The following is a 72,089-nucleotide window of genomic DNA, read 5'->3' as shown; positions in this document are numbered from 1 at the left end:
CGGCCAGATCCGAGGTGGATCTGGCCGGAAAAGGCCAGATCGGTGTGTTACGACACAGATCCGACGGATCTGTGTCGTAACATAATTTTCTGGCCAGATTCCGGCGGTGGTGGCCGGAATCTGGCACTGCGGGGGTGGCGGGGGTGTTTTTGTTATTTTATAAAATTTTTATATATTGGGGTGTTTAGTAAAATTAGCAAACCTAAGAGGATTTTTAAAAATTTTTAAATTTATAAAAAACTAAAAATTAAACTTTCAAGGGTATTTTAGTCTTTTCACTATTATCTAACCAAAATCACTAACAGAACATGACGGAAGGTATCCATTTGTTATTTCAAAACCTTTTGGGTATCAACTTGTCGTTTCGACAAACATTGGGTATGTATAAGTCGTTCTCCCTATTTACTTAAGCCAAACCTCAAGTAACAAAATGTATTTATCATTATGAGGGTCCTGCTTTGGTAGGACCAACATGAAGACCTTGATAATATTCAATTAATTCAATTACGATCAAGACCAAACATCAATGGATAAATACATTGATTTGTATAGGAGTCAAATCCTAATACCACTTAAAACTCCTAATCCATCAATTAAATCAAACACTAACACTCATTTATTTAGATAACTTCTATCAATAATATAATAGACTAACAACATAAGACTTCTAATATAATTGATATGCTTGATTTAATTTCCAAAAACTCCTCCCTTAAATCAAGCTGAGATTTAAGCCCACCAAACTTTTTATGGCATTGTCTCTCTACTCGTGTCAATTCTGATTGATCCGTTGGCACCACACATCTTGATTTGCTGATCTATTGATACCATACATCAATCTCGGAATCTGTTTATCATCTTAATGGCTCCTAGAATCCGCCAACTATGAATATCTAAATGAGATCTATCATGTTTATCTTTAAGTAAATGCCTTTCGGAATCTAGCACCTACGCATATATAATCTGTCAGATTTTAATTGAATGGCTCCTGAAATCTACCATCTATGCTTTCTGCACTTTTTTTTTTTTTCAGATCTGTCAGATTTGGTTTAATCTGAATGACTTCTGGAATCAACCACCTATGTAGGTTTGCTCTTTATTGTCAGATGATGTCTCTTGCCTTTCTCTTCCTATCTCGCTTTGATCGTTAGATAGGTCTCCTGCCTTTTTGGCTCTAATCTCCGCCTATTTCTGTTAATAAACGGGAGAAAAAGAAATGAAGCTGAATTTGGGAAAGTGAAAATCTACTCTTTAGCTAGTTAGTAAAAACGCGTATTATATGTAAATTGTATGGACAGTCGTATAATTCATATATAAAACACACGTATATATATTTTGTAAAATCTGTCATATAATTCGCGTATAATAAGATTTTCTGTATAATTCGCGAACTATTAAAAACAAAAAAAAAAAAAAAAAAAAAACAAAATCTCACCCCCAAAACGGCGTCGTTTTAGTGGGTTTTTACTAAAAATTAAAACAGATCTCTCTTCTTCGGTTCTTCTTCAGCTCTTCACTTCTTCTTCCTCAGTTCGGCTCTTCTTCTTCCTCAGTTCTTCTTCAGCTTTTCTTCCTCAGTTCTTCACAGTTTCAACTCTCCCTAAATTTCTTCTGCACTCTCTCCATTTTCTTCAGAAAATTCCATCTCTAAATTTCTTCCACACGAATTTAATTCAAGAACAATATAATATTTTTATTTTGCAGAAACAATTAACTCAAACTAAATCAATTTGATCTCTCTTCTTTGTCTCCCCTCTATTCCTCAATCTTCTTCTTTTACAGTTGCTCTTCTCTAACAATCGACAAATATCTTTTTGATTTCTAGATCTAAGAATTAAAACGGCAAAGCATTAGTTACAGGCTTTAGCTAGGGTGGTTGGCCGCGACCGAAGACGCGTAGATGTGCCTCTTCGTCGTGGTGATGATTCGTGCCAGGGGTGAACTTATCCATTGGGTGAAGCAAATGTGTGCTGGGAAATCATTTTGGGAACCAACTTTTGGGATATTTTGTAAATAGTTTCCGGCAATGAGATTGTTTTCTTGTTTTTGTAATGGGATTTAAGTAAACCGCTGCCTTGGGTTTGCTTTGTGGCGAATTCTGGTAAATTTGTGGTGGATTATGGTGGCTTGTGGACCTGTGGTAGATTTGTTGCGGATTATTGTAGATTACGGTGGATTGTGGCGCTGTCGGGACTTATTGTTGTTTATGTAATTTGTTAGTTTTTGTTACAAATTATAATTTGAATCTTGGTTGTATTATTTGTATATTTTATTTGTTTGGAGCTTTTATTCTACTTTGAATTTTGGTTTTGTTATGACTTATGTGTTTGATTTGACACTATAGTTGAATCATGGTTAAATATTGTGTTTGAGTCTGGAGACTATAATTTGAATATCAGTTATATTTATATATTATGTATTTGTGTTATTGGTTAATTGAATACTTTGCATTTGAAATGTTATATTGATTTTAACCAGGTAGTCCATAAAAGTGTTAAAACTAAGATTGATATTGCCGTATTTTTCAAAACGTATTATTGATAATGCACCGTATTAAACCAGTATATACCCGTACCATATTTTTCCCGTATCCGAATTTTATGGCTAAATATTTATAAACGTATTTTTCACCATTTGTCGTATTATACTCGTAAAATTCCCGTACCCTTTTTTTGCTGTACCCGTATTTACTAACTAGGCTCTTTACTGAAGGTTACTATTCTTTATATACAGCAGTCAACTGAAGTTACTTATTGAGCTGAAGAGTGAACTAACTCACTCATCCTAAACTAACTCAGCTAAGAATATAAAAGTAAATTACATGAATACCCTTTACATCTAATATCCCCCTCAAGTTGGAGGGTGGTAAAGATCTAGCACACCCAACTTGTGCAACATGTGATTATGAAGAGTCTTGCCAAGGGCTTTAGTAAGAATATCAACAAGCTGCTCACATGAAGAAATATGGGCGTGGTAGTGATCAGACCATTCTTCAGTTGCTTCCGCACAATATGACAATCAATGTCAATTTGTTTAGTCCTCTCATGGAACATAGGATTGGAAGCTATGTGGTTAGCAACCTCGTTGTCACAGTGAAGAGTAACAGGAAACTGAGCATGAAAGTTAAGTTCCGTGAGCAATTGAACTAACCAAATTACCTCATATACAGTAGAGGCCATAGATCTATATTCAGCCTTGGAGGAAGACTTGGAAACAATAGCTTGGTGCTTGGATTTCTAGGAAATCAGAGAAGAGCCAAGAAAAATACAGAAGCCAGTGATGGACTTCCTTGTCATCAAGCAAGAACCCCAATCAGAGTCACTATAGGCAGATAAGGACAAAGTATTATGAGCAGGAAAAAATAAACCAAGTCCAGGGGCTGACTTCACATATCTGACCACTTTGAGAGCTGCTGCCATATGTGACTGCTTGGGCTGCTACATAAATTGACTCAATAAACTGACTGAGTAATTGAGGTATGGCTTGGTCATACATAGGTAGAGCAGTTTGCCAACTAAACGTTGATAAATTGCTGCATCAAGAAGTAACAGATCATTCTCAATGTTGGCAGAAGTAAACTGATGATCAAATGATGATGTAGTGAGCTTCAAATTAGACTCCATGGGAACCAAAGATGGCTTAGAACCTAAAAGACCTGATTTTGACATCAATTCCAATGCATACTTGCGTTGACAGAGGCTAATTCCCTTGGAGGACCTGGCCATTTCAAAGCCTAGAAAATACTGCAATACACCTAAATCCTTTAGCTTAAATTGTGGTGTAGCAGCTGTTTAGTTTGGCAGATTAAAGCTGGATCATCACCTGTTATCACAATGTCATTTACATACACAAGAATCGGGACAATGTGAGATTGACTTCTTTTGAGAAATAATGAATAATCTGATCGAGACTGTTGGAAACCACCATTCAGAAGAGTTGTAGTCAGCTTATAATTCCAGGCTCTAGAAGCCTATTTCAATCCATATAAGGATTTATGGAGCTTGCATACCAGATTCTGCTCTCTTGCCTTGGAAAACCTTGGGGCAATGTCATATAAATTTCCTCTTGCAAGAAACCATTGTCCACATCTAGCTGATAAAGAGGCCAATTGTTCATGGAGGCTAAAACCAAAATTGTTCTAATAGTAACCATCTTTACAACTAGAGAAAAAGTCTCCTCATAATCATTCCCGGCCTGCTGTGTATATCCCTTAGCAACCAAGCGTGCCTTGTATCTGTCTAGGGTACCATCAGCCTTATACTTAAGTTTATATACCCACTTACAACCAATGGAAGCCTTACCAAGGGGCAGGGGTACTAAGGACCAGGTTTTATTGCTTTCTAGTGCCTGAATTTCTTTATGCATAGCAGTGACCTAATTCTGATCTTTAGAAGCTTGTGTAAATGTAGTGGGTTCAACCAAGGAGAGATTGGACAGAAATGCTTTATAAGAAGGGGATACATTAGCATAGGAAACAAAATTGGTAATGGGATAGTGTGAAGTATTGGCTGCAGGCTTATGATGTAGTGTAGGGCAAACAAAATCTAGCGCCCAAATAGGAGGATTGGTATGTCCATTGGATCTTCTAAGAGCAAGAGGTGAAACAGGATATACTAGGCATATAAGGAGTGGAATGATCAGGAACAGAATTATGAGAAATAGTAGATTCTATAGTCTGGATAACAGGACAATCAACAGTAAAATGAGGTGAAATAGAATCTATAAAAGGAGTTGGAATTGACTCGAAAACAAGGAACTCTGAATCAATAGGAAAAGGATTCAAGGAAGATGTTGACTAGGCAAAAGGGAAAACATATTCATAGAAAATGACATTTCTGGTGACAAACACAGAATGAGTAGACAAATTGTGTAAAATATAGCCCTTTGGGGTTTGAGAATAACCCAAGAAAACTGAAGAAACAGCTCTAGGATGCAATTTGTCCTTAGAAGGTAATTGTAGCATAGGCCAAACATCCAAAGACCTTTAAATGATTCAAGAAAGGTGGTTTGACAAAAAATTTCTCAAAAGGTGACTGACCTTTAAGGACTGCAATAGGCAGTCTATTAATAATGTAGACTGCAGTTTGTACACAATACCCCCAGAAATGAGTGGGACTATTGGACTGAAGTTTTAAAGCCCTAGCAACCTCTAAGATGTGTCTGTGCTTTCTCTCAACAATTGTAAGATGGATGCATAGAGAATCAAGCATATGATACTATAACAAGTATAGTCATAGTTTTAAAAAAAAAAAAAATTCAATCAAATTGAAATAAGTAAGGTAAAACATGTTACCTTAAGCCCTTAGCAACCTTGGAGACTCTTAATTTCAAGAGAAATTAAGCAAAGTATCCACACCAAGGGAAGAAGAAATTTGGCCAAGAGAGAGATTTACGGTTCTTAGAGATTTTTTTTATCTTTACACAAAAAGTGATATATCATTTTCTTTATATAGGAATCCTTGTAAACAATTCAATAATTGTTTTGGACTTCCTTAAACAATTCCATAATTGTTATGAAGTTGTTAAACTTCTTTAAATTATAACATTGGATTAACATTTAATCACAATTAACAATTTAACTCTTAAATTGTTTACATAACAATTTAACCCTTAATTGTTTACAATTACAACCCCTTATAAAATCTAGTTTAATGTAAAGAAAATAATTAATATAAATAACTTTATTACCCTTGGTAGGTGCTAGCCAACCTTGGATAATCAACTCTCTTTGGCTATTTCTCCATTCTCCTTAGTTTTTATGTGTGACCTCTTAGGTTTACTGTGGCCCAGCCGTGGGCCCAATATCACAGTCTATTTCGATATGTTTTGTCATAACTCTGTATGAATAAAACTCCCACTGATTATGGTAAGCATCTAGCAATGCTCCATAACCCCTAAGTCACAATGAAGATATACTCCAACAAACCTTTTACAATCATACACGTTGTATAATCAAATCCTTCCGTTGTCTAATCCCAATTAAGAATAGATTCATGGTATGCCAAAATCCTTATCTTAATTTTAATTCAATACATATGGAACGTGTCACCATAAAACAACCTTTCATGTAACATTTTATATACCCCGGCCAGAGATTTCCCTTTTCCAATGTATCTTAACATTTGTCTAGGAACTTGATATCAATCTATACCAAGTCAACGGATCCCATCTTGATTATCACTTGTCCTCACACATAAACAACACATGGCCAAAGTGGCTTATTAACACATGGCATGATTAGCCTCATGTTTATACACCATATGAATCATATGCGTTTATGCAGAATCCAACCGTGATATCTCAGGTCGAAGGATTAATAATACACTAGTACGATCTTATGATAAATCATTGACTACATTTTAAATGTCCATGTGATTCATCATAAATGGCCATATTCGATAAACAGTTCACTGACCGCTTATCCATGTTAATGCCCTCGTGATATAAGCTTTATAATTACCCATACTAATACCATCACATGATATTCTACGGAAGCATTCAGTATGCCTACTATGTAATATTATTGCCCAATTAATATTACTTATGTAGGGAATACTTTGATGATTTTGATCTTCTAAAGATTTGTATCATCCGGACATTTCACATGTAATACACATATATAAATGAAGCAATAAACCACATGTGAAATAAGAACACTTTCTTCTATTGATAAGATAAAATGTATATACAAAATATATACATTAACATATATATACAAAACATAATGCCTTGGAACTGACGACACGATTGGTTCCCAGGGCATACACTAACAACAATACCATTTTGTTGAGGAGAATAAGCACATGAACTTTGATGAATGATACCCTGACTACTTAGGAGTTCATAACAATCTTTGTCAAAAAACTCTATACCATTATCGGTCCTAATGCACTTAGGAATCAAACTATATTGTGTATGGACCATACGAAGGAAGTGTTTAATGGTAGAGTAAGTGTCTGACTTGAATTGCATAAGAAACAATCAAGTAACCCTAGAAAAATCATCTACCATAGTGAGAAAGTATCTAGCATTCCCATGCGTAGGTGTTTTATAAGGACCCCATACATCCATATGCAGTAAAAAAAAAAAAAAATTGTGTTTGAGATGTACTACTAGGGAAGGGTAACCTGGTCTGTTTAGCTAGAGGAGAGACAGGACAATGCATAGATTGTAAACTACTTTGAGCACTAGGCCTTGACAAACTAGAATGAACAAGGGGCAAAATAGAATAAGAGGCATGTCCTAATCTTTGATGCCATAATGCATAATCATTAGATGAAGATAATGACAACATGGAAATAGGCATTTTATTCAAATTCATCTCAAAAGGTACAATCTGTGATGATTCTACAATATGGCAAACAACCTTATTTAATTGTCCTAAGTCTGACACAAAAGTGGAAAATTTCAAATTTGGATTAAAAAAATAAAGACCTTGCCTATGCTTACCAATCCCCTTCAATTTGCCATTGCAAAGATCTTGAATGAGACACAAATCAAGATAAAAGGTAACAAAACAGTTGTTAGAAGCAGCAAGTTTGGAGATTGAAAGTAAATTGGGATGGAAATCTGGAACATACAAGACATTTGGTAGATGTAAGTTATTATCCAGAACTACAGACCCTACATGTTTAACATGTGTTCTTGTTCCATTTGGTAACCCTATAAGGTATGTTGCAGAAGGTTCTATAGTAGTAGGTAATTGTAGGACAGATTAATCAAGTGTCATATGGTCAGATGCTCCAATATCAATTATCCAACTATTCTTATCAAGGTAAGACATCAAGGTAATAGAATTACCTGCCAAGTTAGCATTGGGAGGAGAAACATTCTCCTTTCCTAGCAATTAGAGGTGTGATTGTACTGCTCAGTAGTCAGAACAGGTCCAACAACTGAATCTGAGTTTCTAGTGCTAACCTGTAACGCCCCACTTGAGGTACGTAGTTATTGTTTCTTCTTTTGCTCTTATTTGAGTTGGTTTCTTTGTAATATTGTTTGGTTGACCTTTGATTGAGTGTCATGTTGAATACTTGCCCTGAAATTGGTTGAAAATAGAAGAAGTTCAGTGTTCCAAGCTTCGCCGGGGCGAAGAAGAATCTTTGCCGCGGCGAAGAGGTGTTGAAGCCACGAGAAGCTGCTGGATAGTTTCGCTGCGGCGACAGAAGCTTCCTCACCGCGGCGACAGGCCGACCAAAATGTTTGTTAAATTTTAGATATTTTCTTCCCTAAGGGCAATTTGACCATTCTACCCCTAATTAGCAGGAAAAGTAGGGAGTAAAATGTAAGGAATTTTCAAGGAGAATATGTTGCTATAGGGGTGTGTTTGTAATGAATCAGAGGATATAGATAGAATTCCCAAAGAAGAGTAAGGGCAAAATGGGAATGCTTGTGTATAAATTTCATTAAAAGGAATTAAGTCATTGCAAACCCTTCATTCTTCTTCTCCATCGCCACTCTCCTCTCTTGCTTCCTCTCAAATTCTCTTTCTTTTGATCAAGGAGTTTTAAAGGGCTTTTGGAGTGATTTGGGGTAGAAAATCAACCTAAGGCATCCTAAGGTAAGGATTCTTGCTTTGGTTGTGAAGCTTTGTGAGTTTTTGTATATATTGAATATTGAGGGTTTTTGTTCTTTTGTTTAAGAGTAGAGAAAAAGTCAAGCAAACCAAGTGAAAGGAAGAGTTAGTGAAATCTCTCCATAACAAGGTAAGTAAACCCCAACCCAAGTTGAGATTTGGGAATTTTCTTGATTAGGGTTTTGATAGCACTTATGTATGCATGTTATATGCCATGTTATTGAGGCTTAAATAGAGATTTCTAGTGCTTTGTGATTGTTTATACATTGCAAATACAAGAAGTGAGATGTGGGTTGGAAAGGTAGTTTGAGATGGAATTGAAGGGTATTGAGGAAGCCTTTTGGAAGTGTCTTTCTTTGGCAGGATACGTGGCTATGTGAGGGGGTTTCTCCCCATTTTGGATGGTTAGAGAAAGATTTAGAATTATTGTTATAGTAGAGTTTTATTATGCACTTGAGTTGTTTGATGAAATGCCTAATAGAGGTTTGAGTATGAGTAGTGAACCTTAATTCTTGCAACATTGCATGTTGGCATTTCATAAGTGCATTAGTGGAGATGAACCATCCATAGGCACTAATTGTGCATTGAAAAGTGACCTAAGAAAGTGTAGGAAACTTGTGTATGCAATTACCCTATGAGTAGAGAGCTTGGTGGATGCAACTACTCTAAGGGTAGAGAGAATGAAAAATGCTAGAATAGAGTGAATGAGAAGAGTAGTAGAAATGGGTTGATGCTTTGTGATCATCACCCGACAGTTATGAGAATCGGGTTGATGCTTTGTGATCACCACCCGAATAGCCATTAGAGATGGGTTGATGCTTTGTGATCATCACCCGATAAGTATTAGAAACGGGTGGATGCTTTGTGACCACCACCCGGTTAGTTATTAGAGAAGGGGTTGATGCTTTGTGATCATCATCCGACATTTATTAGAAGTGGGTTGATGCTTTGTGATCATCACCCGACAGTGATTAGAAACGGGTTAATGCTTGGTGATCGTTACCCAAAAGTCATGAGAAACGGGTAGGTGCTAGGTGGTCTCCACCCGATAGTTACGAAAACCGAGTAGGTGCTTTGTGATCCCCACTCGGTAGTCACTAAGAACGGGTTGGTACTGTGTGAATTCCACCCGATAGTCATGGAGAGTGAGATGGTGCTGTGTGAACGCCATCCGGCCGTACCTCCGGTAAGATGAGGCCATGATGTTTAGTAGAAACAGAAATAGAAACAGAAATAGTATAAGGAAAGAATTAAGAGTTATACATACGGGGACAGACAGATAGAGGGTTTTACTTACTGAGCATTATTTTGTGCTCACCCCGTTATTTTCCTTTGTGGATGCAGGATCTAGGTGTTGATGCAGTCGGAGGGGCGTCGGCAAGCGAGGAGCAATAGCTACACTGTTTCCCCTGTTTTGTCTTTTAAAATGGCATTTTTGTAAATGACGTTCTTTGTGTATAAAAGACGTATGACTTATAATAAAAAGGAAAAGTTTTGGGCCCATTTTCTATTGTTATTATGCATGCATTGTACTAGTTTACAGCAGTTGTTACATAACCATTGATCTTGAATTTCCCATATCCAATGACTCTGAAGTATGCACCTGACTGGCAGTAAATTTTGACTTAGAGTTTGCTTTCCCTTTAGTGAATTGATTGTCAGGTGCATACCCATGCAACTTGTAACAAGTATCTCGTTTGTGTCCAGGAATGTGACAAAATTCACATTCAATGTAGGGCTTCTTCCCCTTATGTTTTTGGCGTTGATTCTGACCTTTGCCATTTTCATAATGATTGGCATAAAGTGTTGTAGTTACTTCTAAATTCAAACTCATCCCTACCAAGATTTTCTAACTTTCATCTTGATTGACCACTAAATAAGCTTGCTTGACATTTGGTAGAGGATTCATTAGCAAGATTTGGCTTCGAACCATGGAATAGGACTCATTTAATCCCATCAAAAAATGCAGTAATTTCTGCTGATTCAAATGCTCCAAATATGCTTTTGCCGAGGCATTGTCAGGTGTAGGAAGACTGACCAGGGAATCGAACTCATCCCATAATGACTTCAATTTACTATAGTAGCTAGCTACAAACTTAGTTCCTTGAGTTAGGTTAACAATTTCCCGATGCAACCCAAACACTCTAGTGTCACTCACTTTGTTGTATTTTTCTTTCAAATCTTGTCAAACCTATGCAGCACTTGTAAAGTAAACTATACCATTGAAGATCTCTTTCGAGACTAAATTAAAAATCCATGCAAGCACTAGTGAGTTACATCTCTCCCATTGTGGAGCAAAGCTAGAATGTACAATCGATTTTGTGTAATTACCATTAACAAATCCAAGTTTATTTTTAGCACAGAGAGAGACTGCCATGGCTCGACTCTAGATGCTGTAATTTTCAACTGCAACGAGCTATTCAAAAACCAGTATAGAGCCTGGTGTATCTAATGGATGGACATACAAGGGTGAGTTGGAGTCAATCGACTGAATGGTAAGTTCTTCTGTTGATGTTGCCATATTTAATTAACTAATTATCAAATTCAAGTCGAATCGACTAAGAATTTAGATTGAACAGAAAACCTAATTCAAGATTTCGAGCTAAAATTCAAGATTTCGAACTAAAAAATTTGAAGGATGAAGCAAAGAAATCAAGTGTTCAAGCTGATTTGAACTTATCTGAATCAAAGAGTTTCACTCTAATCGACTGGTTCTCATATTAGGGCAGGAGATTCCGTCGCTCTGATACCATGTTAATAAACGAAAGAAAAAGAAATGAAGCTGAATTTGGGAAAGTGAAAATCTACTTTTTACTAAAGGTTATTGTTCTTTATATACAACAGTCAACTGAAGTTACTTATTGAGCTGAAAAGTGAACTAACTCACTAATTCTACACTAACTCAGCTAAGAATATAAAAGCAAATTACATGAATACCCTTTACATCTAATAATTTCGCTTTGATCATCAACTTCTGCCTAGCTCGCTTTTTCTAATTATGATATGATGATGTCTTCGATGATGCCTTTGCCTAACTAGCTTCTAAATTGTTCACCTGATGTGATGATGCCTCTATGCTTTGGATAACTGTCTCTAATACCACTTGTAAGAAATTTTAAAATAAAACATAAAAATTAAAAAAACAATCAAGCCCAAACACATGACAAGAGGGAGGAAGAAAACTTGTTGTCACATTTTTTTTTTTTTTTTTCTGGTATAGAGATGTCTAAGTTAGCTTCTGTGCACCTCAACTGGTCTCTCCAGCTCTGAAATTAACGACCAGATAAGCCTCCAGTAACTACCCTTTATTATTAGTAGTCGTGGGGATTCAAACTTAAGACCTCTTGAGTAACACACCCAAGAGTCTCAAGCGAATCGTCAAACTACCTAGAGGTAGCTAACTTGTTGGCACGTTATTTTCTTCTCACATATAAACGGACAAATACATTAATTTATATAAGAGTCAAATCCTAATATCACTTAAACTAAAACTCCTAATTCATCAAATAAGTCAAACACTAATACTCATCTATATTTAGGTAACTCCTATGAATAGACTAACAACATAAAACTTTTAATAAAATAGATACCAAGAAGTTGATGTTGACTTGGAACTCCAAACATAGAGACAGCATTAGTTTTTCAACTGAATATGTCAAAAAAGATTTCTGATTATAAGTTTAATTTTCCGAGGTGAGGGAGGAAGCAAGAAGAACCTTTAAATGATTTTTTATTTATTTATTTATATACATATTTTGGGCAGAACTTTAACCCTTGTGTTAATATGCCAGAAAAAATAAAGAGTGACCTGAAATTAAAATAATACTGCTCCTTGTCCTTTGTTTAAAAATTTAATTAATAAATAGCTTTCAATAATTAAACAAAGAAATTATTAAAAAAAAAAAAAAAACAGAAAGAATTTACGAGTACAGAGTATTAAGTAGTAAAAGTACAAGATATAGATGAAATTAATTATTTAAGTTCATCAAATAATAAAATAAAACCTTGTCGACATTGAGGCTGGTAGAATCGATCAGAACTATAATAGAGAAGACCTTGAATTTATGGTTTGGCATATCTAGATGCATGGATCTATAATCCAAGGCGGACGGAAGATAATGACAAAGTATTTGCGTGGATTCTCAAAGAATGATAATTTCAATGATCATTAACAATTCGAAACATTCTTCAACAAGAACATTACTACATTGATTCCTATACTTTTTATTTGTCTTTTGCGTGGAAGATTCGACAAGTCTAGTGTAGGATATTAACTAATGATAGAGCCAGAAATTTCTATCAATGGAGGCAACTTCAAGAAATAATCAAATGAATTATATGTTTTTAAACTTAAGATTTTGACATAATTTTTTAGGGATTCATCCAAAGGAATCTAATTAGATGAGTTGACAATATTGCATGTATATATCTAATTATTTTGATTGAGTCTAATAGATTTATATAGATAAAATATATTGCATGTATATATCTATCATTTCTTATCCGTAATCTATACTAACATCGGGGTGGTCAATGGAGGAAAATATTAGTATTATTAAACGAGCATTTATGCTATATATATTATTATATATTGCAATATTCATCACTATTACTTCTATCAATAAATTTTTTTGGTTACATTTTTGTACATTCTGTATTATAATTTCTTCACCAATATTACCAGTTTTCATTATTTCTTCAAGTGTTGATATACCAGCACAATATAGTACGAAAGTCCTGAAATTTGTTTGTATAGAATCCCTATTTTATTAAGGTGCAATAATATATATATAGAAAAGCATAATTGTTATATTAACTATAAATAAATAAAAAGGTAAAACTTTGTCAAGATAAGATTGTCGGCATCCATCATAGGAATATGAAAACTTTCAGGGAGAACGACTTACACGTACCCAAGGTTTGTCGTAACGATAAGTTGGTACCCAAAAGGTTTTGAAATGACAAATAGGTACCTTCCGTCATGTTCTGTTAGTAGTTTCTGTTTATTACTGTTTATTAATAGTAAAAAGACTAAAATGCCCTTAAAGGTTTGAATTTTAGTTTTTTATAAATTTCTAAAAAACCCCCTAAGTTTACAAATTTAACTAAATACCCCAATGTATAAAAATTTTGTAAAATAACAAAAACACCCCCGCCACCTGCAGTGCCAGATTCCGGCCACCACCGCCGGAATCTGGCCGGAAAGTTGCGTTACGACACAGACCCGTCGGATCTGTGTCGTGACGCGTCGATCTGGCCTTTTCCGGCCAGATCCGTGGCTGATCTGGCCGGAAAAGGCCAGATCTACGGCTAGATTTGGCCGTCGACGCCGCAAAACTCCATCTGACCGCAAAACTCCGTGGCTGATCTGACCGGAAAAGGCCAGATCGGCACGTTACGACACAGACCCGACGGGTCTATGTCGTAATGTAGTTTTCCGACCAGATTCCGGCGTTGGTGGCCGGAATCTGGCATTGGGGGTGTTTTTGTTATTTAACAAACTTTTTATATATGGGGGTGTTTAATTAAATTAGAAAACTTAGGGGGTTTTTTAGAAATTTTTAAATTTATAAAAAACTAAAATTGAAACTTTGAAGGGCATTTTAGTCTTTTCACTATTAATAAACAGAAATCAGTAACAGAATATGACGGAAGGTACCTATTTGTCGTTTCAAAACCTTTTGGGTACCAACTTGTCGTTACGGTAAATCTTGGGTATGCACAAGTCGTTCGGCCAAACTTTCATGCAAAACCTCTATTCATAGACATGCAGTTGGCTCTATATAGGGACAAAAAACTATGAGCAATCTACAGTTTGAAAAATCAGAAAAATAATGAGAGAGGTGAGGTCAAAAATGCAGGAAAAAGATTGAGCTGAGAGCAAAGAGATGGTAAAGAAAAATCAAGGGTCACTACAGATAGTTTTAAAATACGCATACAAAGTTGACAAAGTATTTGCGTAGATTCTCAAAGTATGATTAGTATAAATCATTAATAATTCGAAATATTCTCCAACAAGAACATTACTACATTGATTCCTATACTTTTTATTTGTCTTTTATTGATTTGCGTGAAAGATTCGCAAGTCTAGTCTAGGATATTAACTAATGATAGAGCCAGAAGTTTCTATCAATGAGGGCAACTTCAAGAAATAATAAAACGAATTATGGCTGCGTTTGTTTCAGTTTTAGGAATACTATTTTTAATATTTTCAAAAAAGTTAAACAATAAAATACCAAAAAATTCAGATTTTTGGGAATACTACTCCCAATATTATTCAACTTTTTTTAAATCTCTTAAATTTGATAATTTAATTAAATATCCCTAATTTTTTTTTAAAATTACAAAAACACCCCAATAATCCACATTTGCCAGATTCTGGCCACCACCACCGGAAAATGGCCGGAATCTGGTAGGATGGCGCACTACCGGCTGAATCTGGCCGGTAGTGTGCCGATCTAGCCTTTTCCGACCAGATCCACCGTGGATCTGGCCGGAAAAGGCCAGATCTGAGGCCAAAGATCTGGCCGTTGACGGCCAGATCTTTGGCCGTAACACTCGGTCACGACGGCCAACAAATGGTAGTCGTTGACCATCAACGACGACCATTTGTTGACCGTCGTTGATAGCAAATACGGCCAGATCTGGCCGGAAAAGGCCATAGCGACGCATGACCGACAAGATCCAACCGGTCATGCGCCCATACGGCGACTCCGACCACCTCCGATGGTGGTCGCCGGCAGGGGGTGTTTGAGGGTGGGTTAGGGGTATATTTGTTAACTTTTAATGTTTTATTATAGGGGGTATTTTGTAAAAAAACAAATATATGGGGTATTCTATTAATTTATAAATTCTACATCGTAATACCCGCCCAATTCAACTTTTTTTTAACTTTTTTCAAAAAACTTTTTCCAAAACCCCCAAATTTTGAACCAAACGGAGCCGTAACAAACGGACCCTTAGTATTTGAATTCCATTAGGTGATAGTAATGGCCCTTTTAGTACACAATTTTTCAGTATTCTATTCTATATTCTATCCAAAATACACATTTATTTCCTTAATTTCAAAATGTTATTCTATATTATTCAATTCTTTTTAAACCCCCATAATTTGTTAATTTAACTAAACACCTCCAATTTTTTTTTTAAATTGACAAAAACACCCCAACAACCCACATTTGCCAAATTCCAGCCACCACCGTCGGAAGCTAGCCAGAATCTGGTATAATGGCGCACTACCGGTTGGGTCTGGCCGGTAGTAAGGCGATCTAGCATTTTCTGACCAGATCCAAGGTGGATCTGGCCAGAAAAGGTCAAATCTACGGTCAAAGATCTGACCGTTGACGGCCAGGTCTTTGGTTGTAGCTAGTCGTCAACGACAGCCAAGATATGACCATCGTTGACGACCAAATGCAGCCAGATTTGGCTGTAAATGGCCAGATCTAGCAGTAGATCTAACATTTTCCGGTCAGATCCATCGTGGATCTAGTCGGAAAAGGCCATATCGACGCACGATCAACTAGATCTAGCCGGTCGTGCGTCGATACGGCAACTCTGACCACCCTCCGACGATGGTGGCCGGCTGTCGGTATTTAATCGGTTGATGGAGGTGTTTTTGTTAATTTTTAATATTTTATTATAAGGGTGTTTAGTAAATAAACAAATATAGGAATATATTTTTGTTAATTTTCAAATACTACATCGTAATAACCACCTAATTTTTTTTTTAAATATTATTCTATGAACCAAGTACACCCAATATTATTAATATTTTATGTTGATAGTGGAAGGTTTTAGTAATTTCAATTTAATTTTTAATTTTAATTTTAAATAATTGATTTAAGTTTTTTTAATTACATCTATTAAATGTAACAAATCTTTATGCGTTGAATTCGGTTGTGATTTAAAGCTAAAAAATCAAATACTAATAACGAACAAATCTTGAAAGATCTTTACGGATTTTATAATTATCTTTTAGATTCAAAATTTCAAATGAGTAATTTCAAATCAGACATGAGTTAAAGCAAACCCAAATTTATCTGAAAAAGCGGAATTCACATCCCATACCCATTTTTTGTTGATGAGATATTTCTCCTTCTCCACCAAATCACTTCATTTCATTTCCTTCAAAAATCAATGTACTTAACTTACTGTCTGAAACCGAAACTAACTCCGAAGCCAATTCTTGATTTCAGTCATCCAATGAGAACGAGAATGCGAACCTTTTCTAACTCAAAACCATTAACATTTGCTGACGTTTTCAAAAATTTAGTCGTCGAATCGAGAAAAGAAGCCGAGTTGGAAACTGCCGTCATTGAGAAGCCGAAGCGGCGGTTTAAGGTATCACAGGGTAATCCGACTCCGTTTGGAGCAACTGCTCGAGACGGTGGAGTCACTTTTTGTATATTTTCTAGCAATGAGGTTTCCGTTACTCTTTGCTTGATCACTCTCTCCGATTCGCAAGAGGTTATGATTTATTTTTTTTCATGTAATTACTCGTTTTGTTATATTTAAGTCCATTTTTTGTTATTAATTTTGTGTTATTATATTTGATGCAGGGTAGAGTCACTGAAGAAATCTTCCTTGATCCTTTTATTAATAAAACTGGAGATGTGTGGCATGTATTTGTTAAAGGAGATTTTAAAGACATGTTGTATGGATACAAATATGATGGCAAGTTTTCTCCTGAGCGAGGACAGTATTATGACCCTTCTAAATAGTATTGGATCTGTATAAGTTAGTTGCGTCAAATTTCCAATTTCTGTTTACATTTTACGCGATTTATCCATGGACTGATTTTAGTTTAATTTGTATAGGCAGTTATCAGTAGAGGGCAGTTTGGCGTTCCGGCGCCAAATGATAATTGCTGGCCTCAAATGGTCTGCATGGTGCCTAATTCTGAGGATGAGGTGGTTGATTCATTTACGTGTTTTAATTCTTATTACATGCGCTATCCGATATTAATTTGGATGTTAGCAGAGATGTCTTATGGTTCACTGCACAGTATAAGATCTTGTAACAACCAAATCGAGTCCATATCTGACAACCTTTACTGTAAATATAATCTCCTTATTCTTAGTTTGAGTAATTTTTTAGACCTTCAAATTTCTTCTTAGTATGAAAATGAAGTGTTGATATCTCATTCCCGTGGTAAACTTATTTTTGAATTCTAATCAGTTCTAACTTGTGATAAACGCATGTTTGTATTTTAATCATTCGCAATAAATTTATTTGGGTATTGTTCCAATATCCTTGTAATTATTCAGCCATTTGATTTTCAGTTTGATTGGGAAGGAGATTTACGTTTGAAGCATCCACAGAGAGATCTTGTAATATATGAAGTCCATGTGCGAGGATTTACGAGACATGAATCAAGCAGAACTGAATTTCCTGGTACATACCTTGGTGTAGTGGGAAGCTTGATCACTTGAAGGTAGACTTTAGAGCACTGCTTGATTACTGTACACAATTTTTTTTATATGAAGATTTGTCTATTGAGATGAATAGTAGAATTGTTTCTCTCTCACTATTTTGTGTTTTGTAAGCATATTTTTTGAACAATGGCTTCATGTGAAGAACCAAGACTTAATGTTAGAGACAAGGGATTTTACCAGAGTCCAATCCTTCGGGTTGATTGGTGCCCCTTTTGAATCACTTCGTGGATATTTGATTCACTATTGTATTTCTATCTCTGTTATTATACAATCCATTATTAATTCCGTATAAAACAAGATATCATATGCTGGGTTGTCTTCTGTAAGCTAAGTGAAGCATTGCAAATTTGATTTTGGAGCATTGATCTTGTTGATTAATGTTAGAACCGATGTTTGTTGAAGTCTCTTGGAGGGAGATTGTGAAAACTTGAACTTTTGAGTCGTTGCATAAACTGTTTATGGATTGAATAGAAAATCTCAAATCCAGTTTTCTTGAGTGGTAAACAAAATAAGGTCACTGTATATCTTTCACTTTTTCTATTGCATGATTAATATTATCCTGTCCAAACAATGTGGTTGTTCAGGATTTTTTATTTTTTCCTTTCACCAGACTACTAAGATCAATAAAATTGTTAATTTTTATTTGTTGCAATCCACCTTACTACCACTTATGCCTCTAATCATTGCTTAAGTTCTAACCTCATATTTTGTTAAATATGCAACTATTTCTTCACAGTTGTGATGACCCTTTTCAAGCCCTTAAATAGTGTATGGGTTAATTTTATTAACCACGCTGAAGTTTGCTCAAATTTATGATGAATATTCAAGTTTTATGATTGTAATCTTATGTTATTGATTGTTGTTAGTAACCATTATTATCTATTTATTTTACAGGACCTTGGAGTTAACTGTATAGAGTTGATGCCATGTCATGAATTCAATGAGATGGAGTATTTCAGCTATAATTCTTTCTTGGGTGATTATAAGTATGATTTTTCACCTTTTTATCTAGAATCTGTTTTCGCTTTATACAAAATTTAAAAAAGATTCATATTGGCAAACTTTATGCAGCCTATTGTAGACTTAAACAAGCTTTTAAAATGCAATTGGAGTTAATGATAGGCTAAATTTTAGGGTTCTTTACTGATGGACAGTGTAAAATCTAATGCGTACATATAGCTTACATCGTTTTGCTGCAGTCATTGTTTTCATGATTACTGGCGTAGTGTGAACAGTTAAATCCTTCTTCTATTATGTTTTTCAAATATTCTGTATTTCTTAAAAGATAAAAGATTTCACATAACGTTATTTGAATTATTAAGTAGTCACTGTGGAGAGAAGTTACCTGCTCATTCATGTATAAGGGTGATTTTAATTTCCGTCTTGAGGTTTAGGGTAATTGTGATGACTACTCTTGAGGTTTCATAAATGCACAAATCATGTAAATATATCTGGTCGATGTAGATTTTCCTGTCAAACACTATTTTAGCTCTCTCAACATATCAGAGATATTTTTGGTAATTCTGGCCCTCTATCATTTAAGAAAACTTAACTGGCAAATAGAAATCTATGTATATATGAAACCTAAGGGGCAGTCATTGTTTATATATATATATATGTGTGTGTGTGTGTTTCTATATATAACTTTACCTTTTAAATGTTAAAACTTTCATGTTAGGCATTTTCAATATAATGTTGTTGTAAGTTTGTCATTGACTGTTACAAGTCTATTGTTCAGTGGTACAAACTTATCATTGTTGCAGTACATTATGACATGGGCACACACACGCACAATGAAAGAAATTCTCAAGTATGGATGTCTACCTTTTTTTTTTTTTAATTTTATTTTATAATTCTGAACTCAACTTAGAGAGTTAGTAGGAGTTAAAGAAAAAAATAAGTCTTTTAACCATTTTTTACATAAAAGAGATGCAGTCCAAATTTTAAAGGGATGTAAATGATCGCGTAAGAGAAGGATATAAATAATCAAATATTTGTTTCTAGTCAATTTCTTATTATAAGTCTATTATTAGAATCTTCCTTTACCTTGATTTTGTACTCATGTGAATATAGATTTCTATGGTAAATGATTAGTATGAGGGCTCAAATACTTTCTAGACTGAAATCTTAGTTTTTTCTATTCTCTAAAAAAGAATACTAGCTGAAAAAAAATGATATTTAGCTCTTGGGCATGAGCTATGGTAAAGGCTGTGTTGGACCAGGCAATCTTTGTTTCAGATGTCACAAATTAATAAAGTCAAATAAATAAACTGATTCATGTTAATAATATGATCTTCTCAAATTGAGGAAAATCTTAATGTATTGTTGACATATCTTGTCTAATTATTAGTTCTTGCCAGGGTTAATTTTTGAGGGTATTCCACTGTCAACTACTTTTCTCCTATGATAAGATATTCATCTAATGGTACATGTAATTGTGGCCATGATGCTATTAGTGAATTCAAGCTTCTTATTAAGAAAGCACATAAACGAAGAATTGAGGTGATATCTGGTCTCAGTAACAATGAGCATTTCTTTTCAGTAATTAAAAGTTTTCCATATCTAATTTTCTTTAGCAGGTGTTCATGGATGTTGTATTCAATCACACAGCTGAGGGCAATGAGAAAGGTCCTACTTTGTCTTTTAGAGGTGTTGATAACAGTGTTTATTACATGTTGGCCCCTAAGGTACAATTTTTGACACATTGCTCCTATATATACACCTTCACTTGATTCTGGTGTTGTTTAATTAATAGTCATTCTATTTGATGTGTATTTGAATTCCTAAATAAGCGGGGATAATTTAAATGTAAGAAATTGTCTTTATATTATGGTTAAAATTTAAGATATATTTTTCTTCTTGGTTCTTTGATGTTTTGTGAATCTTCTCTTTTGTCTCATGTAAGGCTGATGTAGAATGGTTGGACAAAAGATAAGATAGATAAAGAAATAGAGAGAAATATTGAGAAAGGTGAATAAGTTAGAAGAACAAGAAAAGGGAGAAAGCCTAATTTTCAATGATCCATTGTTAATGTTATTTGAGGTAAAATTAATCTCCATTGTTAATAATCCATCAAAGGTTTTGCAAAACTTCGAGGCCTATATGTAATGGCCAATAATACTATAAGAAACCCTAATCATACTTACATAAACAAGTAATAAAAATATGAATATGAAATCAAATCCAGCTAAAATAAGAATTAGATATCTAAATCCGAAATACTTCATATCTTGATTATAAAATTAATCATTGAATTCTCATTATTCTCCCTATACAAGAAACATACGACTGTTGGTGAGTTTAGCAGGATTGAAATAGAGAAGATGAAACTTCTTCATATTAGATGGACTAGTTTTTATTTGTAGAAAAATTTAAAACTTTGTTGGAGAAATAGGTGAAAATTTAAATGATTTAAATCTAATTGATGTGAAATAAAGATTTTAATTCACTTTTTATTTGATATATCATTTTTGGTCAACGCAAATGCTATTTAATGTTAAAAAATCAAACTCTTATATCTATTACTATTGTTATAGTTTCTTGGTATTACTAATTATGTAATGAGTACATATAAGATCCATTACATACCTCTGATATTGTAAATCAGCCACTCCAGTTTGGATCCCCAGCTGCTAAAAACCCAAATTATGATTTAATGGTTTTCTGTTTTCCTACTTTCCATTTCTTCAGAGACAATTACGATGACTGAATTTTGCTTTATGTTTTTACAGGGAGATTATTCAGGCTGTGGGAATACATTCAATCGCAACCATCCTGTTGTGCGTCTATTTATAGTTGATTGTTTGAGGTAGATTCATCATTGTCTATAGTGATTATCAGTCCTTTTATTCTTGAATTATTTTATTTTATTTTATTTTATTTATAAATTTAGAGTTTGTTTTACCTACAATTGCTGTAATGGTCCACAAGTTTTAATCAGCGATTCCTTTAAAGGTAGTCACTGCAAGACTGTTGACGTATGTAGGTATTCACATTATCAATATCTGATGGATTTAGCAATTTAATAGTATTGCGGGAACATCTGATGGGATTTTTTGAAGCTTATATGTAGGACAAACAACACCAAGCATTGTTTACAAAGTAGGTTCAAGATCCACCTTTAATGTATGTGTTTAATTAATGTCATTTGGCCTCAAACCCACAATGCGTACCTAGCATCTCATATATTTATTGTAGTAAGTGGTCATATACACTAAAATAATTCTATTTCTTTTGCCACCAAAACTTTTGGTTTTTGCCTTACTAATCTGAAAGAAATTTTACTCATGATTTGGCCATGCTGGAAACTTCAACAGCCAATTATGTTTTCTTTTCTAGTTATGATTTCCTTTTACACAATTGTCCTCACCAGAGTCTGGAATATTATAAAAATGAAAGAATATTCATTTTCAAGCAGAAAGATATCTGATCTCTCGTTCTAATCTACCATTTAGTGTCTTATATTTGTATTGAGTTTTATGTTCTTGAGCTTTTGATTATTTTGCAGTAGGTTGTATCTTTGTGGTGGACTAATTATCTATCTTAGTACCCCAATTAACATTAACAATCGCTGTTGTCCAAGCTCCTGAATTAGGTTGCCTTCTGCCTTGAATTCGTTTATAGGATCATGACTCTTTCCTTTGATATTGAATGCCACCTTGGTTCTAGGCAATAGGCTAGCAGTGGGCTTGGCCACTGCTAGTTCCATTTACCATTGAATATTACTCTGCTGCATGCTGCAATTTGAGTTCCATTTACTTTTGTCTGTTTGTTGCAAACTTTTACTACATGGGATTGGAGATCTGATTTCTTTCTTTTACTAGAAACGTATGTGGATGGTTTTCGCTTTGATCTTGCTTCTATAATGATGAGGGGCAGCAGGTTATTTCCTGAGCTATCTGCTAAATATCCTAATTCTTTTTAATTTTATATGTGAAACTAATTTTGATCTCTGACTTCTGATTTTCCTATTATGATGAAGTCTATGGGATGCAGTCAATGTATATCGGATTCCGGTAGAAGATGACTTGTTGACTACTGGCAGCCCTCGCAGCAGCCCACCATTGATTGACATGATAAGTAACGATCCAGTACTTAGTGGAGTGAAGGTATTTTCTTTAAATGTACTAATGGACCCATACAGATGCTCATAGGTGTTCGTTCATGGAGTGAGGGTCATACTAAATCCTAGACTTGTTATTTTAAATTCCCGTTCCAATTACTTGTTTCAGATTTAGATTTGCCCATTAAAGATCCAAAGATCCAGACTTTTCGACTGCTGTCCTAAAATCACTTAAAACCTTTAATTTGTTGGGAGTAGTTTTTGTGAAATTGTTGAATATCTTGTTTTTTATAAAAGGTTTATGGCATATACAAAAGCCTTACTACCAGCAAAGTTTTTTAAGTACACTATACTTGCATGTCGTTCCAATTGCCTGGAATATATGTGCTCTAATTTATATATATTATTTATAAACTTAAAATAATCTCTTCAGCTTCTTTCATATTTTTGATTCCTTGTTTTTCTGTGTTAGTGTATAACAGATTAACCAACTGATTTTTTTTTTTTTTTCCTTTTTCAATTAGCTTATGGCAGAAGCATGGGATGCAGGTGGTATATATCAAGTTGGCATGTTTCCATGCTTTGGTATTTGGTCGGAATGGAATGGGAAGGTCAGTCAGATTTAAACTTTCTAACATCCTAATTCATCTGCTGCAATTGGGAGATGAGGCATGTAGAATATATTATGGCAAAACATATTTAAAATGTATAGCCATCATATTAAACCACTTTTTTCTTTTTTTTTATCCCTGTTGTAGAAACTACGCATGATCCTGAACTTGTTGAAACGTTGCTTTAAAACCTCAAATATATCTTCTGTTTGCATATTCACATTTGTCATTTATGATAGAATCTGCTAAATATTTGTTTGTATTTTCTGTTTGCTCTATTAATTTGCTATTTTGCTATTTATTATGAAAAATGATTAAAGTAATGAAAAATAATCTAATGCTTTATGGTCCTTCAAGTGCATTGGGTGCATATGCAAAATTGTGGGGCTTGTGACTTACTCATGGGTTAGTGATTATACCCAATGCCATGACCATGTTGTTCATGTAATGCTAATTCCTGAGTATGTCCTACGAAGGTCTACCTTCAGAGTATTGAATCTTCTGGTTTCCATACTTCTGTGCAAAGATTAAATGTTTTAAATCATAAGTTCATAAATCAATAAGGTGATAAATTAGAGTAATACGAATTCTGTTGGGATCCTACATTGGAAAGGAAAAGGGTGGGCATGTGGGTTATAAAGGGTTTGGGCACCGTCCCTTGGCAAGCCAGTTTTTCAAGGAGAGTTATATCTAAGCCCACAAAAGGACCATTGTCTAGCTCAATTCCTATCAATTTGGGAGTGAGTTCCTATCAAATGGTATCAGAGTCGGCCCTATCTTCCAAGCCCATGCAGCAGGGCCCAGTGGGCCTTGAGGGGTTGAGAAGGAGAGTTGCTGACAGGCTTCTAGGGCTTAACAGGCTTCCAGGTGAAGTAAGATCTGAAGGGAGGGTAGTAAAGGCTGATGAGGGCGGTGTAGCCGATGAGGGCGGGCGCTTTCTGAAAAAAGACCAACGAGGGCATTGGGTCTCGAAGGGTGGGGGAATGTTAGGATCCTACATTGAGAGGAAAAAAGAGGTGGGCATGTGGTTTATAAAGACTAGGGCATTCTCCCTTGGCAAGCCAGTTTTCTAAGGAGAGTTATATCTTAGCCCACAAAAGGACTACTGTCTAGCTCAATTTCTATTCTTATCATTTTGGGAGTGAGTTTCTATCAAATTCATAGATATAGTACGTATTACCTTTTAGTTTTATTAAGTTTTAGTGTTAGGACTACTGCTGTAAATAGCATAGCCTTCTCTCCTTTGTTTTGTTGAATCCCTACATTCATACACTGTTAAATTTTTAGTTGAGTAATCATATAGGTCCTCCTAGGAAGAAACCTACTTGCATTATTTTATGTATCTTGATTTATACTTCTGCCAGCAAAGGGTTTCATTGATTTGTATAATCATTTTGATTTCAGTATCGGGACATAGTGCGACAATTTATTAAGGGTACATATGGTTTTTTTGGTGCTTTTGTTGAGTGCCTATGTGGGAGCCCCAATTTATACCAGGTACGTCTTTTGTGTGCTTTTGAATGCTAAGACCCTATAAACTTCTATGTGGTATTTTTTGTTTCAAGCTTTTGTAGGCAATCTGTTTTTTCTTTTTTTGCTGACAACTAAAGTGTTGAAGTTTTCTGATTTCGTGCTATACATTATGAATGCTGAAATGTGAGACATATTTTGAAGCCTCTTAAATATATGTTTTGATTAGATATTTTAAAATGTTATATTAAGTCAGGAAGGAGGAGGAAAACTGATAGACCACCCGTCACAAAATGGTACACCAAGCAAGGGAGAAGGTCCACATGGGGTGATAAAGCCAGCAAAAATTAGTTAGTGGAGAGGCACACATGTCATGTTGTTAGATGATATTAGGGGAGTGCCAAAAAGTGCTTATATGAGAGAATATTTGCATGATTCATTCATTCGGTTATTTTGTAAAGGAATAGTCTGGGAGGTTGCTAGCTCCTCGAACTGCTAGTGGGTGCTTATTTTCATTTCTATAATTCTTATGCTTTTTAGTTCTTTGAATATTCTACTTCAGTTTTATCAATATAATTTAGCTCTTATATTCTACTTAATTCTGGTGATTGAGATCATTGAATTGTGAGTGTTTAAATTGCTGGAAGTGTTATTTGAATTGAGGTCTGTATCAAATTGGTATTAGAGCCTGGCTGGGTAATGGTCAAATTTAAGATGGAGAATAGAGAAGATGTGGTACTAGGTGAAATCATGGCCCATTCCGACTATAGTAAAAGGTTTGAGGGGATTTTTAGGACTCACTGGCTATTACAAGCGATTTGTGCACGGGTATGGGAACATAGCACTTTCGCTAACTCAATTACTTAGAAAGGATGCTTTTAATTGGACAGAAGAGGCCCAACAAGCTTTTGAGCCATGACTACTGTCCCGGTATTAGCAGCCCCCAATTTCAGCATCCTTTTTGAAGTTCACACAGATGCCTCGGGATAGGGGCTTGGGGCGGTGCTGGTTCAGCAAGATCGGCCAATTGTGTTTCTAAGCAAAGCTTTCTCCCCACATTCCAAGCAAAAGTCAGTATATGAGAGGGAGCTCATGGCCATCGTCTTTGCGGTCCAAAAATGGAGTCACTATCTGTTGGGCAGGAAATTTATCATTAAGACAGACCAAAAGAGCCTTCAGTTCTTACTTGATCAGTGTATGAAGACTCCAGAGCAGCAAAAATGGATCTCTAAGCTTATGGGGTTCACCTTTGAGATATGTTACTGTCCTGGCCACAAAAATAAAGTGGCAAATGCCTTGTCCCGTAGAGAAGAGGAAGTTGATTTCAACGCTGTCACCCTGGTACAATTTACTGATTTTGAGGCTCTAGCCGAGGAAGCCCACAATGACCCCAGGTTATGCATCATCATTCAGGATTTGTTATTAGACTCAAGTAGCAGGCCACATTATCAACTCCGTAGAGGCTGTCTACTGTACAAAAAAAGGTTAGTGCTTCCTAAAACCTCCAACTTTATTCCCAAACTATTAGAAGAGTTTCATTCCAACCATGGAGGGGACCATCCGAGTTTTTTTAGAACATACAAAAAAGTGGTAGGTGTTGCTTTTTGGGAGAGTATTAAGAAGGATGTCCAAAATTTTATTAGGGCTTGCACTATTTGTCAAAACAACAAATACACTGCCTTGAAACCAGTCGGCTTACTGCAACCATTACCAATTCCTAACCAAGTTTTTGAGGATCTTACCATGGATTTTATTGGGGGGTTACCTAGATCTAAGAGCTTTGACACCATTTTTTGTAATGGTTGATAGATTAACGAAATACAGCCATTTCATTCCCCTTTCCCACCCTTATAATGCGAAGGAAGTAGCGGAAGTCTTTGTGAAGGAAGTAGTAAAATTACATGGGTTCCCAAAACCTATAGTATTGAACCGAGATAGGGTGTTCATGAGCCATTTTTGGCAAGAATTATTCAAAACAATAGGTACTACATTGAAATTCAGTTCAGCCTATCATCCTTAGACGGATGGCCAAACCAAGGTGGTCAACCGTTGTGTTGAAACACACTTCAGATGTTTTTGTAGTTCTCAACCTCGACAGTGGCACAAATAGCTACCATGACCTGAATTTTGGTATAACACTACGTACCACAACTCTACTAAGATGACTCCTTTCCGAGCCCTTTATGGGAGGGATCCACCTATGCTTTTGAAGTTTATGGACTGCCCCTCCTTGGTGGAAGACGTCAACAAGCAGGTTGAGGAGAGGAATGCCATCCTGCGTGAGCTCAAGGAAAATTTGTTGGTGGCTCAAGGCCACATGAAAGAGGCAGCAGATGCCCATCGCAGAGACCTTTCTTTTTAGCTAGGGGACTTTGTCTTTCTCCGATTACAACCCTACAAATTCAGATCTTTAGCCAGGAAGGGAGAAGGTATTGATAGACCACCCGTCACAAAATGGTACACCAAGCAAGGGAGAAGGTCCACATGGGGTGATAAAGCCAGCAAAAATTAGTTAGTGGAGAGGCACACGTGTCATGTTGTTAGATGATATTAGGGGAGTGCCAAAAAGTGCTTATATGAGAGAATATTTGCATGATTCATTCATTCGGTTATTTTGTAAAGGAATAGTCTGGGAGGTTGCTAGCTCCTCGAACTGCTAATGGGTGCTTATTTTCATTTCTATAATTCTTATGCTTTTTAGTTCCTTGAATATTCTACTTCAGTTTTATCAATATAATTTAGCTCTTATATTCTACTTAATTCTGGTGATTGAGATCATTGAATTGTGAGTGTTTAAATCGCTGGAAGTGTTATTTGAATTGAGGTCTGTATCATGGAACAGTGTCAACTTTATATGTGCACATGATGGTTTTTCTTTGGCTGATTTGGTGTCCTATAACCACAAACATAATTTGGCAAACAGGGAAGACAACAATGATGGAGAGATTCATAATAACAGCTGGAACTGTGGACAGGTAGATATTAGTAAACTATTCTACTATGATACTTGCTCTTTTTATTTAGTGTTAGTAACTTAATAGATAAACTACATAAATGTAATCTTCATTATCTATTGTACAATAATTTCTTTTGAATTATGTGGGAGTTATTCGAAATGAGATACTTCACCAGGGTGTTCCAATGATTTATATGGGTGATGAATATGGGCACACGAAAGGGGGAAACAACAATAAATATTGCCACGATAACTATGTGATCTTCTACACCCTGCTGATGTGTGCCACTTCTATTAAGCCCAGTTGTTGATTCTGGTGACTAATTGTCAGTCATGATGCAGATAAACTATTTTTGGTGGGATAAAAAGGAAGACTCATCGTCAGACTTCTTCAGATTTTGACGCCTTATGACCAAGTTCCGCCAGTAAGTGCTAAGTGCTAACTTCTTCATTATGGTTATTTTGCTTGTGCGTGTAATATGTATATTTCGGTTTCATCTCCAGTCATTTTTATGTGTGATCTTTCAGTGAATGTGAGTCACTTGGTTTAGATGACTTCCCAACAGCGGAGAGGCTTCAGTGGCATGGTCATGCTCCTGGGATGCCAGATTGGTCAGACACAGGCCGTTTTGTAACTTTCACATTGGTAACTCTTTTATTGCATTTTCAACTTCATTTAAATGCTGAAATGCTTATGTTCATAAGTAGATTAGTTTTCTATTGAGATATAAAATTTATTTATTATTCATGACTAGATCAAGTAAGGCTTCTTAGGATCACCTTTCTTGTTTCAAAAGTAAGGTAATGTGGATAAATAGGTAGGATACTCCATTTTCCTGCAATAATATGCTCTGAAGCATTCATAACAGGACTTCCCTTTTGTTTAACACATATTTTATATGCATGCCTTACTAAAGAGGGGAATATATAATTGGAAAGAAAAATCCATTTTTGCTAATGTTAACCCAAGATGTTTACTAATCTACGAGTATGTTACTATTTGGAGAAATGAGTGAAGAGCTCGTCTAATGATCTTTACTGTAATCCATTATATTGCACATCCAATGATCTAAAACTTATGTCAAAATATATATATAATATTCAAAACGTCAAAACAGGACGTCCTGACATTAATTTTGAAAGAACCATACACTTGCATCTTGCAAGAGATTTTCTGCTTGAAATTAATTATTGCTTGCATTAGCTGGGTGCACTTATCATGGAAGAAAAATGATGTTTCTGAACCATTCAATGATTTATAATGATGCAGAAAATGATGTTTTTTGGAGAAACATATCACTATGATCATTCGATGGGTTGCCTATCAATTCTCTTTTGTATCCACATTTGCTTCGGTGTGTCAAACTTTCAAATTAGCTTTGAATATGCTTTCATCTTTTGATCTTATTACCCCAGGAAATATAAGCTTAGTCATGGATAGGAACTGTTGTGCCTTTTACAGAGACTCACCTTGTGTACATAGCTGATTTAAGCAAATATGGTCATTATAAGAGTAATAAGCTTTTATTTTGCCTCGCAATTCTCAGTTATTTCATTGACTGTAATCCCAATGTCTAGAATGTCAATAACTCTTGCTTCTTGGATTCTTTTGTAACAGATACCCATGCAGAGGCCTCCCACTTCTTGAACCACTATTCTTAGAGAGCCTACAAGGTATTCAACTGCACCAACTTGCGCTTTTAAAATTTAATGAGTAGTTCCAGCACCATTGTTTTTCTCTGCATGCCCATCCTCTACTCCCACTCTTTGCCCCTACTTTTTGTTTTGGGTTCATAATACAGAACGTTTCTAGTTGGAAGAGGAAGCACATATTTAAAATTTTGTTAAATAGAATAAAGAAACACATTTTTTGACTTTTAAAAACGTTTCAGAAAATATGAAGATGATAAAGAGTAACAATTGGGAAGCTGTAATGTGTGTCCCTCTTGTAATATTATGCATTGAGTAATTCATCATATGTTGTTGTGTGCTGAATTTGAAACTTATTGTTGTAGGTTGTAATATGTTCAGGACAGTTTAAAGGAGATGTTAGGTTCAGGTATGGCCACTAGTTTTGCATAATCCTTTTGTCATATTTTATTTTATTTTATTTTTTCAAGATAGAAAACAGACAAAAATATTTAAAGCTTCTTTTGGTGGATATTGTTATGACTCAGGAAGCATTGTTGAAAGTCAAGCTCTAAAATTGTAGTTTCAAGAACTCAATATTTGGTGAATATGGTCTGGGGTATCTTCTTGTAAACATGGTCTTGCAGATATCCGTCTACTTCATGATTTGTGATATCCATTGGAAGGATAGGTATAATGCATATAGGTTTGTATGAAAAATAAAGCAGTCATAGATAAACTAAATCTACCATTCCAATAATCAATTGAATACATCAATGCAAGAGATTTATTCAACTATACTACCAACATAAGGAATATTAACTTAGAAATTCAGAGATTAGCAGATTGAAAGGTTAGGTGTTGAAATCCAGATTGAAAAAATGGGTTCACCTTCCAGTAGTGGGCAAGTGTGAGGGAATATTGGTGGCGTGGAAGGTGACCAATGGTAAAAGTGGTTGATTCTTGATAGGTAACTTCTCTCTTTTTGCTGAAATTAGTACGCATCTAGTTGTGAAGATTCAAGATTCGCTGATATCTATGGTTGGACTATAAGTCTGGGAGGATATATACTGTTAGAAACCATGTTTATATATACAGTGTAAAGGGTAAAGGGTATACTTGTAATTATATTAGTGTGTGTATATATTTGAGTTAGGATGTACTGTTGAGATTAAGAAGAAATAGAGAAAGTAACATGGTATTAGAGCCTGAAATGCGTAAACCCTAAACCCATTTGCGTGATTCAGTTTTCCGGCGACGTTGGCTTCTTCCCTGGTTTTTCCGGCGACGTCAGACCCCTCCTTTGTGTTTTCCGGCGACGTCAGACCCTTCCCATTTGCGTGATTCAGTTTTCCCGGAGAGAACGTCTGGCTTCTTCCCTGGTCTTTCCGGCGACGTCTGACGCCTTCCCTGCGTTTTCCAGCGCCGTTAACCCCTTCTTTGCGATTTCCGGCGAAGTCTGACCCCTCTCTTGCGATTTCCGGCGACGTCAAACCCCTTCCCTCTGTTTTCCGGCGACGTCTGACCTACTCTCTTCATTGTCTCTTGTTTTTTTCCGGCGAGTGCGATTCTGAGTGTAGGTTCTCCTCTGATTTTTTGGTTTGTTGCAGAAAAAAAAAAAAAAAATTTTTTGCAGGTCTCTGTCCGAAATATGGTGCTGTGTTTGTGTGAAAATGGGAATGCTTTGTGTTGGCTGGGAGTTGAAAATGTGATACCACGTTGTTCTGAATCCTGGTGGTTAGTTGTTGTGCTTGCTTGGGTAGTTTGAGTTGTTGTGCTTGATTGGTGGTTTGAGTTGTTGTGAATCTGTTGATTCGTTTTCTTTGCTGGACAATATGCTGCGGACGGTAAAAGTGGGTGACTGAAATTGTTACTTCCTCCACCAAAATTACTGATCGGAATTATTGGGAGAAGAATTATATTCAATGGAAGCGAATAATCCGACGATATGTGTCCAGTATTGATATGGGAGACCATTTAATCGAGGTCCACCTGAGGCAACAGAGGATGACAGTAAAACTCGAAAGAGATGGCTCATGGAAGATGATAAGCTCTTCAATCAGATTCAGAATACTCTTGATTCGTCCGTGATGATGTGATTGGTCATTGGATACAGTCAAAGAGTTATGGGAGTATCTAGAGTTCTTGTATGCTGGTAAACAAGACTTGTCTCATGCCCACGAATTGTTATTAAATATATCGAGCAACTGTGCAAGAGAAGACATTGCTCGAATATATACAGAGATAAAACAAGCCTTTAAGAAAAAGGCTATGTTTCCTGTTCCTACTGACGTGAAAATGATGCAAGCACAGAAGAACAGGTGGTTTGCAATGTTTTCTAGCTGGTTGAGATCAGAATATGAGATCGCTCGTACACAACTTCTCACCGGTAGACACTTCCCTCTCTTACGGATGTCTTTGCTCGCCTTCTTAGAGTTAGTAAGGGGAGATCGAGGATTGTCTAAGGACAAGGAAACCTTCAAGGATCCTAATGTTGATCATGCGGCCTTAGCTAGTATGAAGTCTAGTGATAACAAAGGTAACAAGGGACAAGCCATGATCCTAGGAACAATCGGGTACTGGCCCTCGTACTTGCTTTCACTGTGGTGCTGAGGGTCATGTCAAGAAAAATTGTTGGAAGCTTCATGGCAAGCCCCTGACTTTGCAAGACCCTCAGAAGTTTGCTCATGTTGTAACTCAAGATGGTCTTTACCCACCCCATCACAGATTACTATCTCCGCAGCAGAATATGCTCGTCTTACTCAGAATGCTTGCTCCCGTAATCCATCCCATCGACCACCACTACTTTAACCCAGTTAGGTAATCCTACAGTCTGCTTGTCCACTTCTAGTAGTAACTGGGTTATTGATTCTGTGCTACCCACCATATACAGGCGATACAGTATTCTCTCCTCATTTTCACCTTCTCCTAATTTGTCTTCGGTCACTTTAGCTAATGGGTCTACTGCACCTACCATTGGATGTGGTACCGCCCATCTCAACCAATCTCTGTCTCTTTCCTCTGTCTTGTGTCTTCCCCATTTCCCTTTAATCTTTTATCAGTTAGTCAAATTACTAACGCATTCAATGTGGTGTTTACTTTTTTCCTACTCATTGTATATTTCAGGATCTGGGACGAGGCAGATTATTGGTAGGGTCGTGTATCAGGTGGCCTTTATCCTCGATGATTGTCTCCACTCCTGTCTCTCAACCTATTGCGTGTACCAGTGATTCATCTCTATCCGTACTGCATGGTTGCCTTGGTTATCCTCCCCTTCCCATTTTGAAAAGGCTGTATCCTAATGTCGGGTCATGTCACACCTTGAGTGTGAGGCGTGTCAGTTTGGAACACCATGAGTGTCCTATAGCCCTAGATAAACAAAAGGCCACAGCCCCTTTTGATGTTATACACTCTGATGTTTGGGGTCCTTGCCCTGTGTTGTCAAAGTCTGGATATCGATATTTTGTTATTTTTGTGGACGATTTTTCACGTGTAACTTGGTTGTATTTTATGAAAATCTTCTGAAATATTCTCCATTTTTTGTACCTTTTATGCAGAAATACAAAATCAATTTACTTCAACTATTAAAATTCTCCGAATTGATAATGCCAAAGAATACTTTTCTGCTCCTTTCTCTTCCTTTTTGTCTGCTAGAGGTATATTCATCAGTCATCATGTGTTTAACACCTCAGCAAAATGGAGTTGCTGAACGCAAAAATCGTCATTTTTAGAAGTTGCTCGACTCTCCTTTTTCACATGAAAGTCTCTACAGCATTTTGGGCAGATGCTATCTCTACAGCTGTCACTTGATCAATCGCATGCCTTCTTCTGTTTTGGGCGGTCAAATCCCGTTCTCCATCCTTTTTCCATCACAGCCTTTATTCTCTCTTCCTCCAAAGTGTTTGGATGCACGTGCTTTGTTCAGATGTTAGACCTCATGCATCCAATTTGAACCTAGGTCCCTCAAGTGCATATTCGTGGTTTTCCCTATCAGAAGGGTTATCGTGTTTTTTTCTCCTCTGTCCTAGTGTAAGTATCTCATCTCCCTGATGTTCTCCTTTTTTAAACCACTCCATATTTTGAGTCCTCCACTTCATCTACTTCTCTTGAAGCACCCCCTGATCTTCTTTTTCCACATTACCCTCATAGTCCTCTACCATTCGTCCTCCTATCCCCCAGGTATACTCTCGCAGAGTTCACCAGCACCATGAGACTCCTGCAGCAACATCGGATCCACTGCCCCTATCGACTGCCTCGTCCTCTGATCCGGTTCCGCCATCCTCTGACCATGATCCGGATCTTCCCTGCTCTTCGTAAAGTTAAGCGTCTGTACCTATCCTACTCCTCATTTTTTCCTATCACTCTCTGTCTATCTTCCAAGTCTTTTTGCCTCTGAACTCTGTGTCTTCCCAATTCGTTGTCTGAAGCATTGCTCATATGGGTGGGACGGGCTATGGAAAAGAATATGTTGGCTCTAAACATAATGATCACTGGGTTCTAATCGGGTTGCCTGAAAATAAAAAGCTATTGGGTGCAAATGGGTTTTCACAGTGAAGGCTAATACCGATGGAACTGTACTCGGTTGAAAGCTCGTTTGTTTACTAAAGGTTATGCCCAGACGTATGGTTTAGTTATTCTGAGACATTCTCCCCAGTGGCTAAAATGACCTCTGTCCGACGATTCATTCTCTTGCAGCTTCAAATCGTTGGCCTCTTCACCAACTTGATGTAAAAAATGTCTTTCTACATGGTGACTTATTGAAGAGGTTTACTGGAGCACCTCGGGTTTGTTGCTCAGGGGGAGTCAGGAAAGGTATGCAACTGAGGAAACTTTTATATGGCTTAAGCAATCTCCCGGCGTGGTTGGGAGGTTTAGCGAAGTGGTGACTCAGTCTGGTTTACATAGGAGTCTTATATCACTCTGTCTTTTATAACAATCGAGTTCTGGCATTATTCTTTTGGTTGTTTATGTTGATGACATTGTAACACTGGCAGTGATGATGTTGGCATTCAGAGTTTGAAACTATTTTGGCTTCCAATTTCACACAAAAGACTTGGGTACTTTAAGGTATTTTCTCGGAGTTGAGGTTTCTCGGAGTAAAAAAGGGATTTTTCTCTCTCAACGCAAGTATGTGTTAGATTGTTTACTAAATGGTCTAAGTGAGGCTAAGCCTTGTGACACTCCTATGGTTCCTAATGTGATGTGAATGCTGAGGATAAGAGATGTTTGGTGATCCAGAGAGGTACAGACGGATTGTCGGAAAGTTAAACTACCTTACAGTAACCCGTCCAGATATTGCGTTTTCAGTGAGTGTGGTTAGTCAGTTTTTGTCTTCTCCTAGGACATCACATTGGATGCGGTCCTCCTATCTTGAAATATCTAAAAGGAGCTCCTGGACTGGGATTCTTTACAGTGACCATGGCTAATAAGTAGAAGGGTTTTCAGATGCTGATTGGGCAGGATCCTGGTGGATAGACGGTCTGTGACTGGGTTTTGTGTTTTTGTTGGAGGAATCTTATTTCTTGGAAAATAAGAAGCAACCATTTTAGCTAGGTCAAGCGCAGAGTCTGAGTATCGGGCTATGGCACAAGTTACGTGTGAGCTCATATGGACAAGACACCTGCTTAGAGAAATTGGTTTGGTGACCCAGACTATGGACTTGTGGTGTGCACAACCAGCAGCGACTACAATCGCAACAATCCAGTCTTTCACGAGAGGACTAAACATATAGAAGTGGATTGTCACTTTGTACGAGAGAAACTTGAACAAAAGTTAATTGCTACTAATCATGTTAGAACAGGGGAACAACTAGCTGACATCTTCACGAAGTCTCTAGTTAGTAAAAGGGTAACCTATATTTGTAACAAGCTGGGCATGATAGATATATATGCTCCAGCTTGAGGGGGAGTGTTAGAAACCATGTTTATATATAAAGTGTAAAGGGTAAAGGGTATACTTATAATTATATTAGTGTGTGTATATATTTGAGTTAGGATGTACTGTTGAGATTAAGAAGAAATAGAGAAAGTAACATATACAGACATTTGGAGTTTTGTGAGCTAGATCGTTTGTGGGAGACTTTTGTGCTGTAATAGTTTGAGGAACTTATGATCTCAAAAGTCTTTGAATACGCTTCTTTTTTCATTATTCTTTTAAATTGGCTAGGGGTTGTGGCTTGACTATAGTTGTGTTTCTGGAGCTGTTCAGGCTACAGTTTTTTTTTTTTTTAGATGCCAGTTTACCCAAATTCATGTTGGTCGTTGTGAATCCGTAGACCGTAATATTGGTGTAGTGGACACTTGGGCTATTGTTAATTGTTTCTTCATGAAATTTTTGCTCATCTTTTTGTTATCTATATATATATATAAGAGCAAAGCAACATAAAATATTTTGGAGAGAGTTCAAATTGCCGAGCACATTTGAAGGTGTGTGTGCTCCTGTCAGGCGCTGGATGGTGTTGGTGATGGTATATAATGTTAGATTGGCGCCATAGGAACTCCTTAGTATTGGCATCCTGAAAAGCCAGTGGGTAAATTGGTGGCACAAAGTACTGCTTGGCCAAACTCTAACTATGTGTTTGGCCTATTAGTGGTCTTGTGGTGGCATAGATTCAAGGGGTGAGAAGGTTAGGAGTCATGGTGTCTGCTAGGACTGACTATGACTACCCACTTGCATTTAGTTATCCACTCTTGACCTGACACTAACCCATTAGTATTTCATGTTTGGGCCGTGTTGCTACAATAATCATGTTGTGTTGTGCTTGGGTTCTACGATTTTATGCTGTGGTCTGCTGTGCCTTGTTCCTGTTGGCCTGGTGTATTTGAAAGCATAATTTTAAACACATTCTTGGATCTTAAAAATGCAAAAGTGATAGATTAATTGTGAAATTGTTAATTAAAGCAATATTGTAGAATGTTGTTGGACAGGCGTTTGTTTCTTTTAATTTTTATTTAATTGTTTTATGTTGTAGAAGTAATGCACTTGTTAAGCCTTTTATTTTTTTGTTCCTTTTCTTTTTAACTGTTTGGATTACGTGGCTGAGGCAAAGTAACAATTAACTGGCCTTAGTTATATATCTGCCTGGATATTATTCTTAGTGAGTTAATTGTCTTATATGATATTACTCCCACCAGTCCACCTTATACCTGTGGACTGTTTTTATTCACTGTGAATATGATTACTTCCTTCGCAATAAATGCTTACTTTCATTTTCGTCTGTGCATTTGCATGGATTATGCTACACTCTACGGTAAACTTCATATTGTTTTGGTAGGAAACATATATATGTATTGATGTTAAAAATGAGTTACAGCAGTGGACCAGGTGTCCACAACAGACTCTTAAAGAGACTAGCTGTACAATATAGCTGAGACTCAATCTATACAAAAACCGCCAGGCCAACTGTGGTAAACTTCATATTGAATTGTTATGTTTTGTATTTGGGTCTTGACAGAGTTGATGAAATTCAACAACCAAGAAATACTGTAAAGGAAAATGATCCAATCCATGCAAGTGATTCTGCCAAACTACGAGGAGCCAGTTGCTGGGGAAATGAGAGGCTGTTTATGCACTATAGAGTAGGGGGAAGTATCTGGCCCAGGTAAAAATTTATTTGGTTATTGTTTATCATATAGGGTCAAGAAAGGGAAAAACCAAAATCTTTGTCTAAGATAAGCCTGTTTTTTCCTTTGAAACCATTATGTTAGGATCCCACATTAAAAAGGAAAATGGGTGGACATGTGGTTTATAAGGGCTTAAGCACCCTCCTTTGACAAGCCGGTTTTTCAAGGAGGGTTCTACTTAAGCCCACAAAATAACCGTTACCCAACCCAATTCCTATTAAAGGCCCACTATCCAGCTTAATTCTTATCAATTTGGAAGTGGGTTCCTATCACATTCCAATGAAGAAAATGATGAGTTCTGGTGCCGGACATCTATGGTACTGAGCAACAACGTGCTTACTGGTTTAGATGAAATTAGCCTTCTAGATTATGATCATTGCTATATTCTTATTTGAGAAGTACTTTTGAGAGGTAAGTCTTCTGTTTTGTTTCAAGTATTTATCTGAAGCTTTGTAAATAGATTCCGGTGTTATCTACACTTATTGATGAACTGCTAGGTTTACTAAAGTCGTTAAGTTTTATTTTTCTAATGTGGCTCATTTGGATATCATTCTGTTGTGATGCAACTATACTAATTTTATGTTTTATGTCATTTGGATTAACTAGTTCCAAAGAGCACCTCTCTTCAAAAGAATACTCCTGGAGAATGACTTGCAGAAATTTTGGCCAATTTTTTAATTGTTTCATGACATATTGCATCCTTTATTTGTGTGATGTCATAATTGCCCGCTTCTCAATTTCCATCAGCACTACTAAAATAATGACATGCGGCTTTTCTGATGCTCCATTGTCGTCTCTAGTGAAGCTGCACATTTTTAGAGTCTTTTTGTTTTTGATCTGTTGTAACCATTGCAGGGCATTATAGGATACATCTGTGGGTCTGAGAATCTTGACGGTTCTGGACTTAGCTCTTCAGCTGCTGTAAGTTTGGCTTTTCTTCTTGCTGCTGCTTTTCTAACATATTGGCTGCTGAGGATGCATAATCTGCAGTAAATAATCAATGGAAAGAAATGTACAAGCAGTGAACTTCCTTACTGAAAAAGAAATAAGAGGAAATAAAATTCACTAGATAGTGGTGCAAATTCTGAAGTAGAAGAACAATCTTCATAAAATTTATCAATAACATAATTAAGCTCAACCACTTATTGTTATTATTATTATTATTTAAATGGTGTGTCGAAAATGGGATCTCTTGTTAAACCTGGATTTATACCATTTTTAGTTAGCTCTAAACTTGAAAGATTTAGGGAATTGGTCTTTAAGTTATGTGAAAATAGGAAACGAGAGCAAGACAGTTAATACAAGTAAGGGTAAACTTGGCATGTGGTATTGGATTGGGCTATTTCTTTAGTACTAGATTGGCCTGTATTTATAGTACTCTACTATCTATGTTTGGTACAATGATGAAATAGACATAATTTTTTGTAATGAATAAGCTCAAATTTCACAAATAATCTAATGGAAAATAATTTAAAATAAATAAATAAATTCACGCTATCAGAATTTGTATGAATATTTTGTTTATGATTAGGAACTAGTAAAAGCATATTTTTATCATTAATTGTTGACAGTTATTCTTTTAATTATAAAACATATTTAAATAATACATAACTAAATTTCATATTAGTTTAGGTTAATTTTGAATTTTTTTTATGATGAAAAAATAATAAATATCGAATTATTGGAATCTAGTTGAAAGAAATTTAATAAAGTAATCCAATTTCTAAATAATTCTCACATTTTTGTTATTATTTTATTTATAAAATAAAATATTAAATAATTCATTTTTTATTAATTAGTTCATTAAAAATTTGATAGAAATAAAGTATATGTAATAATTAATTTGTCCAAGAGAATGCACTTTCCTTGGGTCAATTTACTGACCTGCAGTGTTACTGATTACATATTTTAACCAATCTAATCCCAACCTTGAACTAGAAATGCTCCCAAAGGCTTGTCTAAAAGCTTTTAGTACAGGTCGCAAGGTACAGTTCTGTATTGTGTAAAAAATATGCTCCAAGTAAATAACAATCTGAGCAACTGGAGCCGAGCAACGTTTGTTGTCATGGCTTAATCCTTTTGGAGTATTGTGTACATTATTGAGGAGTGTTGATGTATTTGGCATTTGTAACTTTAGTTAGCATTTTACAGGTAGGAGTTGCTTACCTGTTGGCTTTGGAAAGTGCAAATTATATGAAAGTATCTGCTGTTGATAACATAGAATTTGATCGGTAGGTTACTTTAAAACTTGAATCTATTTATTTAATTTGTTATTTGTGATTTAAAGCACAGCATGTCTAGGTTGAACTATAAGTCTTTTTTTTTTTTTTTTCAAGTTCATGCCAAAGAGACACTGAAGTTGTTATTTTATTGAAATAAAATATAGAGAATGCAAGATTCAAAATAAGTACGTAGAAGGCTATTGTGTCATATAGAAAACAAGAACCATCCAATCTTCTTGTAACAGCTCAACTAAAGTGATTTTGAGAGGAATATCTTAAAAATAAGAGCAAAAGCACGAGAAACTGATCTGAAAACAGTGTGAATGCAAACAGTGTTCGGTCTTGCACCAGTATTGTTTTACTATGTAAACCTTCACATAGACTGCATTTACTTTAGCTTTATCTTTACTTTAGCTTTATTTTTGTCAAGGAACATAGTTTGGCTTTGGAGTTGTAGGTTATTGGATATCTAAGGGTATTTTTTGTTATTTCGATGGTCAATATCAATCAAACATCATGTTGTCATACAATAAGTACATGGTGGAAGTGATGTGGAACAAGTAGGTGCAGAAAGGAAAGGCAAGCAGAGAATATGAGAGGATTTAAAATTGCATACGAAAATCATCCATCAAGTCTGGCTGAAAGTAAATCACAAATAAGACCAAGTCTTAAAAAAATTTAAGGATAAGTAACTAAATTATTCCAAAATATGAAATAGTGATTATAATTACCACATTTAACATAACAAGTAGTAGCAACTCAAATACCTATGCTGCTAGGATAAATCTGTTTCTAAAATAGATACTAAAATCCAGTCTTTTAGTTTCTGTATAAAGTGTTTCTGCCAATTTTATAAATATGGAATGTATACTCGTAATTAGGTCAATTATAATGGAAAAATTAATGAATTTTACCCTATAATTTTTTTTTTATAATAATGAAAGAGGTTTATGCCCATGATACAGGAGAACTTTTGATGACATATATAAAGTTTTAGGCATCCTTAATGACCATAACTTGATACGCATTTCTTGAAGTACTGGAATAATTGGCCTGTTTTATATGACCAAATAATTTGTAAATTTCTGTTCAATTAATGATCATGTGGAGCTCAATACCTCAAGCGGTTGATATTGCTGCCAATTTATTTGTGCTGCCTATTCCTTAGAGCATTATTCCTTTTTAACTGTTACTTTCCTGCTGATTTAGGTTAATTGAAAATGAATATTTGGGTCTAAGGCATGGCATAGTTGATCAGTCAGCTGTATTGCTTTCAAGCTATGGTTGTCTAACATGCATGAACTACAAGGTAACTTTTGGCTATGGTTGTCTAACATGCATGAACTAAAAGTAATTTGATTGGAGATCCGAACCAATACTCTAAATAAATTTTATCTATTGCTTTCTTTGTAAGGAATTGTGTGTCCATAATATTGAGTACATGGTAGAAACTCATAAGATATCTGAAAGACTCTCAAATGCAAGAGATCTCATATTGAAGTGGTTGTCCATAATATTGAATACATGGTAGAAACTCATAAACATCTAAAAGACTTACTCAAATGCAAGAGATCTCATACTTCTTTGATCAGTCTTGTCCTTGTTCCGTTACATGTTGTAGAAGTTATTCAGCAAATTTGACCTAATCTCTTGTGTGCATTTCAAAGCACAATAATTTCCTGTGGTGCAATGCTTCTCTTTATAGTAGCTTTATTCATTCTTAATAGATTTTTCTCTAATGATAATTACAAGTTGATGTTTTTGTTTCAGCTGATCTATGTCTAAAGTTATGAATTTCAGATGTATCAAACTGGCCTCCACTTTGATTTGATTTTATATTTTTCTCTTATTCTTTCATAGACTGGTGTTTTGGTTTCTTATGAATCTTGTTTTCCCACGCTTAGACTAAAGAATACCAGCTTATACACCCATCAAAATCGCACAACAGCCACAAAACTGATTTACTCGATCGCTACAAAATATCATTGGCATTTTCGGGCTTGAGATGTAATCTGACTACCAATCCTGGGTATAATCGCCGAGTTGCGGAATCTCAAGAAGCGGCGAGTGTTCTCTTGCGGTATGATTCTTTCCCTTTGCCGTTGAAGTCTTACTGATTCTGGGATATCCTTAAATTACCTTCATGTGGTCATTTTACCTAATATATGTGTGCATCTTGTGGGTGAGATGTCTTTGATATAATTTTGAGAGGTATATTTAAAATGCACGTACGGTTCATTTACCATGGTTTTCATTGGAGCTGAACCAATTATTAGTTGAATAGAATTTACTGGGAGAAAAATTTCAAGAAGTTTTTGATTAAATAAAATAAAATTAGGTGATGAGCCTTTGATAAAGAGTAATTCTGATCTGACCTCATGGATTGTAGAAATGGTTAGTAGACCATGCTTTTTGGCTATATTACGTGATTTAGAAAAGAATTGAAAGTTAAAAGAGCCACTTTTTGATTCCTGTATTTCTGGAATAATCATTTCTAGTTGTGTTATGGAAAAAATCTGCTACTAAAAGATGAAGGTAATCATTTCAAAAGTGCTGTCTGCAAAAAGACCAAAAAGACATTTTTTTTTTAGGGTTATCTTAATGTGCATGCTTAGTATCTTAAGGGCACACGTGAAAACTAATAAAATCTGCTTATTGATGCATTTTATGATAAAAGGAAAAAAATATCAATTTCTGATGCGTTGATATGCTAAATTTTTTTTAGAGCACATGTTGAGATGACTTTTTTATTTTTATTATAACATATTTTTATAATCATCAAAATTGTTTTAAATAAATATTTAAATTTTTATTAAGAAATTTAACTATCATATCAAAATTATAATTATCAAATGGGTAATTATTTTATTGAGTTAAATTTTCCTAGTAACTTATTTTAGAAAAGAAATTATTGTCGTTGAATGTTAATTTCATCATAGTGGATGAAACAACACTTTCAGACCTAAATGATTTCAGAAGCTGATCCATCGAAAAGTGCAGGTGCTATAAAACAAAATGTAGTAATCTAAATCATACAAGAGACCAGATAAGATGATAATCCCAAGATAACTGAAACAACACAATATTAGGTTCACATAAAAATAATGTAAAGTACCTAAAAAAGTAATATGTTCATTTATAGAATGAGTTTCTGATCATCAAAATCCGATATGGTCAAGGAAAATCATTTTATCAGTTAAATAAGTGGCAATGCATGTTACAGGTACTCCTATCACACACACACACACACACATATATTTTTATTCTATTGTTTTGGCTAGGAGCCTAGTTGTTCTACATGTATTCCTGGGTTCTTTAGATTCTGAAACTTTTGGTAAATCATATTTCCTTTCTCCTGTCTACAGTGCCTCTGGAAAAGCTGAAGTCGAGCCTCTCCTTTGCAATGGTCTGTATTTGACCTATTTTGTCTTCCGAAAGTTTGATTTTTGCTTTGTTTTTCAACTAATAACGATCTTGATTTTTTTCGAACAGTGGAACTAGGGGATTATGAAGCTCACAAGGTAATTGATTTACTTAGTTTTACAAGCTTGTGACTAAATGAGTTCAAATTTACATGGTTATTTTTCTCTGCTCTCATGTTTAAGTAGATGAATAAGTAGAAACCAATAGCATCCTGATTTTTGTTTAATACTTCATATTTTTGACGATATCATGATATATGAAAATCTTTTGCTATACTAAACAATTAGAATCAATGCTATCGGTTGACTCATGAGCAAAAAGTTTTGCTAAAGGAAAAGTGTATTTGTATATATGTGTATATAACCGAGTGAGAATTTCTGCCTTTGCTCCTGATATTGCTCCCTCTTACATTTAAGCATTAATGAGAGACTAATCTGTATTCTTGAGATATTCCATTGTGTAGGAATTAAGTCTGGAAGAGTTATTTATGTAATGCAATATCAAACTTATTTTAGCTTATTTGTTAAGTTGTTAAGAGTTAGTTTTAATTAGCTGGTTAGTTACTTATAGTTAGTCAGTAATTAGAGAGCTTAACAGATTTGTATATAAAACTATCTGTTAATGAATGAAAAGTGTGAGCATTATTCAAAAATATCTTTCTTTTCTTTGTTTGTTCATGGTATCAGAGCAGGAAAAAAATTCTGGTTTCTTTTGAAATTTTTTTTTTTTTTTTTTTTTTTACTGATTGGTTATTACTTGACATGGTGATTGAGTCAAGTAATACTGAAGCTGGAGAATCACCAGCAAATTCTAACGAAAATTCTGTTTTGAAAGAAATGGAGTCGAATGATGGAAAGAATTCCACGATGCTGCAAAATTCGGACCATCCAGGCATGTAATTGGTGAATTTTCTACTTACAGGTAACGAAAAATATCCAGCATGGAGTAGATCAGTTTTAATTGCATTAGGTGCAAAACAGAAGTTAGGGTTTATTAATGGAAAAATTCCTAGGCCCGAACAAGATTTAGATAATTTTGAATTTTGGTCAAGGGTTGATTGCATGATTAGGTCATGGTTATTGAACTCTGTTTCGAGTGACATAGTAGGTGCTTTTTTTTTATGCATTTACAGCTGAAGAACTATGGAATGAACTTGAGGAACACTATGGTGAAAGCAATGGACCTCTGATTTATCAAATTCATAGGGAAATTGCTTCAGTTTTATAGGGAAATGAGACAATTTCGAAGTATTATACTAAATTGAAAAAAACTTTGGGATGAGTTGAACTGCATTTTACTAGTTCCTGAATGCAGTTGTGGATCAGGAAAGAAGATGAATGATATTAATTCACTGAATCGTTTGATGCAATTCTTGATGGGGCTTAATGATTCCTATGATCAGTTAAGGAGCCAAATTTTAGTACTTGAACTTTTACCTGCTGTTAATAAAGCTTATTCTATGGCTTTGAAAGCTGAAAAACAAAGGGAGGTTCATATCAATTTTTCAGATTCAAGTAGCATTTCTGCTGTGTTTGCTAAGGCATAGATGACTCAAGGAAATAATTCAACAAAGAAATATGGGAGTAGTGGCAGTAACTATAATGGGGGAAATAAGAATAAACAAGAAAATAGGAAGATGAATGTTGATAAACACTTTGATTTTTGTAACCAAAATGGACACACAAGAGAGTTTTGCTTCAAAATCATAGGTTATCCAGAATGGTATAAAGATCTGAAAGGTCAGCAAGGTAAAGCCAATACTGGGGGTAGAGCAATGGTAGCACAAATGATGGATTCTCCTCTAAATTTTGAGGACATTGGTGAAGAAGAAAAGAAAGGCTTGCAGGGACAATCTCTCACTGATATTATACAACAGGAGGTTATGAAGCTGATGAAAGGGAAAATGCAGCAGGAAAATAATCAGGTGAACTTTGCTCATCTAGGGGACCTTGTAGGTATGAATTATAGCTTACAAGTCATTGATTGCTTAGAAGTAGGAACATGGATTGTTGATACAAGTGCTTCAAACCATATGTGTGTTGATTTGAAACTTATGAACTCACCCAAACCTATAACCAAGCCTACACTTGTCTATTTACCATATGGAACCATAAAGTTTGTGAACCATATTAAAAATATCCTATTAAGTTCTAAACTAACCCTTCATGATACTTTGCATGTTCCATCTTTCAAATTTAATTTACTTTTAGTACCCAAACTCACTGTTAATGCAAATCTTAAGTTTACTTTTTACCCAAAACATTTTGTTTTGCAGGACCTACAAAATGAAGAAATATTAGCAGTTGGGAAACTTGTTGGGAATTTATACATTCTGGACAAAAACAGTCTCCATTTTAGGAATTCTTCTATATGTAATAAGACAAAAACACAAGCTATATCAGCTAAGTGTTTACCTCCTGCTTATAATACTTCTTTTTCTACTAATAAAGTGGATCATTGCTCATTATTTCTTTGGCATAAGAGACTTGGTCACAGCTCTTTGAATGCATTGCATCATTTATAGTTTATTGACAAATCTGCTGATGCATCTTTTTCAGATTGTGATGTGTGTCACCAAGCAAAACAGTCCAAGTTACCTTTTCCTATAAGTTGAACTACATCTCTTAAACATTTTGATTTACTTCATTTGGATCTATGGGGTCCTTATAAAGTAAGATCTATTACAGGAGCACATTATGTGCTGACCATTGTTGATGATCATAGTAGGGCAGTATGGACATACCTTCTTTCCCACAAAACACAAACATTCACTACTTTACAAAATTTCTTTCATCTTGTAGATACCCAGTTTGATGCTAAAGTTAAAAGCATTAGAACAGACAATGGAACTAAATTTCTTAATTCTAGTTGTCAGTAACTATTTCATACATTAGGCATCTATTTCAAGTTGCTAGAGCCTTGATTTTTCAAGCTAATATGCCTATTATGTTTTGGGATCATGCCATTTTTATGGCAACTCACATCATTAATAGGTTACCAACCTCGGTCCTTCAGTGGAAATCCCCATATGAATTACTGTATAACCAAATTCCTAACTATGATTCTTTTAAGGTTTTTGGTTGCCTTTGTTATGCAACCAATATACTGCCACATAAAGATAAATTCGCACCAAGAGCTAATCGATGTTGTTTCATTGGTTACAGTCAAGGTCAGAAAGCTTTTAAGCTTTATGATTTGTCTTCTAAAACAATTTTTGTTTCTCGAGATATGGTTTTTCTTGCACATTTGTTTCCTTTCTCTACTGACTCTACTGCCAACAATTCTTCATGTGTGCCATTAATTCCTTCTAATCTTGAAGATTTGTTTCTTACATATACCAATCATTTACCTGCCACATCTCAACCATAATCCACATCTGATTTTGACATTTCTGATTCTATACCTTCTGTTGAGTTAGAAACTCATTCATCACCTAGAGTTGATACATGCATGCTGAACCTATTACTGATGCATTGTTGCCTGAAAATTTGTCTCCTGATCATGTAGACATGCATTCATGGTCTAGTAACATTTCACCTATTCTAATTGCTCATTCTCCACCTAGGCAAAGTCCTAACTCTAAACTGCCATCAAAATGGATGAATGATTATGTGCTGCACTGTCATAATTCACAACAACTCTCATCTGTTGATAAATCTCATTTTTCTTCAATATATACACCTCCAACTTATCATTTCATTGATCCTCCTTGTCTATCACACACATATATCAATTTCTTAGCTAATGTCTCAACAATGCAAGAACCTACTTCCTATCATCAAGCTTGCCAGCATCCTGCTTGGATTAAAGCTATGAATGCTGAAATTGATGCTTTAGAGTCCAACCATACTTGGGAATTAGTCCCATTATCACCTGAAAAAAAACCAATTGGCACGAAATGGGTTTATAAAATTAAACTTAAACCAGATGGGAGTGTAGATAGATACAAGGCCATGCTAGTGGTCAAGGGTCACAATCAAATTTATGGGTGGATTATTTGGAAAGTTTTTCTCCTGTTGCCAAGCTTGTTACAGTTAGAGTTTTCTTAGCCATTGCTATTGCCTATTCTTGGCCACTACATTAATTAGACATTAACAATACCTTCTTACATGGCTACTTGGATGAAGAAGTCTATCCTTTTTCCCCTTGATAGTTATTCTAAGGCACAAAATGGAGAGGTTTGCAAGCTCAGAAAGTCATTATATGGTCTGAAATAGGCTTCCAAACAGTGGAATTATGAGTTCTGCACTAAATTACTGGCCTATGGTTTTGTTCAGTCCAAACATGATCATTGTCTATTTACTACACCTTCTGCCAATAATTTCTTGGCTTTAATTGTCTATGTTGATGATGTTTTAGTAATGGGACCTTATGAAAGCAATATTGCAGCAATTAAGGCTTATCTACATTCTGTTTTTACTATCAAAGACTTAGGATATGCCAAATACTTCCTTGGGATAGAAATAGCTCGCTCTTCAGAGGGTACTTTTATCAATCAACGGAAATACATTTTGGACATCCTTGAAGACAGGTTTGGCTGGTGCAAAGCCTGTTTCTACTCCTTTTCTTAAGGGCTACAAGCTTAGTTCAGAATCTTCCAATCTCTTATCTTCTCCTGATCAATATAAGAGATTAATTGGCAGATTATTGTATCTTAATTTGATAAAACCTGACATTAGCTTTGCTGTTCAGCAACTAAGTCAGTTTGTCAATTCTCCTTGCCAAGAACATTGGGATGCTGCTTTATACATTCTGCGGTATCTAAAGGGATGTCCTTCGAAAGGCTTATTTTTCCTAGCTCATTCTTCCTTTACTGTCACAACTTATTGCGATGCTGATTGGGCTTCTTGCCCTGATTCCCGAAGATCTTGCACTGGCTATTGTGTGTTCCTTGGCTCTTCTCTTATTTCTTGGAAGACAAAGAAACAAACTATAGTTTCTAAGTCTTTTGCAGAGGCTGAGTACAAGAGTATGGCAGCCATAGTCTGTGAGTTGCAATGGATTTTATATTTGCTTCAAGACTTGTTGATTCCTTTTTCACTTCTATCACTCTTTGGTGTGATAATCGCATTGCCCTACACATCATCGCCAATCCAGTTTTCCATGAGCGCACTAAGCACTTGGAAATTGACTGTCATGTGGTTCGAGATCAGTTTAAGGCAGGCTTTATCACTCCCCAGCACATTCCCTCTTCACAGCAACTCGCTGATTTCTTCACTAAACCTCTTGCTGCTCCTCAGTTTACGTATTTCTTGTCCAAGTTGGGCTTAAGTGATTGTCACCTAGCTCCAACTTGAGGGAGGGATATAGGAATTAAGTTTGGAAGGGTTATTTATGTAATTCAACATCAAACTTATTTTAGCTTATTTGTTAAGCTGTTAAGAGATAGTTTTAGTTAGCTGGTTGGTTACTTATTAGTTAGTCAGTAATTAGAGAGCTTAACAGATTTGTGTATAAAGCTATATGTTAATGAATGAAAAGTGTGAGCATTATTCAGAAATATCTTTCTTTTCTCTGTTTGTTCACATTGCCATAGAAAGTATGCAGTTCTGGGCCCTGGCAGGTCTTCCTGTGTCTTACATGGGAGCATCCAATATGGCCTGAAAAAGTTTATGATAGAGCACCTGTCACTCTTGTTTACAAGAAGGGTAAATATGGGATTATTAGTATTAGGCTATTTAAGAGTTTGTTAGTAAAGCTACGTGGCAACAGCCATGAGAATATTGTGATTAGCTGGGTATAAACTTAGGCAAGTGAAATTTTGGTTGGGAGGTCTCTAGCTCCTTGAATTGCTCGACTATCCTTTATTTTCTTTTGTCGTCTTCTTTTTCACTTGTTCTTACGACTTTTATTTTCCTTTCATTATTAGATAAATATAGCTGAATTAATCATAAACTCCTTGTTCTTTGAATTGTTTATTTGAATTGAGTGTGGGAAGTTCTGGTTTCCTATCAGTTTATAAATTGGAATGTATAAGGCCACCATGCCAATCAAATCAATCCCCGTGGTAGCAATTTTCCTTGTCAATTTGTAGTCAAATTTCTGTTATTATTAAAGAGACTAATTTATTTTATATTTAAACATAAGCTAGTGCGTCAAAATGCCACCAGATTAACAGATTTTCTAGGATGTAAATGAAGCTGAAAGCTCTTTGTGATTTTTGCGGGTATAGTGATTCATAATTTTTTGATGAACCAGATAGTTTTTCTCTAATCGAACAAGGTAAAATAAGACAAAAATTATAATTGAATTCATGACAGCAATTTGAAATCCTCAAATTTTCTTTTCCTTTACTTTTTCCTAATTGATTGGTATCATTTCTCTGCAGTGCAAACTAGAGCCTATTCCAGCTAAAAGAGTAGAGCATTATTTCTCAGGGAATATGCGGGTTATAAAAGGCATTGCTTCCTTTGCATGCTTTCTAAAACTCTCTTGGAAATTATTATCATGGTTTTGTGCATTATCAGGTTTTTTCAAATATTTGGTTATTTCAAGACTTGAAGCTTGGGCATCAGGCAACTTGGAAGACTTTGGGAAGCTCATCTTAGCTTCTGGTCTGGGTTCTATCCACAACTATGAATGCGGTACAACCTAAATTTCTTTGTTGGTACTTTATGTAGTCATATAGTGCTTATGACGACCGATTAGAGTCAATCAAGAATGCCTCAATATCCGCAGTTGAACCAGCCCCTCGATTAGACATTGTTCATAGAAAAAACAACCAACACAAGAGAAGACAATTAAAACCCGCCCTCGATCGAGGCTTTCCAAAACAAACAACACTGCTTGAACGAATCAATCAATCACAATGCAAACTACACCAAAAAGAAAACACTAAATCCTGTGCAAGTAGAAGATTCACTATCGGATGTATAAAGGTCGTACCAAACCAACCAACCTAAATCAAGTTCTACAACCTGTAAAGTAATGGAAGTCATTGGACTTTGAAGATGCACCAAGGGAGACCAAAGTATTGAGCAAGCCGAGAGATGTTAGTGGTTTTCTTCATTTTCGTGAGATCCATTGCTCTTTCTCTAACCACATTCTTGATGAGGGTAAACAAAGAAGTGGCATTTTGACTCTCTCTCCCAAAGTGTATTGTTCCGTTCCCTCCAAATGTAGTACACGGTGGCCCCCAAGCATAACTTACCAATAGCATGCTTGAGCTTCTTGGAGTTCCATTTAGTAGTGATGTTTTTTATATACTCTTTCTAAGGCAGAGTGAAATAACCCAAAGAACAGATGCCCATCAAGCGGATCCAAACGTCTAGTGAACGAGCAAGAGAAGAGAAGGTGGTCAAGAGTTTCTACATGCCAGTTACAAAAGCAACAAGTCCCATTGGAAGTAACTCCATAACTAACTAGCTTGTCTTTGGTTTGTAGGCGTTTCCTTATAGCCAACCACAAGATGAAGGAATGTCTCGGAATTGCCTTTTGATGCCAAATAATATGGTGCCAATCCACTTTTGTTTTGCACTCTGCAAGTTTCCCAAGTCGATTTGATGCTAAACAAACCTGAAGGATTAGGTATCCAAATAACCTTGTCTTTATTACTCATAGGGGAGGGAGTCACCGAGTTCTTGGCTTCAAGGAGTGTGGTGGAGTTTGTCGACGGCAAATTCCAATTCGTCCCATCCCAAACCTAACTTACCCATGCATATCTTGATAGACCCGAGTCATAAACAATGCTATTTCCATATCTCTCAATAATGAGACCTTTAGGATGCTAATTATCATGCCGTAAAAAGGTATGATCTCTATTGCCAATAACATAATGGATTTTGTCCATTGCCACATCTCTAAGTTTCAAAATACTCCTCCAAGGCCATGACACATTAGCCGGAGATGACACTTCCCAAATACTTTTTTTGGCCTAAATAGAATTCCTTAACCCAATTAACCCAACTGGAAGCACTATGACTTTGAATTACATTCCAAAGATGTCTCATCATTGCCACTTTGTTCCAATCTCTGCTTCTTATAATTCCCAAACCCCCTTCCTCTCTCGGTTCACTTACATCCTCCCAACTAACCTTAGCTTTGTTTTTTTTCATGTCCAGTCTCGACCAAAGGAAAGGATGAAGATGGAGATGGAAGGATAAAGATGGAACCAATACCCTTTAATACTCGAAAGGACCGCTTTGATAAGAATAATCCTACCCGCATAGGAGAGAAATTTATTCTTTCAATAGTTGATCCTTGCCAAGATCTTATCCTCCAACGGCTTACACTCAGCGTACCTTAGCTTCTTAGTAATTAGGGGAACGCCTAAGTACTTCATTGGAAGATTGCCCTCTTCAAACCCGAACACATGTAAGAGCTCATTCTTCTCATTGTCTTTGATTATGGGAAAGAAGATATTTCTCTTGGAGGGCTTTGCTCTAAGATCGGCCCAACTCGTGAAAATCTCCAAGGCATTCTTCAAGTGAGTGGTAGACATCTTGTTGGTATGGCAAAATAACATAAGATCAACTGCAAAACAAAGATGGGTTAGATTGAAATTCTTGCATCTCTAGTGGTGCTTGAAATCATGCTTGGTTGCCACCTTGACTAGTAGCCTTGAAAGGACTTCCATAGAGACCACAAAGAGACAGGGAGAAATGAGATCTCCTTGCCTAAGCCTTTTAGATCCTTCAAAGAAGCCCGCCAACTCTTCATTAATAGCAACCAAGAATCTAGGAGTTTTCATGCACTCTCCTACCCACCTAATGAAAATATCGGGAAACCTGAACAACTTAAGAACTTGTAAGATAAATTCCCATCTAACCGAGTTGTAAGCCTTCATAAGGTCGACTTTTATGGCACATCTCTTTAACTTGGCTGAAACTTTATCATAGTGGTGGAGCAATTCTTGACTAGGAAGCACATTGTCCACTATTTTCCTCCCACATACAAAGGCAACTTGGGCTTTGTTTATAAATTTGGGCAATACCCCATTGATTCTATTTGCCATTATCTTGGAAATTCACTTGTAGATCGTGTTACAACAAGATATAGGCCAAAAGTCACTATATGAAGATGGATTCTTACATTTGGGAACTAAAGCAATGACGGTACAATTCAACTCCATTAGTAACTTACCCAATTGAAAGAAGTGTTGGATAATCTCAATTACATCATTCCCCACAATACCCCAAGCTTTTTGAAAGAGTAATGCACCAAACCCATTTGGACTCGGGGCCATATCCTTGCTCATCTCAAATATGGTCTCCTTAATCTCCTCTCCAGTCACTTTAGCAATCATGGCTTGCGCCTCATCAACAGAGGTGGAAAAAATGGGCTGGGTTAGGCGGGTCAACCCTAACCCAGCCCGTAATGAAGAGGGTTCAACCGGCCCGCCATTGAGCCCAACCCGCCAGCAACCCCCGGGCGGGCCGGGTTGCAAAATGGCAACCCGTCGGCCCGCGGGTTGCTATTTTGTCCTCTCTGCAGGAGGACCGCAACCCGACGGGTTGCAGGCGGGTTGGGTGTGCCAACCCGTGGGTTGGCCTCGCGGGTTGGCAAAAAAAAAATTTAAAAAAAATGTAAAATTTATTTATTTTTTTTAATTACACTTTTACCCTTGAAATATAGCCGTTTTATAGCCGTTGGAGGGGTCTTTTTCATCATTTTTTTTCCCATTTTTTTTTTCTATAAATTGGCCCTAAACTCTCATATTTTTCTCACAACTCAAATTCTCTCATTCTCTCATATTCTCTAATCTCTATTCTCTCAATTATTCATTTATTCTCTTAATTTTTTTGTTATCAATTTGCTCTTATTTTAATTTTTATTAGTTTTTGCAATTTTCGATTCATATTTCCAATTTTCCAAATTCCAATTNTTACAACATCCATTTCATTTCTTCCCTTCGTGTTTATAGTTGGGCTACGAGCTTTCTTGCTTTGTCTGGTTTTAATAGTTTTGATTTGGTTTTGTTTATGGAGGTAAGTTTACCTTTTAAAAGTTAGGTACAGAGGATTTGGAAAGTAAGTGTGATTCAGGCCAATCCCAACCTATGTCTCCAAAAGCTATTCCTCTTAGAATATTTCGGTATCTCTCTTGGTTGATCACTCAAGCAAACAAATCCAATACAAATAGTTTTCCTCTAGGTGCTATCAAACACTATGACTTACTTTTCTCTCATTAAAAATGCCTAAACCCCCCCAGAGTGAGATCCACTATTTAGAATTTGAGATTGATTTAATACAACAATGAAAACTCTCTAACTAAAGTGTGTAAGCATGTGTTTAGCCCAAGAAAACCCAATCTACAAAGATTATAAGTGCTATGTGTAGCAAGGGTTGAATTAGAAAGAGAGAGCTCTTAAAATTGATTAAATGCCTTTGGTGTGAATTTTTTGTCAGTTTAGATTGCCAAAAGTTTATTAAATATGATTTGTGGGTTTATGTAGAAAATCCTAAAAAAAATGGCCATTATGCTGGAAATTGAATTTTCTAGTTCACGTCATTAGGTCAAACTAATGGTCTCTTATTGCTGATGTAGCGTTGATGTGTTACTAGTCGTCATATCTCCAACTGGCATTACGTTTAATGGCGCATTCAATCGTCCCAATGGACTATTCGATCGACCTATTGACAAAGTATTTTGCAATGCTTCTGTTTGAATAGGAAAACCATTCGACAACATATTCTGTTGACTAATGTCGTAAACTGCAGATTTTAAAACTTTAAAAAATATTAATTTAAAACCACTCGACAACCTTTGTAATATGACATTTTAGACTACAATCAAAAATCGATTGACCAAATGAGTTAAACTGTGAAGATTTAAAACTTGGAAACTTTTAATGTAACCCCTATGTTTGGAAAAGTGACATTTTGGCCTAGATTTGAAAAATCCAAAAACAAGTTTTTGAGAACTTTCACATGAAAGTTACTTTTCTCACCAAGACTCAATACTTTTACAGTTAAAATCGATTACAAGGAAATATATCTAGACTAGGCTTTCTTGTATTCTCCAATGTTCCAAATTCAAGTTGTTCGTTTTCCCTCTTTAATATTTCTTTGAGTGCATTGAGAAATTCTTGCTATCTAAGTCCATACTTAAGTAGTAGTCATTAGCAAATATGCTTAGTTTGTTATCATCAAAATAAAAGTAAAAGTATGCTTGAGTCAACAATGACCATTGGTGCTTATAATACAAAACTAAACAGCCTTGAGATTCTATTCCAAGCTGCACTTGCGACATCTTGAAATATTTGTAGTTCCAACAAAGTCAAAAGACCATGAAGTTCCTCATAGGGCTTAATGAAGCCTACACTAGTGTTCGAGGACACTTCTTACCATCAACAAAGTTCATTCTCACATTCTCAAAGACAAAAAAACAAGAAGTATCAAAGAGAAGTGTGCTATTGCCTTAACCTACAGCCTTTGCTATAGAATACAACTCAGGAAGATCCCTAAAAATCCTCACTTGAATTGTGGAATATATGACAAGCTTGGGCAGACTTCAGAGACATGTCGAGCATATCTTAAATGTGTTTATTGTGGCTGGAAAGATGAATTATGCATGTGGTCAATTTGATGAGCGAAAGCACAAGCACTTTCCTCCAAAGTCAAACATGTAGATGCCAATGCAACAACACCTCTCAGCTCATAACCTTATGACACTGCTTAATGGGAATTAGTCTTAACTCTGTGGCTAATCATGTTGGTAACATAAAGTTTTGTGATGTTTCTAAATGTTTAGTTTGCCTTTTAGCGAATCAGACTCGTTTTTAATTTCCATTGAGTTCATTGTATACTTATTTGGGGAGGGTACGAGATTCTTGTACTCAATGGGGCACGATATTTTATTACCATCGTTGATGATTACACTCGATTTACATGACGCATCATACATTAGACAATCCTAAATACATAACCACATTCATCAATTTTGTTGAGACCTTAAAAGTCAAAATTCTTCATAGTGATAATTGCCTTAAATTTATAAGAAAATTTTTTATTTAGATAAAAGAATCATTCATCAAACTAGTTGTGTTTCCACTCCACAACAAATTTGCAGTAATCGAGTGAAAACATCACCACCTTCTCAATGTGGCCTAAACTTTCCTATTTAAAGCTAAACCTTCTCAAGAAATTTTGGGCAGATGCTTGCCATCCTAATTGCTACCTATGTCATCAATCCAACACCTACACCTTTTTTAGATGCTTTTTTCACAAGAGTAATGCTACAGATACCAAAATTTTACACCGAATTTTTGTACCGAAGGACATGGCAACCAGTCAGACACAACCACGTTGAAGTCTTTCATAAATGAACGGTCGTCCAACATTTATGGACGTCCGCCCATATTTAATGAACTTCCGTTCATATTGTATGGACGGGTGTCCATTTAATATGGATGGACGCCCGTCTAAAAATTTTAAAAGAAAAATAATGGACGCCCATCCATCTTATATGGACGGGTGTCTATTTACTATTGTATGGATGTTCGTCCAAAAAATTTTAAAAAATTTTACATTCAATGGATAGGCGTCCCTTTTAGATGGACGTCTATCCATTGTTTAATTTAAAAAATTTTACATTCAATTTGGGAGGCCCAAACTTTAGTTTAATAAAAAAATTTCTTTAAAATTTTCAATTAGAATGTTTAAAAATTTAGGCCTCCCAAAACATATTTCATTTCTCTCTTGCATTTTGTTTATAAATGAAAAAAAAAAAAATTTGAGAATGGACGCCAGTTTTCATTTCTCTCTTGCCTTTTCTTTATAAATGAAAAAAAAATTGAAAATTAAAAAAAAAAAAATTTGAGAATATACTTTTACTTAAAATCAATTTTTTTTTTCCTTTTATTTCATCTAAAAATTTTATACTTTAAAAATAAATATTTCAGCTGAAATTATATGGACGCCCGTCCATATAATATGGACGATCGTCTATAGTAAAAGGACTCCTGTCCATAATATATGGACGGGTGTCCATAAATAATTTAGGCCAATTTTTTTTAGTTTAAACTATGAACGAGCATCCATTCTAGGTGGACGATCGTCCATATAATATGGACGGCAGTCTATTTCAAATGAACGGCCGTCCATGTTTGATGGACGGCTGTTCATGCACGGCATATTTGTTAACGTAATACGTGGCTCGTCTGATTTAGTGAACACGTCGTTTGGTGTAAAAATTCGGTGCAAAGCGTCGGTGTCCGTAGCATTTTTCTTTTCACAAACAACCCCATTTGCAAGTGTTTCGCCTCAACACACCATCATCACCCCACAATGTTTGATTTTGATACAAGACCTACACATTCTCTTTTCCTAGGCTATCAATACTATACCAGGTTTATTAATTTTTGTCTCACATGATGTTTTCTTTCATGAGAATGTTTTTTCCTTTTTTCCATCTTTCGTTGCGAATTCAACTCATACTGAATTACCAACATATGATGAATTATCACCTACACATCATGACTCACCACTTTTCTTACAATCGAAAAAGAACCATCATCCTTTGCACAAACAATTCGTGATCCTAAATGGTGCCTTGCTGCACAACAAGAGCTTGTTTCTTTCAGGGCTATTGGGACATGGTATCTTCAAACACTACCTCTAAGGAAGAAGCCGGTTGGATGCAAATGGGTATAGAAGATCAAATTCAAATTTAATGGCACTATCGAACGCTATAAGGCCATGTTGGTAGCAGAATGATACAATTAAATTGAAGGATTAGATTTCTACATGTCTTTTCCTATTGGTTTCAGACCAAAGCGGGACACAAATGTTTGCAACCTTCACAAATCACTGTACGGCCTCAAATAAACTTCTCATACATGGTTTGTCAAACTCTTCATTGCTTTCCAATGAGACACTTAGGGTAACACCAGCCTCTTTTCCCAACGGAATGGAACTTATCACCCAATAAATTTGATGGTCCCCAACTTCTTTCTAAATTTCTCTTATTTTACATAATAGATCCTTTAATTCTTTCTTTCACCACCCCTTTGAGAGAGAAAGGGAGAGAGGGGATGAAAGTAAAGATGAAAAAATAACCCGCTTGGCCCGGCCCGTGGCAGGTTAAGCAAAATGGCGGGCTGAGCCTAACCCGACCCGCCAACCCTACCCCGACGAGTTTTGGTGCGGCTTGCCCAAATTTTTTTAATTTTTTTTTTCTTTTGTGTAATTTTTTTTAGCTAACTTTTCAAATATCAATAATTCAATTAAATTAATTTTTTTTGTTAACATTTTAAATACTAATTCAATTTTAATACAATTAAATTGTAATATAAGAAAAAAAATATTTATTCATTTATCAAAAAGTAAAATAAGAAATAAGAAATTACAACAATTATTGCCTCGTTAAAAACCTTACCAAGAAAAACTCAATTGGGACAAAAACTTGGTAAGGAAAAAAGAGTGTAATAATTGACAATTAATTTACAAATTACAAAGTTACAATTTATGAAACAACTAATTTGGGGGTTTACTAGGACCTTCCTCATTTGTATAATCTATATTACAAAATTGAAATGATTCTATTAAAGTATCATCGACAACCTCATATTGATCATGTTGGTGCAACCGTTCCAATCTCAAAGACATGTGAGGACTTCAATCAGTTTTTTGTGAAAGTTTAGTCCTCCTTTCATTTAAAATTCTTTCACTTGCACTAAATGTTTGTTTGGATGAGACGGTTGAGACAGGAACTGGGAAAACATCTAGGGCAAGTCTTGATAATACCGGAAAAATACATTTTCTGGTTTTCCAATATTCTAAGACATCAAAGTTGGCTCTTTGTTATGGATCTGCTGGTAGCATGTTGGGGTTCCCAAATATTGTGAAGCTCATTATTTTGTAGCTGCATGGAGGACAGTACATTTGTTGTTGATGCTTCTGAAGAGGAGGTTGTGCTTCGGGTTTAGGTCCTATTTGGCCTATTAAGTGCACTCCAAGAGTCGAAGTCTTCATTTGTTTGTTATGATGCTACTTCCTCGGGTAGTTCGCCTCTTCGCTGGTTCTCATACCTGTTTTCATATTGCAAATATACCTCTGCAAGACACTCACTTATCTCTCATAGTTGATTGACATATGCTTCGTCTCGTAAATTTTCACTTAACGTGTCTAAACCATTTTCTAAACTCGCTAATTTAATTCTAGGATCAAATATGACAGCTAAACAATAAAGAAAAAGAATGAGTTTCTAATTTTTTTTTAAATTTTAATTCCATTGCCTCTATTGGTCCCGCTAAAATTTCATTGTTTTTGTTTTTTTATATAAATCTAAATTTTTTATGATTGTATGTATTACCAATGGACTAGCAGGATAATACACACCAGAAACTTGTAAGGTGGATTGATAAAAAAATTTAAGAAAATAATGAAAATTTTGAGCTATATGTCAATCACTGTCTATCAAATATTGAGAACCCCTATTATTTGCTACAAAATAACTAATTAAATTTGCATAAGGTAAACATGAATCAAACATTAAATAAGTATGATTCCATCTAACAGACATGTCTAATGCAAAAGTTTTATGAGACATATTTGATTTTGTACAAGCATATTGAAATTTAGCATTTCTTCTATTATGACTAGTAATTCAAGCTAAAAAATCCCTAATTCTATCAATATTATTTCTCTTTTTTTTCATACCACTTTTCACAATAAAATTAATAATGTGACATGCACAACGTTGGTGAAAAAACTTCAAATTGTCATAAAAAATGTATTTGAAAAAAATCTATAGTTTTAGTATTAGCACTTGCATTCTCAAAAGTTAAACTTATCACTTTGTGAACAATATCATAATTTTCTAAAACTTCAACAATTTTATTATAAATTTGTTGACCACCATGATGCACATCCATTAATCTAAATCCCAATAAAATTTATTTAATTTACATTCGTTATGAAAATAAAGACTAGTCACACAAATATAATCTTGTTTAGCTTTACCACTCCAAATATCGGAGGTTAGAGCCACACTAACATGAGAACTATGTATTTTATTTTTTAATTCTAATTTCATTTTCCCAAACAATTTTATTAAATCATTTCTAGTTTTAGTTTTAGAATAACTTTTAAATCCTGGAAAAAATGAGTTTTTAATAAATCTTTCAAAATATTTATCTTCAGCCATATTAATAGGTTGATTAGTTGCAATAATATATAAAACTAGTTGTTCCATATATACATTATAATTATAACGCCAAGTAGTACCTATATTAGTTATTTGAGTTTGATTGGTTTCTCTATTTCTATGTTGAGTAAGATGTTTATTAGCATGCCTTTTTAAAGTACTAGTACCATTACCTGCATCAGCTTTATAAATATTTTCAGAATACTTGCATCTTGCTTTCTTCACTTGAACTATATTTTATGTCTTGTAAAACTTATCGAAATGCATCCAAACGTCTGATGTGTGCCTGTCATCGGTTTCGACTGTAGTTGATGAACTCGCTTCTACTTGAGATGGAGTTGGACGAGGACAACGATTACGAGAACGACTTCTAAAACCACTGGGAGCTGTAGTAGCATGGGAAGGAAGGGGGGAATATTATGAGGTGTATCGGATTTTGAGAATGGGATAGCGAGACTATTTGAATCTACTACATTTACGTTAGTAAATTCAAGAGGACTAGGATAATTTCCTTCATCATCGAAATTGATGGGATGGAAATATCTATCCATTCTAGTTAAAAAAAAAAAAAAATTGGATATAGAAGAAATAAAGAATTAAAGAAGGAAAATTGGAATTTGGAAATATGAATTGAGAATTGCAAAAACTAATAAAAATTAAAATGAGAGTAAATTGACAACAAAGTGAATAAGTGAGAGATTTCAATAGAGAAAATGGGAGAATTTTGGATGTGAGGAAATATGAGAGTTTAGGCCCTATTTATAGAAAAAAAAAAATAACAAAAAAGACCCATCCAACTACTATAAAATGACTATATTTCAAGGGTAAAATGGGTATTTATAAAAAAAAATTAATTTAATTTTTTTTGTCTAACCTATCAGGTTGGCAGTTGCGAACCCACGGGTTGGATGAGTTTTTAAAAAAATATATATATATAACTCGCTAGGTCGCCGGGTTGGCCTATGAAGGCCTAGCCCGCCCGACGGGGTATACATGGGCTGGGTTAGGGTTAACCTGCCTAACCCGGCCCATTTGTTCCACCTCTAGATGAAAGAAACAATAGTTATACATGAGAAGAAGAAGATATGTATTGGTCCCATTTTTTGGAAATTTATTAAAATGAAATTTTACTTGACATTACTTTGCATTGGGTCCCACTGTTGAGTAAAATTCTTTCGTTTTTTAATGTTACGGAATGTACTATGATAAAATTTTACATTACTTGACTTTGCAACCGTTACAATAACATGATGAGTGGAACTTTTATTAAAATGAGGGTGTCGTGAGAAGAGACGAATTGTATATGTGTATGTGCGCACGTGTGTATAAAGAATAATGTTACGTATACTAACTAAATTATACTAATCCAAGTACTAACAATTGAAATTTTGAAATTTTTTTTTTTAGTTTTTGGGGGGAACTGACATGGCAACAAGAGAAGGCTGCCACGTCAGTTTGTACTTGGGTTAGTTTGGTTTTGGTTAGTCCACACAGTATTATTCGTGTATAAATAGGTTAAGCTATAGCAACTTAATTTTTTTTGACTTAATTTGGGATACTGATTTATAGCCATTGATCATAATCCAAAGGTTGAAAAGGTAATGATGTCACATAAAATAATTATTTGTAACTTCCCATTTATCAACCGTTAGATTATTTCAAATCTAAGGCTAAAAATTTAAGTCACCATTTTAAGTAAAAAATTTAAGTTGATATAACCTTACCCAATATATACACTTTTTATCAATCAATGGACAGACGGCCTCCAATGTGTGAAAAAAATAAACAATAATGCTATGGACACCAATTTTTGCCACCGAATTTTTGTGCCGATGTATGTGGCATCTAATCAAACGCGACTACGTTGAAAACATAATACTGTCTTCCGTGAATGAACGGTCATCCAACAATTATGGACGTCCGTTTATATTTGATGGACATCCATTTATAACGAATGGACGAGCGTCCATGAAAATAACAATGGACTCCCATCCATATAATATGGACGGGAGTCCATTTTCACTGAATGGGCGTCCACCTCATATGAACACCCATCAGTAAATTTTTAAAAATAAAATAATGGACACCTGTCTATATTATATGGATGGGCGTCCATCTAAAATGGACGGATGTCCATATAGACAGTAACACTAGGCATGGCAATGTTCCCTTAAATTATGGGGACCCGTCCCGCCCCATATGGGGTGGGGAAGCCCCGGTTTTTTCGGGGATAGGGGCGGGTGTGTGGGTGTTTTAATCCCCTTCCTTGGGAATGGGGCGGGGGTGGGTGATGCCTTTCCCCCAACCTGTATATAATATATAAAAAAAAAAAAAAAATATATAAAAAAAAAAATATATAAATATATATATTATATACTTTTCACAATACCCTAATTTCACCTAATTACACAATTATCTTGCCATATAAACTCATATTTTTCCAATTTCCCTCACCCTAAACAATTGAACAAGAACAATCCCAACCCATATTTTGTAAAATTAACTATATTTAAAGATAATTTAAAGTTAGTCATGTGGATGAGAATTAACTATATATTTTGTAATGTTAAATTAATTTAGGTTTATGTAAAATAAACGGGGCGAGGACGGGCCTCCAACATTTCATGGGGCGGGAAGAGGAATTTTTGTCATCCCGTGACGGGGATGGGGCGGAGTAGGGAGTGATTTTGAAGGCAGGGATGGGTACGGTAAATAGATTCCGTCTGCTCGTCCCATTGCCATGCCTAAGTAATGTCATGGTGGGCTGAGATAGCCTGATAAATGGAGGGAAAAGCCCCAAAAAAAAAAAAAAAAAAAAAAATTAAATAAACTTGTGTATCTTTGCCTTCTTTATCTTCATTTTGCTTGCCACCATTATGTTGGTGTGTAGTAGTGTGTATAAACAGTTGAAGTAGTGTTGTTACTTCCAAGGAAATAAACGGTGTGTATCTTTGCCTCTTCTTTATCTTCTATTTTGCTTGCAACATATTGTTGTGTGTAGTAATTGTTAAACATTTGAAATAGTGTTGGTATTCTAAGGTAGGATGCCTTTATTCGAGAGCAGTAGACTTTGGAAAATGGTGCTTTTAAAGCAAATTCTTTTATTCTATCTTCAGCTCTTTTTTCCTGGCCATGAGTGTACAAGTGGTTTCTTCAACTTAAAAAAGCAAATTCTTTTTAAATTTTTTTTATTTGTGTTGATTTAGATGAATGGCCGTTCATTTTAGATGGACGGCATCCATTTCAAATGAACGCCAGTCCATAACGAGTGTCTATTATTTTATTTTAAAAATTTATGGACGGACATTCATATGAGGTGGACGCCATACAGAGGAAATTGAATCTCGTCCGTATAATATAGACATGAGTTATTGTTATTTTGTGGACATTTGTCTATCATAATGAACGTTTGTATCAAATATGGATAAATATCTATAATTATTGGACGCTATTCATTTACGGAAGACGTGTTTATATTTTAATGTGATTGTGTATGACTGAATATACGTATATCAGTATAAAAATTCAGTGAAATAATTAGTATCTGTAGCATGATTGTTAGGTTTAAGGTTTGTTTTAAGAAAAAAATATGAAGTGGTGGAAACGTGGAGTTGAGGAAGAAGAAGAAAAATATAATTATATTGTAAAATTAAAAATTCTACTTTGTTTATAAACATATTTTAGCATTATTAATTTATATTTGTTGTGCAATAAATTCTGAAGGGTCTTCGTGACTGCCACATGTCACATCATTCTTGGTAACTTGTAAAATGGGGTTAACTTGGCAGGAACTTTACAGACTGAATTTCAGCATATTTAGTGGATCTGTCTCCATGTCTCTCATTCTCATGCAAGCGTGCACACATGCGGAGGCAGTTACCCAATTGTTTTTTAATGATTCATCGAAGTCCTCCGGACAGTAAAAAATCTCTCCTCTCTTACGCATATTTCATTCCAAGAGGAGAGAAAACTCTTATAGTCCATCATCATAGAGAAAACACCTAAAAAAAATAAAAAATAAAAAAAAAATAATAGTGGGCGCGGGCTGGATTATATATTGTGAACCATTTTAAAAATCATTTCGTACATTTTCTAATCTTTCTTTCCAATTATGTGAAATCACGTGTGACCATCCGACTCATCTAGGTTTATCTCTTTTTCATTTTCATTTTCATATATTATTGCTACTATATCAATATTTTGGTTTTCATTAATTTCTTGCTAATTGTTATACTCCTATTACTCAATTCCACGGGGTCAATTGAGTATTGTAGGTTCGTGCGAATTTTCGTATTAACATATTATATATATATATATATATCAATATATATATATATATTTTAAATTATACAATAATTTTCAAAGGCAAAAGTCAACCCTACCAATTTTAGATTGTGTATTAATAAAATAAAAAATATAAGTAAAAACTTCAAATAATTAACAAAATTTGGTGTAGGAAGGTAATTTTATTGCAATTGACTTATTAATAATATTGGTCTTTGAATGTGTTGAAAACAGAATGTAGTTCTTTTATTGGTGGGATTCTAATTAAATTATTTCGCTATTAATCTAGTAACTATTAAAAAAGTAATAAAATTTTATTTAAAGTTTTCAGTCTGTAATTGTTACTTTTCGGCAAACATACCAAACACGTTTTTATTTTTACGTTTTTAAAATATTGTCAAACATGTTGAACACGTTTTTCAACCATTTTTAATATTTTAAAAAAGATGATTTAGTTTGATAGAATGTTGATCTAAGTAAGAAAGATATGAAAAAATTCAAAACCGAAATAGAAGCCTCCGTTTGGTTCAAAATTTTGGTTTTTTGGGAAAAGTTTTTTGAAAAAAGTTAAAAAAAAGTTGAATTGGGCAGGTATTACGATGTAGGATTTACAAATTAATAAAATACCCCCTATGTTTATTTATTTATAAAAACACACCTATAATAAAACATTAAAAGTTAACAAAAACACCCCTAATCCACCCTCAAATACGGACAGCTGGCCACCACCGCCAGAGGGTGGCCGAAGTCGCCGTATCAGCGCATGACCGGCTGGATCTTGCCGGTCGTGCGCCGATATGACCTTTTCCGGTTAGATCTACGGTGGGTCTGGTCGTCAACGGCCGGAGACCAACTAACGGTTGTCGTTGATGGTCAACGACGACCGTTTGTTGGCCGTCGTTACCGACTGTTACGGCCAAAGATCTAGTCGTCAACGGCCAGATCTTTGGCCTTAGATCTGGCCTTTTCTGGCCAGATCCACCGGAGAAGGCTAGATCGGCACACTACCCGCCAGATTCAGCCGGTAGTGCACCATCTTACCAGATTCCGGCCATTTTCCGGCGGTGGTGGCTGGAATCTGGTAAATATGGATTGTTGGGGTGTTTTTGCAATGTTTAAAAAAATATATAGGGGTATTTAATTAAATTAACAAATTTAGAGGGTTTAAAAAAAGTTGAATAATATTGAAAGTAGTATTCCCAAAAATAAGAGTTTTTGGGTATTTTACTGTTTAACTTTTTTGGGAATACTAAAAGTAGTATTCTTAAAACTGAAACAAACGAAGCCTAGAAATTTGTAATAGCGAACGGACAAGCTATTCAAAATAAAACCAAATTCCCCTATAATGAAAATATATTCCCTATAGTGGGAGTGAATTCGCTATAGTATTGTAGAGAAATGAAGCACGTTCATAATTGAAAAACACAAAACAATGCATAATCAAAATTAATAAAAAAGGCTAAGGGTGTGTTTGTTTTATTATTTTGAATATAATTTTTGAAAAAGTTGAGTTGGGTGGTTATTACGAGGTATAATTTAAAAATTACAAAAACACCCTATAGGTTTGTTAATTTAGCTAAACACCCATACAATAAAACGTTAAAAATTAACAAAAACACCCCCACCCACCCATTAAACGTCGGTAGCTGGCCACCCTTACTAGAGGATGGCTAGCAGTTGTCGTAATAGCGCACGACCGGCTAGATTTGACCGATCGTGCATCGATATGACTTTTTTTAGCTAGATTGGCCACGTTTGGTCGTTAATGACGGCCAAAGATGTGGCCATCGTTGATGGTCTCATATGGCCGTCGTTGACGACTAGCCATGACCATCAACGACTAGATCTTTAGTCATAAATCTGGCCTTTTCCAGCCAGATCCATGGTGGATCTGGTCGGAAAAGGCTAGATCGGCGCATTATAGGCCAGATCCAGTAGATAATGCACCATTACACTAGATTCTGACCACCTTCCGACAGTAGTGGCCGGAATTTGACAAATGTGGGTGGGTGGGGGTGTTTTTGTCAATTTTTAAACTTTTTTATTGGGGGTGTTTAATTAAATTAACAAACCTAGGGGGTTTAAATAGTTACATGGAATAGAATTTGATTTTCAGAATAGGGAAACAAATATGTATTTTGGGTAGAAGAGGGATATGATGGAGTAGAAATATTAAAACAAACACAGCCTAAAGATTTGATAGTGGCAAAATGCGTTTACTCGTCAATTTCGAAAGTAGAAGACAAGCATAAATTTTCCGAAGTATTACAAGACAACTATTATATACAATGTGAGATTGAATTTTATATAAATTTTTGGAAGTAATTTAACTCAATATTTCTACTCAAATTTATAACAATAATGCTACGGACATAGACGCTTTGCACCGAAATGTTAAACCGAACGACGTGTCACCTGAGTTTGACGAGCCACGTAGCACGTTAACAAATATTTCGCGAATGAACGATCGTTCATCAAATATGGATGACCGTCCATTATTATTGGACGACTGTTCTTTTGAAATGGACTCTCATCCATGCAAAAATGACAATGGATTCTCGTCCATATTATATGAACGAGAGTCCACCTATAAGGGACGCCCATCCATAGTGTGAATTAAAAAAATTTGATAGTAAAAATCATGGACGCTCGTCCATAATATATTATGGACAGGCGTCCTTACTAAATGGACAGGTGTTCCTATTAGATGGACGCTCGTCCATTGTTTATATTAAAAAACAAAAGTAATGGACGTCTATCCATATATTATGGATGGACGTCTATATTTAATGGACAAGTGTCCCTCTTAGGTGGATGCCCGTCAATTTCCATACGAGGATTAAAAAAAAAAAATAGTTATGAACATTTTGGTCCCAAAAAGTTCTAAAAAACAGAAGGATCTCATTTGTTGCTCTTCTGTTTCGTCTTCGTTCCTCATGTGCTGCTCTTCTTCTTCGTCTACCGCTCTTCGTCTTCGTCTGCTGCTCTTCTTCTTTGTCAAAGCAATCTGCCATTGTTATTGTAAGTTATTGAGTTAATTTGGTTTCTATTCATCATGTTTTATTGGTTTTGCTTGATGATTGAGGTTGATTGAGTTGTAAATAACTCAATGAGATGCTAGGAAAAAGTGAAATTTAAACTGTAGATTGCTGCCATAATTCTAAACTTTCATACGAAGGAATTGATTCAATGCCAGCTTTAGATATGGGTTTTCTTTTTCTTTATCTTTACAATTAGTGATATGCCCACTTTTAATCAATGAAGTTTAATATCAAGCAGTGAGAAAGTTCTAGAAATCAAGTCATAGGGTCTCCATTTTTATGGCAATTGTATGATGCATGTGTTGAAGGAGTAAAGAAAAACAGTTTTTGTAATCTTCTTTTTAACCCCACATAAAGCAATATCGATGCATACACATTATAACAACTAAAAGGTAGATATGTAGATTTCATTGTAGTCACCAATTTATCGGTGAAAAGAGCTCTCTAAGATCAATTCAGCATTGCTTTACTAGCACATCTTGGAAATGTTGCTGTACGGCTAATTGTCAAGGAAAAGTAAGTGAAGCATCAGTTGTAGATCCCAGTATTACTGCCAAGAGTACTTTCCAATCAAGATAAGCTGATTGGGATTTATTCTTGGTGAAGAACTTAAATATTATTTTAAAGGGAAAGTTGATTGCCCACTGGTGGTCCTAACATGATGTATTGGAATCTCTTCAGTGTGCCTGAATATGTTGTATATATGAATGTGGTGAATTGTGCTTGGTGGCCAACCATTAGTGAGACCACACAAGATTTCAATCAAGGCATACAATAATTATTCTTTATTATTGTTCTATTTTCCTTTTCTTCTCTTTCTTGCTTGCATCTGAACCTTAGAATAAATTCTTGTGTTAATTGCACTTATCAGTATCTATGAAAGCCTGCTTGTTGGTGGCTGGCTTTTGGATTTATGATGTGCATATTTTTTTCTCTTCTTGTTATCTGTCCAAGTGGCCTGCTTGTTTTATAATGCTGGTCATTTTGCTTAGGCTTTTTGTGGACTTAGCTCTCTTTTTTGTGTATCCAAGTGGCCTTGTGTTTTACACTTGTAGATCGTGTAAAGTTGCCTTTTGTTTTTGGCTGTGATTACTTAGCTCTGTCCCAGTTTCCAGACTTTGTATAGGTCTCCTGTTTGGAGATCCATGAATATGATTGATCTGGAAAACATGAGTTATACTTTCTTGAGACATTGCAGACATGTATAATACAAAGCTGGGTGGGAAACATAAGAAGTATGGTGCGGGACATTAAGAAGTTGTTCATGTATTGAATTTGTTTTACAAAATGCTTCTTTCAGTAACCGTGCATCCACTTGACTGTAGAATCAAAGGCACTTTAGTTTTATCTCCAAGGAAATCTTACACTGGGTTATTTATTTGAATGATCAGACAAGCAGCTATTAGGTTTTATTTTAGAATTGTGAGTGTGTTTGTATCGGTATTAGGTTTCAAGCTTAAAGTATTCCATTAACCGTTTTACTTGTACCGAGTTGTGTGGTCTGTCTCTTTGCTCCATTGATGCTGCGTGGTTTTTTATTTTTTATTTTTTATTTTTTTATTTTTTTAATTAAAACACCAATAATTTCTTAAAAGTGGGTCTATAATGCTGAGTTTTCACTCATGTTCGAATTTTTTATATGTACAGGTTTTACAAGAAAGCAGAAAATGGTAAGACCAAAAAATATAACCATTCTCATGAAGGCACATCGTCATCTAGAGTCCAATTTCGAGACTTGCGACATAAAAAACAATAAGAGGAGGTGTCGAAAAGAGATATTTGCCTTGGAAGAAGTTTGGATTTAGAACTTATAACAAGTTTGAGTTTATTTGATGAAATTAATGGTTGGATCCATAATTTGAAATGGGACCAGTTGGTGAGTATTAGATATGATGGATATAAGCATTTGATCTATGAGTTTTTTAGTAGTTTGGAAGTTGTGGAGATAGATACTGATGAGTTTTCGGTGTATAAAATGTTTTTTAGATTAAAGAATCAGAACTTTGTAGTGAGACCACAAGATTTAGCAACCTAGATAGGATTTGATTTTGAAGGTTTGGATAACGTATCTAGAATGTGGGATTCCAAACAAGCTTGGATGGATGTTTCTGGGATAGAGATTTACCATCCACATAGGTGTAAATGTACAAAGTTAAAGAATCCTGCTATGAGAGTATTTCATAAATGCAGGCACCAACCATACTCTTTCTTTGTACAATCCACATAACCATTCATTTTCGTGAACTTTGTCCACATCAACGAATTGGTTCCACCGTTCTTCGAACTTTTCACGCGTAAAGGAATCATACACAATATTTTGTAACTTAAACTTTGTAGTTTCATATTCCTTATACCCTCTTAACTTTTCAGGCAGTTTCTTCATTATATGCCACAAACACCACCTATGTCTTGTACTGGGGAAAACAATCTCAATTATATTTTGCATGGCCTTATCTTGATCAATGATAGTTCCATTAGGAGCAAAATCCATGCATTCAAGCCAACAACGAAATAGCCATACAAATGTCTCAATGTCCTCATGGGAAATTAATCCACAACCTAACAATGTCGAATGTCCATTATGATAAACCCCCACAAAAGCAGCAAATGGCATATCATATTTGTTCGTCAGATACGTTGTGTCGAAGGTTATGACATCACTGAATTCTTTATATCCGACCCTACATCTAGCATCAACCCATAGCACATTCTTTAATCGACTCTCTTCATCTATATCAATCATGTACCAGAAATTTGAATTCTCCTTTTGCATTTTCATAAAATACTTGAGTATTGCCGAAACATCTCAAACTCCAAGTCGCAGCCTTCTCACTTTTTCAATGTAGTTCCTCCAATCTTTATGTAGAAACGTCAAATTCTCCACACCTCCTGCCTCAATTGAACATGACTGAAAATTTTTATACGGTTTAATCCCAACCACATCATTAACTTCAAGCCTCCTTTTCACATAAGGTTGTATTGTTCGGTTAACCTTGAAATATCTTTTTTTCGCTGGATTTGTAAGATCATGGTTATGTTCAAGTACAACTGATTTAATTTCCTATTTGCATTCACTATTCAAAGTTACACTAATTTGACTCTTACAATATGTTTTAGCCACAGGTTGCTTTTTCAAGGTATTTTTGGATTTACATCTCTCCTTCCCAGAACAAGAACACGTCATTGTCACGTATCTCATCTCCCCATTATCGCCTTTTTTTGACGTACGTATCATTGTTTCAAAACCCATTTTGTTACCATACCTTGTGTAATACTTCACCAAACTATCAACTAAATCAAACACCATTCCAATATGAAGCTCCACTTCTTCCTCCGCACATCCCATATCTTCTAATTCATAACGTTCATTTTCCTGATCATTTAATAGTTTTATAATGGACAAAAATAGAATGTACTAATACAACACATCGTAAGAAACAATATGATACAACAAATTTAAAATCATGCTAACGAAAAAGTTAAGGTTTCAAACTCAATTTACCTCGATATCATTGAAATGAGCCAAATTAGACTCTTCCATATTTCGTAATTTCATGCAAAACCAATACTATTTTTTGCGTTCACGAATCTGGTTCACAACAATCGCCAACAAATATTATCTATTAGTTATTTTCTATTGTAACATATATTCAATCCAAAATAAAATACAAAACTAAATAAATGCATAAATTAAATAAAAAACTCTTTAAGTACCTCAACAAATCTTTCCAATCTCAAAAAAAATTGATCTCCCTAACTCCCTTTCCACCCTAAATGATTGTTTCATGAAAAATTGGTGGCTTTCTTTCTTGTCACGGTAGCTGCTTGTTGGCTGTTGAGGAAGAAACTGGTAGAAGACTAAATAGAACACGCAATCGAGAAGAACATGCAGACGCAAAGAAAAGATGGGAACGGTGAAGCGAAAGGTAATAGGTTTAACAAAGAAGTTATTTATTTTTTATTTCGTGTAAAAATTTTGGCACTTATTTTGGATAAGCGTATTAGACAAGCTAATCGTTTTTACAAATAGAAAAAAAAATTTAAATTAAAAAAAATAATTTTATTTGCGTATGGACGGTCGTCCATATACCGTCCATTTAATATGGACGCCCGTCCGTATTATATTACAAAAAGTTTATGAACCAGACAACAACAACTCCAAACTCAATTGAGCAACCTTCTTCCTTTCATGTTTGTGCATCTTTATCTTTCTCCCTTGACTTTCTTGGTTAGACCAACTCAACCCGCTTTGAAGGCTTCATAAGGGTAGCTCGTCCCTTTTTTTTTGCTGTTTGGATTACTAAAAAACCAAACTTAAAGCATGGATGACATTGAAGAGGTAGATAAGGAAGAAGAGTTTGAAGAGAAGATATATTTTTTTTTATTTTTTCTAACAGGGATGCTCGTCCATAATATATGGATGGGCGTCCATTACATTTGTTTTTAATTTAAACAATAACAATTTTTTTTTTTAATTTAAACTATGGACGGGCATCTCTTATAAGAGGATTCCCATGCATAGTAAATGGGCTCTTGTCCATATAATATGGACGAGAGTCCATTGTCATTTTCGCATGGACGAAAGTCCATTTCAAATGAACGACCGTCCAATAATAATGGATGGTCGTCCATATTTGATGGACAACCCTTCATTCATGAAATATTTGTTAACGTGCTACATAACTCGTCTGACTCAGGTGACACATTGTTCGGTTTAACATTTCAGTGCAAATCGTCGATGTTCGTAGCATTATTGAATTTATAATTAGGAAGATTGTAAGAATGGGGCTAGGAAATGTAATCTTCGAGCAACTTAATTTTTGACTCAAACAATTAGGGTCCGTTTGATTCATTATTCTGATACTTTTTAGAATAATATTTTGAAAAAAGTTAAATTGTGCGGGTATTACGATGTAGGATTTAGAAATTAACAAAAATACCCCTTATGTTTATTTATTTACTAAACACCCCTATAATAAAATATAAAAAGTTAACAAAAACACCCCCAACCCACCCATTAAATACGGACAGTCGGCCACCACCGCTGGAGGGTTGCTGAGGTGTTTTTGCAATTTCTAAAAAAAATATTTAGGGGTGTTTAATTAAATTAACAAATTTAGGAGAGTTTAAAAGAAATTGAATAATATATAATAATATTTTAAGAATAAGTCAATTTTACTATTTAACTTTATTGGGAATACTAATAATAATATTCCCAAGAGTGTAACAAACAGACCCTTAGTATTTGAATTCCATTATGTGATAGTAATGAGCCCCTTTGGTACACAATTTTCCAGTATTCTATTCTATATTCTATCCAAAATACACATTTATTTCCTTATTCTCAAAATATTATTCTATATTATTTAATTCTTTTTAAACCCCCATGATTTGTTAATTGAACTAAACACCCCCAATAATTTTTTTTAAAATTGCCAAAAACACCCCAATAACCCACATTTGCCAAATTCCGGCCACCACCGTCGGAAGCTGGCTGGAATCTGGTATAATGACACACTACCGGTTGGGTCTGGCCGGTAGTGCTGCGATCTAGCATTTTCCGACCAGATCTACGGTCAAAGATCTGACCGTTGACGGCTAGGTCTTTGGTCGTAGCCAGTCGTCAACGACAGCCAAGATATGGCCATCGTTGACGACCAAGTGCGGCTAGATCTGG

The 72,089-nt window shown here is 35.3% G+C and overlaps 2 pseudogenes; both read left to right on the top strand.

Annotated features, from left to right (window-relative positions):
* The first annotated feature begins 16,579 nt into the window (after positions 1-16,579).
* Positions 16,580-25,651, top strand: LOC116111554 (annotated as a pseudogene).
* A 590-nt stretch (positions 25,652-26,241) lies between these two features.
* LOC116111550 lies at positions 26,242-45,525 on the top strand (annotated as a pseudogene).
* Positions 45,526-72,089: the final 26,564 nt, after the last annotated feature.

The sequence above is a fragment of the Pistacia vera genome, unplaced genomic scaffold (assembly GCF_008641045.1).
Source record: "Pistacia vera cultivar Batoury unplaced genomic scaffold, PisVer_v2 Contig644, whole genome shotgun sequence".
Taxonomy (NCBI): domain Eukaryota; kingdom Viridiplantae; phylum Streptophyta; class Magnoliopsida; order Sapindales; family Anacardiaceae; genus Pistacia; species Pistacia vera.
The sequence above is the reverse complement of the archived record's forward strand: the minus strand, read 5'-3'. Positions and strand labels throughout refer to the sequence as shown.